General features: G+C 39.1%; 2 pseudogenes; one reads left to right on the top strand and one right to left on the bottom strand.

Annotated features, from left to right (window-relative positions):
* Positions 1-36004: 36004 nt before the first annotated feature.
* On the bottom strand, positions 36005-36645 carry LOC137239682 (replication factor C subunit 2-like; annotated as a pseudogene).
* A 9392-nt stretch (positions 36646-46037) lies between these two features.
* Positions 46038-46132, top strand: LOC137242951 (U6 spliceosomal RNA; annotated as a pseudogene).
* Positions 46133-72089: the final 25957 nt, after the last annotated feature.

Raw genomic sequence — 72089 nt, forward strand, 5'->3', positions numbered from 1 at the left:
AAATTTATTTGAAGCTGAACCTCTGTTAAAATAAAAGATTTAATATGATGTAAATATATTACGACTTAACATAAATTTTTCTGATAGACGATTTTATTAAAAACAGTCACCGAGTTAATCCTGACAGTCCAAGTATTCCACAAAACTGCGAAAAGACAGTATTTATTTATTATTTTATTTATTTATTTATTCAGTACGGCTTAAAGCCTAATTCGAGATACAATTAGTACTATCCTATCTTATAGGTAAGGTTTTACAAAATTCATATAATTTTGCCTTAAAAACTAAGATTTCATTTCAGTTTTTAATTTCCAAAGCCTTACGGCCTATGTAAAAAATGTTTTGCTTATCTATTTCTGTTCTAAACAATGGCAATTTGAAATTATGTCTATTTCTAATATTTATATTGTGTGTTTGCTCCACTAGAACTACGTTATTACTTAAATACTCAGGTACATTTCCATGTTTTATATTAAATTCAACTTCATGGTGTGAAAGTAAATTTTTTGTTTTACACTCAACCAGTTCAACTGTTTTAGCATATCATTTGCATTTTTGATAACGCAATTGTAAACTACCGAAAAAGTCCCGAAATAATCCTCACGTAATCCCGGACGGTTCCCGAAAACTATGCAGAAATGATGCCAGAAGGATACCCAAATGATCCCGAAAAAGTCTCGAAATGACGCTGACGGGATCCCGAAAGTCATCCAGGAATGATACTGGAAGGATGCCCAAATGATCCCGAAAAAGTCCCGAAATAACTCCGACATATTCACGTACTTAGCAATGAATTCAAGTAGCCAGTTTTGATATTTTTATATACAAGTGGGTGTGACTTTAATTGGATTTTAAAACTTTTTCCGTCGGCATGTACAAATACAAATATGAAGTTCGCTTACCAATTTGCAAAAATATTGCTCAAAGTATGTACGAGTTATCGCACTTCAAAGTCCAAAAAATCTTATTTGAAAAGTAGTTGGTGCCACGCCCATTGTCCAAAAAAAATTATGTGGATCAACTACATGCAATATCAGTAATTTACATGCCAAATTCAAATAACGTGGCTTCTTTAGATACTCAAATATTGCATGTTCTGTGCGGAAATTTCTATATACAGAAAGAGGCGTGGCTACTGACCGATTACGACCATTTCTTTTTTTGGAAAGCTTTCCTATCATAGCAGAATGCGGTTTACCAATTTTCACTCTAATAGTTGTATTGGAACGAAATTTATTGCAAAAATCCACTGCAAGTTCCCCATTTATACTACGAGATTTTCGATCTAGTTTGTTTATGATAAATTTCTAGTATTATTAACAGATATTTTCAAAAGTCCATAAGGTTTTAAATTTTAGGAATCCATTGGAAAATCGATTGGTCGAGAATCGATTGGTACCAAATTTTTTTAATTCGGATAAGCCGTTTCTTTGTTATCAAGCGGGTCTTTTATTTCGGCCTTAAAAAATAAAAGTATTGATTTAACTTTTATTTCGGGACTTTTATTTTTAAAAGTCCGAGTTTAACTAGTTCTATCGGACTTAAAAAATAAAAATGCAGATTTTACTTTTATATGTGGACTTTTATGGAAAAAGTTCGAAAAATAAAAAGGATGCATGATTCGACATGATATTGCTATAGGGATACCTGGGAACTCAAACATTTTCACTAGGACAATTTTTTGACCACGTCTTTTTCGACCCCGAAAAAAAAAATTATTATTTTCCATCCCTGCTTTTTACACTTTTGCTGAGCTTATTTTCAATTTCGAGAACAATATCGCACGCATTTTTAATTTTTTCACAATTAACCCATTAACTGTGGATGTGGCGAGTGGTCCCCCTTTTTTTGTTGTTGCTAGTGGGACAAAAAGTCTAAATTATACCCTTTTTTGTTGTCGCGGCTGTGACAAAAAGTCCAAATTAAACCCTTTTCGATGGCGCTGCGGTGACAAAGTCTGAAATAAACATAATAAATAATAAGACTTCGAAATTCAAAGGTTTTTCTTTACTGCTGAGCCGGGTATTTTAACTCACAAGAGTCCTATTATTTCTAACCGGCAATTTCCTCGTTAGTAAACGTAAATAAAACAATGGAAACCTACATCCGCTTAGCAAATCAATCGCAGAGTTTGATAGATATTACAGCCTTATTCCGGAAAGCGACCATAGCAAACACACATTTGCCATACAGCAGGAAGAGTTGCGGTCCTTGTTGAAGGATGTAAAGTCTGCGTTTGATTCGCTACTGGGATCTGATGAGGTGTCAGGGATGACGTTATGGCGATTAGAAAGAAACAAAAGGGAGCATACGCAATCTAGATGCGATGCTTAGCGTCCATCTCTGCTCAGGCAGAAAAATACAAGAAAGAGGAAAACAACGTCAACCATGAGCAAAAACCTCATGGGCACAAAAATCGCCTCCCTGCTTGCGATACGGAAGTTTTCAAAGGGGATTATTTGTCTTGGCCAACATTACGTGACCTGTGCACGGCCATTTATATAAATAACTCTAGCTTGAAAGGGGTGGAAAAGTTATTCCATCTTAATAACAAAACTCAAGGCGAAGCCAGACAACATGAAGTAATGCCCTCTAACAAATGGAGGCTTCGAGATGGCCTGGAAAACCTTGTATGAAAGATACGAGAACACACGTATCTTAGTAAACACACAGCCACAAATTTTATTCAATTAAAAAAAAAAGTAGAAAGTGAGTGCGGCAGTTCAATAAAAAAGCTAAAAAATGATATAAATAATTGCATTTCGTCCCTCAAATGCCACAAAATTGACACTTCCATTTGGGATGCAATCCTGAATTATCTATGCTCAACCAAGTTACCAGAGAGCACGTTAGCTCTATGGGAGCAAAGTATAGATCATAAAATGGACATACCCAAGAGGGAGTATATGGATGAATTTCTGTCTAATCGGTTTCGGACACTTGAAGCAGTGTCTGGTTTTACAGGGAATGTCACTTTTAAAGTGCAAAAACCAAACGCGTCGCGACAATCGACAGAAACCCCCACGAAAATACTTGGTGCTTCACAAACAAAAGTATCTAAGCAAACAATAAAATCTATGTGTAAAATGTGTAAGTTCCCTGAGCACAGATTACGCAACTGTTCACGCTTTTGTGAGTTAACCCCGGAAGAAAGGATTAAATTCATAAAATTCACAAGTGGCTGCCTGAATTGTTTATCCCCAGGACACACAGTAAAGGGGTGCATCAGTTCGTATAACTGTTCCAAATACCACTCTCGTCACCACACGCTCCTGCATGCGGATACATCTCAGCAAACTGCGGTGTGCAATCCTTTTAAAAAATCGGATAATATCCCAACAACTTCGGCACAGGCATGAGAGAGACAGGAATCTGCAAATCAGAATGTAAAATCCTGTCATGCCAACTCCAGCACAGGTGTGCTTTTAGGAACTGCTCGCGTACACGTTCACCATATTGGTAGCGACTTCTCCGCGCGGGAATTCATTGATTCAGGGTCTGAATGTTCCTTTATAAATGAGAGACTGAAACGCAGAATCAATTTTCCAGCGAGGAAAATGCATGCCCAAGTTTCAGGCACCACACTCAGGTGAAAGAAGCATCCCACATTGAAGTACGTTCACCAGTGGATCCCTGCTTCAGCCTGACTACACCCGTTCTAGTCCTAGCTAAACTCATTGGGAATCTTCCATCCTGCCATATTAACGCCATGAATTTGCAGGCATTCCCACACTTGGTTTTGGCTGACAAGAGGTTCTACGTCAACGAAGACGTAGACCTCATACTTGGCGGAGACATATATCCCCAAATCATACTGAGCGGTCTGAAAAAGAATGTGCTAAATACACTTTTGGTCCAAGAGACAGTGTTCTGTTGGATACTAACCTGTCGTATCGAAGCACCGAGTCCAACGAAGAGCATCATGTCATTTTACAACAAGGTTGCGTTGGACAACCAACTAAAAGCTTTCTGGGAGGTAGAAAATGTGCCCAAAAATAAAATGTTTAATGAAGAAGAAAGGTATTGCGAACAATTATTTAAAGCAACAACAAAACGTGATGAAAATTGGAGGTATACAGTTTCGCTGCCCTTCAGGCAGGATTACCCAGAGAATATTAATTTAGGACCGTCCCTGAAGCGCGCATGCTCTCAATTCTTCGGGAATGAGGGATGGCTAATAAAAAACCCAGATTTAGGCAAAGAGTATGTTTGAGTGCTGTCATAATATGAAACGCTCGGACATATGCGAAAAATAAAAAGCAATATCCCATCCGACGATTCGAATAATTAATTCCTGCCCCATCACGCCGTTGTAAAGGCGGAAGTTACCACTACCAAGGTGTGCATCGTCTTCAACGCGTTAAGTCCGACGCAAATGGAATTAGTCTGAATGAGATACTCCACCCAGGTCCAGTACTCCAAGCAGACCTGCCCATTTCAATTCTACGTTGGAGACTGTACCGCTTCGTCCTTAATAATTACCTAGAAAGATGTATAGCGAAATTTGGGTGACCGATAATCACGCCAAGTTTCAAAGAATTGTCCATCGAACATCTCCGAATGAACACTGTTTACGCGGCAGAGGCGGTCACGAGTCTGAATTCCCCATTTCTTACATACATGAATTTATTCACAACCCATATATTGTATTATAGCCTTATTATCCTCATGAATTGCATTATGAATTATGTTATATCGTATTACATTGTATTGTATTATAGCGATGAATTGCTCTTAGCGTTAAATTTCCCATTGGGAATGCTCATGGACGTGTGGCAGCCTCCACCGCGCAAATCCACCAAAGTACAGGATGGCAATCCGGCATGATCGCCACCTGTCAAAAAACCACCTCATTTTGGTCATATAAATTTCTTTTGATTATTGTAAATGTGCAGTTGTTATAAGCTGAATAATTATATTTTTTAAATTTGCAAATGTGCCTAAAAAGCTAAATTATTTTACATAAAACCATTTGAAAACCAATTGTAATTGAATTTTTACGAAACTGAACCGGTTTGGTTTTCATTTGTGCTCGACAAATCCTCGTTTATTTTCCTTCACATTGTTATAATATCTTTTGCAAACATCGAAGGAAAACGCCCGTGAACACAGAGTGAATAAACTAAATTTTTCTGCATATTCCATTTGGTGGTTGGACATAATATAATCCATATATAACTTAAATTGCATTATATGCTATGTGAAATAAAACTATTTTAGCAATAATAAAAATAAGATAAAGGACCTTCTAAGTGACAATCAAACGTATATAACGATGAGAATTTACCCGACGCATTAGTTGTTAAGGAAAAACAACGCCCTCATAAATGAAATATATAAGCAGAAGAACATTGACGCGAAAACTAGACAATTATTGACATGCCATGCAGCTACTGCACCTAAATTATACGGACTACCAAAAATTCACAAGGAAAACATTCCACTTAGACCCATTTCATCGTCAGTTAATGTCCCATGCTACAAACTCGCTAAATTCATTGGAAAAATATTAAAGAATATTGTCTCGGAAAATTATAATATCAAGAACTCGTTACAACTGAAAGAAGATTTAAAAGAAACTAGAATCGAAGACGACGAAATACTGGTATCCTTTGACGTCGTTTCGCTTTTTACGAACATCCCAATCTACTTAGCAATCCGAACAATTATGCAACAGTGGCCAACTCTAGAGAACCAAACAACTCTTACGAGGAAGCAATTTTTATCGGTCCTAGAATTTTGTTTGAGAGACAACAACTACTTTGTTAAGGACGAAATAATATACCAACAAATATTTGGAATGCCAATGGGGAATCCTCTATCCCCGACTGTAGCGGACATTGTCTTATACAAAATACTAGACGATAGTATAGCTGAATTAAGATCAAAAGGAATCTATAAAAATACATAAAGAAATATGTAGACGACACATTTGCTATAATTAAGAAAACGGACGTAGAAATGATATTGAAAACCCTCAATAACCAACATACAAAAATTAAATTTACTTGTGAAGAAGAAGAAAATAAAAGTTGGCGTTTTTGGATATTCAACTCTACAGATTCAACCATGGCATAAAGACAAACTGGTATGCCAAGTCTGTAGCCTCGTCCAGGATGTTTAATTTTAACTCCAATCATCCCTGGACTCAAAAAAGAAACACTGCGTTGAACCTGATTGAAAAAAATTTATAATCTCAGCGACCAGGAGTTCAGAAAAGAAAACTATGTTAAAATCGAGAACTTTTTATACAAAAACGGATTTCCGAGCACCCTAATACAAAAATGGATCACAACAAAAATGAACAATAGCAAACATTCAAATCAGAACACAAAAGCAGATAATACCAAAAGAAAATATTTAACGGCATAGCATATGTACCAGGACTAACAGACATGAAAACGTTAGGCACATACATACCCAACAACACTATAGCTTTTGCTCATCGACCACATAAAACACTTAATACAATATTTACAAAAACTAAAGACAGAACAAAAAAGGAACAACAACACAACGTTATTTATGAAATTGAATGTAATGGCAAAGAAGGCGAACCCTGCGATAAAATATATATAGGAACAACGAAGCGAGCTTTGGGAGTTAGAATAGGCGAACATAAAGCAGACGCAAAAAATAGAAAGATGACGACAGCCTTGGCGCAGCACATCAACAAATTCGATCACTCAGCTGATTTCGACAATACACGAATAATAGATGTGGAAAGCAAAATAAAGAAAAGATTAACGTTGGAAGGGCTTCGAATCCAACAGCAGATAAATAATGCAATGAACTACAAAGAGGATGTAGATAATATCAGCTGTGCGCACAAATGTGTGATAACCAACAATTGACGAACAGCTGGGACAGAGAGTAGATGGTTTTTAAATGTAAAAATTTTGTTTATGTTAAATGTATATATTTTTGTAAAAATGTGTAGTTAATTTGCAGTCTGCAATTTATGTTATGGTATGTATGTACTATAATTTAGAAAAATATTTTCTAATTATTTTTTCTTGTCAAAATAAATACATAGTCTCCCTGAAGAAGACACAATAACGTGTCGAAACGCGTCGGAGAAAAAAAGAAAAACTAATGTTTTTGCTTTAAATTGAACGACCAAAAAGCTCTTACAAATAAATAAAAACAATTTGTTGTTGATGCGTAATCCCTGTAAATGCGGGGAACTTAGTATAGTGAATAAAATATAAAATTGAACTGTGCGCCCATATATATTTGAGAATATTAAAAGGGAAACCTGTGTTTCGTTCAATTAGAGCGTAAAAACCATTTGGACAAACGATTATTATCTAGTTTCATCAATTTACCTGTGGCTGCTCTATAGAAATCTTCTTTGAACTACGTTAAAATAAGTGCACTCAAATCATTAGGCACCATTTCCGTCGTCTTGTAATATAACTTTTAGATCCGTTTGGCTTGGCCTAAGGTTCGACAATAAAACTGTGCATCTAACTATATAAATTAAAGAAGATAAGACTCCCGCAAATCTCAGTGCAGATCTCACCGTGCGGAAACGAAGCAGCGACAGCCAGCACAACATAACCATCCTTCTCGCCACTCCAGAGCATCATATCACCAACAATCCGGAAAGCCACCAGCAGCCCTATCACTATAAATGGGTAACACCCTCTCACTTAACTAATACTCTGTTAAAACAAAGAAATAAATTGGGGCAATTTCGATTTATATTGAGTGGTGTTCATACCACTCAATTTACCTTACACAATAGTAATTTGATAGCTGGTTGGCTCATCTCTACAGAAATAACATACCATTGTTCAGACTGTCAAAATGTGCGTGTTGGTATTAGGCGAATGGAATGGAAAGAAAACATAAAACTTTGAAATTTTTGTTTGTTGTAAGAAAATGTACTCAATGTTTTGGTTTCATTTTGAGTTTGGCATGTTCTTTTGACAAACCCGACTCCAGTGAAATGAAAAATATAAAATCAGCTGATGAGATGAGCCAACCATATAGTTGAGCCATACGTAACTGACATTTAAATCTACTCAATAAACACACTCTACATGGTTGCATTTGCGATTTGAAGCAATTTATTACGCAATTTTTCTTTAAATTGGCAGTTTATTATTAAAATTTATTGTATGATAAATTACGTAATAAATTGCCCAAATGGTATAAACTGCCAATTTTGTGTGTGTTTGTACATAGTATAATGGTCCTTCTTCGTCATCGAAGAAACCAGCGTTTTCAATAATATATATACAATATCGCGAGTTAATATCGAGCTCAAGGCCTAACAATAATTATTTTATCATTATTATTGTTATAATATATTTTTTCTTAATTGAAAAAATCTTAAATTAGAATAGAAAAAAGAAAAACATTTTTTTTGTGATGGCTGAATGGTTATAGCAGCGGCGCCTAAACGTTGCCGATGAAGGAATTTAGCAGTTCCCGAAATGGATCTATACAACGAGCTTTGGCAGTTGTCTAAATTTTTTCTTTCTTCTATTCTAATTTAAAATTTTTTCAATTAAGAAAAAATATATTATAACAATAATAATGATAAAATAATTATTGTTAGGCCTTGAGCTCGATATTAACTCGCGATATTACAAATCAGTAGGCCGATATAACAACAAAAATTGTAAATATATATACATATATTATTACGTATATTTCCCCAAGTAAATTTTGGTGACTCTCGACCATATAAAATTTTCCCGCCAAAATTACATTTTCCCGCCAAAAATACATTCTTATATATAAAAATATATGTATATTCTCATCCCCATATACACGTATACATAAACGAGGTCCATTGAAAACCGGCAAATCCCACAAAATTACCAAAATAACCACAGTTAAATTAAGCAAGTCCCTATTTAGAATGACTACCGTGGACGAAAATAAATTTATATCCGAAACGGATGTCTTTTCGGAACAACCGAGATCCAGGATAATACCGAGGTATCTCTGAAATTAAAGACAAAAATATCGATGTATTCTGTAAAAGGGTACAGAGCGCATATGACGCCGTCGTAGGGTCAGATGACAACGACCTTCCTGACGGCTTTAAGTCCTCAGCTTTCGGTAAATACCGAGCCTGCTTTATAGCGTATGAGGACACGAAAGCAAGAATAGGTGATCAACTCCAGCTCAGGGTAATAAGTAATCCCATCCCCATACAACCACCACTCCCCAAGAACGTTCCGGGATGCACCTCAAAGTACCCGCCTGTGACACCGAAATCTTTTACGGGAGTTATGATCAATGGCCGTCCTTCCGTGACACGTTCACTGCGGTCTATATCAACCACCGAAAACTTTCGAGCGCCTAAAAACTGTACCACCTCAGGTACAAGACCCAAGGAATGCCGGCCGGATAGTAAAGTAATTCCCACTTAGTGATGACAACTTTGCTCTGGCGTGGGAAGCCCTGAAATCCCGGTACGAAAATAAAAGAGTCCTGGTCGGCAATCAAATCTGAATTCTCATGAATCTAAAAGCGATTCAACCGGAAAACAGTGATGAAATCCAGAGGATTCAATCATCCGTCAACAACTGCCACCAGATTCTAGCCACCCAACAAGTTTCAACAGATAGTTGCGATCCCATATGCCACCAGATTCTAGCCACCCAACAAGTTTGAACAGATAGTTGGGATCATATTAATATATCTGGTTACCTCAAAGCTCCCAGAAGATACAGTTGCCCTGTGGGAGCAATCTCTAAGCTCCAGAAGAGACCTACCGAACTGGACCCAAATGAACCAGTTTCTGACTACACGCTACGAGATAGTGAAAAGGGTGGATCAATGGCGACCAGCCAAGCCCCGATACAATCCACCCTCCACAAATTTCTCAAGGCCTCCCCCAAGTCAGAACAATCCCCACTTCAGGCAGGCTCAAAGCCAAAACCCCAGCCGTAACTCCCCGCACAATAGCAACTACAAAAATCGAACAAATGCTCATGTGGCCGAGCATCAAAAAATCTACGCCTGCAGAATGTGCAAGCAGTCCTCCCACACGCCACAAAGCTGCTTGCGTTACAAGAAGCTGACAATCCCTGAGCGGAAAAAATTTGTGAGAGGTAACAACCTGTGCGAAAGTTGTCTATCTCAAACCCACATCTAAAGAGATTGCACCAGCACAAGAACATGCCTCTGCTGCCAATGTCGCCACAACTCCACCCTCCACGACACCTTAGTATCTCATCAAACCAATGGCCCTCGAAGAACAACATCCCAAGTAGCAACTAGTCAGGACGTTACCAACCCAGAACCCAACGAAGAACTTCCCTCCACCTCAAACGCTGCCCACATCCAATCGTTTTATGCAGAAAATTATAGCCAAATCATCCTCCCCACAGCGATAGTGTCGATAGAACACCGAGGGGACTGCTTCAGGCTCAGAGCCTTAGTGGATCAAGGATCAGAACGTAGCTTCATCTCTTCAAAAGCTCAGATCAAGCTAGGCCTTCCATATACCCACTCCCTATTTGAAATATCGGGCATGGTCGGCGGAGTAGTACAAACCTCCAACAAGCTGTGCTCACTGACACTAGTCTCAAATGACCACAAGGTGAAAATAAAGGCCCAGGCAATAGTGCTAGCTCGTCTCACTAGGCAACTCCCAACACTCAGGCTAAACAACGACCAAATGCGTCAATGGTACCACCTCAAGCTATCAGACCAGAATGCTCAGAAGCCCCCCAAATCGATGTGGTATTAGGTAGTGATCTTATCCCACAAATGATGCTAAAAGGCATAAAAAATATCTCCTCCACACTGTTAGCCCAAAACACAATATTTGACTGGATTCTAAGCGGCCAAATCCCCGAAAAGGTGGCGTCACACTCCTCTCAAGCGTGGGAAGTGACGAATGTCCAGCTGAATGAACAGCTACGGCAATTCTGGGAAATCGGAGAAATACCCAGAGTGCGAGTGGAAATCCCAGAAGATAAAATGTGCGAAGACTTTTATCAAAGCACCACCACTCGCATGGGTAACGGTCGATATATGGTTCGGCTGCCTTTTAAACCAACATTCCCGACCGTTATCAACCTAGGCCAATCCCGTACTGCAGCCCTAGGACAGTTCCATGGTATGGAACGTACCCTCTCAAAAAAGGGCGATCTCAAGCAGCAGTACCACTAGGTACTGGAAGAATGTGGCCACATGGAAGAATGCGGTCCCAATGAAGTAGAATCTCGGGGTAAATACTGCTCGTTCTATCTCCCTCACCATGCAGTCGTAAGGCCAGACAAGAAGACAACAAAAGTCAGAGTTGTATTCAACGCCTCTAAAAAGTTGGGTTCCGGTCACTCCCTTAACGATGTTTTATGTACCGGACCAACCCTCCAACCCGATCTCCGACTTATGTTGTTGAAATGGTGAACATATAAATATGTGTTTAATGGCGATGAAGAGGAAATGTACCGCAATTCTCTTGCACCACGATGACCGAGACTACCAACGGATAATATTCCGAACCCCCGAACACAGTCCAATAAAGGGCTAAAAGTTAAAAACGGTCATCTTCGGGGTTAACTGTGCGCCTTTCCTGGCTATTCGCACTCTACACGAGCTGTCGAAAGATATAGCCAACTCCCATCCACGCGCAGCCCCAATACTAAAGTCCGAGACGTATGTTGACGATATTTTATCTGGCAGTCATGATTTCCAATCAACCGAGCAATCCCTAACAGAGACTATAGACGCTATCAAAATAGCCGGCTTCCCCCTAAAAAAAATCACTGCAAACCATCCCGACATCCTCCAAAAAATACCGAAAACGGATTTGCTTGAAACCAACTTTCTCGAGTTCGAAAAAACTTGCACCGCCAAGACCCTGAGCATCCAGTGGAACGCCCTAACGAATACATTCTCGTATACCGTCGACTCAAATCCGGCATCCACTGCAGCCACGAAGCGGCAAATTCTCTCCTCGATAGCAAAACTTTTCGATCCCGCAGGGCGGCTAACGCCAATCATGATACAGGCCAAAATATTGATGCAAGAATTGTGGCTAGACGGGACCGAGTGGGAGGAGGAGGTTAAACCCATCCGTCTAGTCAAATGGGCGCAGTTCTCTCAAAATCTTCCCTCTATCTCAGCCATCCAAATACCCCAATGGAACAACCTTCGAGACTTAGGTCTACTCTCACCTTATAGTGTCAAAAGGCAAATTGGCTCCGCTTAAAACGATTAGTATGCCACGCCTGGAGCTATTCGGAGCGCTCTTAGTAGCAGAACTAGTCGCTGTAGTCCGACCCCATCTCGGCCTAAGTCAAAAAAAATTAACCATGTGGTCCGATTCTGAAATCGTGCTAGCCTGGCTGGAAAAGCCAACCCAATCTTGGAAAACATACGTCTCTAACTGAACAGCGCAGATTATAGATCTCGTAGGAAATGTCCCTTGGCGACATGTGCGAAGCAAAGACAACCCCGCGGATCTTGGAACCAGAAGATGTAGCCCCGTCGAGCTCGCCAACTCATCGATAAGGTGGAATGGACCAGAGTGGCTTTCCCCCCAAAATTATGAGCGACAATGGCACCACCGCAGTAGGAGCTAGCGTGCCACGAAAAAGGAATTCATATCATTTCTCAGGGAAGTCTCGTCTGACGACGTCCAGAAGTATGCACCGCAAGGCATCAACTTGCAATTCATCCCCCCTGGCGCTCCCCACATTGGCGGTCTATGGGAATACGCGGTCAAAAGTTTTAAAATCCATTTTAAAAAGGTCGCCGAAACCCACAGCTTTACCTTTGAGGAATTCTCGACTTTATTACCGCCCTCACACCGGGCCACTTTCTCCGAGGTGCCCCACTGGTCTCTCTTCCAGAATCAAATCACGGAAACCTCTCTATAATCAATCGGTGGGAGAGGCTAAAGTTTCTGCATTAGCAGTTCAGCAAACGCTGGAAAACAGACTACCTCATCGACCTTAAAATGCGTTATCCATGGAAAACCGCTCAAGCTCCCCCTAAAATCGGCGATCTAGTCATCATTAAGGAAGACAATCTACCTCCCACCGAATGGCGTCTAGGTAGAGTGAAGAGCACTCATCCTAGGAGAGACGGACACGTACGAGTGGTCGACGTACGCACTCAAAACGGTGTTCTCACCAGGCCTCGCACAAAGCTGTGTTTCTTGCCGCCCGCCGAGCTTGACTCAGACCCCCACGGTTCCCTATCATCTTCCCGAACCAACTACAGTCCACTAAGCTTAACTATTGACACCATCACAGAACATAACTGGATCATCCCGTATCTCTCACAGGCACCCCCTAACTTGGCGTTTCTTCTCAGGCACACAACTAATACATATTCATATACTCTCTTTTCACAGATGGATCGTCAGCGCCCTCCGGTTCCCACACCATGGCGCTCGCTGGAATCGCGAGTCGTGGTATCCGCAGCCCCGCCACGACGCATCAACTCCGCGGTGGCCGATTATCGCAAGTGCCGTCTATGCTTGCAGCATCACGCGCTTTTGGTGTGCTCTCTCTTTAAGGCAATGTCCACGCATCAATGATTGGTTATCGTCAAGGCACACCAATTTTGTAGCAACTGTTTGGCTCTATCGCATTGCACCAACCAATGCACATCTACCGAACGATGCCGGGACTGCGGGGCTTCCCTCACACCCTGCTACACTGCGGCACCGGAGGCCGGCAAGCACTACTCGGAGAGGAGTCCCATCCACAACCACGCCGCCGCGTCTCTACACATCGCCGTCGCCGTCGTCAACAGCAGCCTGCGAGGTCGCCAGTCGCGCGCCAACCATGCATCCAACCCCGCTACCCAGCGTCCCCATCCGGTGCACCGTGACCGGCTTGCGCACCGCCACATACAAAAGGAAGGTGGGGAAAATCCTGATCCATGAAGCAGTACGCGCCTTGCAGGAGCTGAAACATACATTAGGCGCTTAGTGCGCCTAGGTGGCCCAGGATGTTTAAGCGGCAGAGGCTGTCCTCGTCTGAATTACCCATTTCTTACATACATGAATTTATTCACAACCCATATATTGTATTATAGCTTATTATGCTCATGAATTGCTTTATAAATTATGTTATATCGTATTACATTGTATTGTATTATAGCGTTAAATTTCCCATTGGGAATGCTCATGGACGTATGGCGGCCTCCAACGCGCAAATACGCGAAATTGAATTCGCCGCAAGTACAGGATGGCGATCCGGCATGATCACCACCTGTCAAAAAACCACCACATTTTGATCATATACATTTCTTTTGATTATTGTAAATGTGCAGATGTTCCAAGCTGAATAATTATATTGTAACGAATGTTAGCAGCACTGAGCGATGCTATCGTCTCTAAGCCGATGCTAAGCAGTGACGTGAATTCACATCCATAGATCAATCACTATGTATCTACATAAACGAAACAATAATTGCGTGTACACATATGTACCATGTACGTATACGAGCAGCGGAGAGTCAATGCACAAACACATGCATATATCTGAGATACTCCTGAAAGTATGCAATGAGAAAAACTATAAAATTGTGCAATTGTAGTTACAGCTGAGAAGTTTGAGAGCTGCTGGACTAGTAGATTCTGAAAGCGCCTAGAAGATGCGAACGTTGAAATCCAAGAGTATAAAAGGCGGCAATTGTAGAGGCGCTGGAATTCAGTTTGATTTGAGTTGTCAAGCAGTTTCGACTAAGACGCTATCTAGCGAGCAAGAGCAGTATTATTTTGAATAGTAGAGTTTCATTTGAGCTATCTATCAGTTTGGTTATTAAGCAAGCTATTCGTTGCACAGTTTGAGTGTTATTGTGAAGTACTTTAATAAAGGTCATTTTGCATTATTACATATTGGAGTTATTTATTCAACAGTTTAGTGATTCGAACTTAGCAGAGGATTGCAAATACGAGGATTTGCAAGTAAATTCGTTACAATTGGTGTCAGAAGGGGAATTGTTGAATAAATTCCGGAGGACAACAAGGACATGGCAAAGTTCACTGAATTGAAGATCCAGCCACTGAAGAAGGAGTTGGAGAGCCGTGGATTGAATACACGCGGCGTTAAACTCGAACTTCAGGCACGGCTACGAGAGGCAATGGAAGCAGAAGCTCACCGGTAGTACTTGTAAAGAAGAAGGATGGAAAAATGAGGTTTTGCGTGGACTACCGGAAGTTGAATGACGTAACGAAAAAGGATAGCTATCCATTGCCTAGAATTGACGACACTCTGGACTCTCTATCTGGTACGAAATGGTTTTCCACGCTGGACTTGAAAAGCGGCTATTGGCAAGTGGAGGTGAAGGAGGAAGATAAAGAGAAAACAGCCTTCAGTGTCGGTGATGGTCTTTGGCAATTTACAGTGATGCCTTTTGGACTTTGTAATGCACCAGCTACTTTTGAGAGACTCATAGACCAGGTACTGAAAGGACTACATTGGAAAACATGCTTGGTGTACCTGGACGACATCATCGTATTGGGCAGGAATTTTGATGAACATCTTAGGAACTTGGAGGAAGTTTTCCAAAGAATAGCTGGCGCTGGTCTGAAGTTAAGTCCCAAAAAGTGTGCGCTGTTTAAAAAGGAAGTAAATTATTTGGGTCACAAGGTAACGCATCTGCACTGCGAATGAAAAGATAGAGGCTGTAAAGGATTGGCCAAGACCACAGAACCTACATGAATTAAGAAGTTTCCTTGGGCTGTGCACATATTACCGCCGATTTGTACCAAATTTTTGCAGCGTAGCCCATAGGCTCCATGAGCTTACAAGAAAAAATAAAGCTTTTGAATGGAAGAAGGAGCAAGAAGTGGCTTTCCAAACATTGAAGGAGCGTTTGTGCACTGCCCCAATGTTGGCATATCCGATTCCAGGAGCAACGCTTATTCTAGATACAGATGCAAGCGGATATGCTATAGGAGGCGTTTTATCACAACTGGTCGATGGACAGGAGAAGGTAGTTGCATATTACAGCCGTTCGATTGGAAAACCAGAGAGGAACTACTGCGTTACGCAGAGAGAGCTGTTGGCATTGGTAGAGCGCATTAAACATTTTCACAAATACCTCTACGGCCAGCGATTCCGTGTCAGGACAGATCACGCAGCTTTAAAATGGCTTCTGCAGTTCCGTAATGCGGAAGGACAATTGACACGGTGGATCGAGCGACTACAAAGCTATGACTTTTCCATTGAGAATCGAAAAGGTAGTACCCATGGAAAAGCCGATGTAATGTCACGAAAACCATGTAGTTTGGAATGCAAGCACTGTTCAAAAGCCGAGGCTAAAGAAGACATTATATATGTCCGGCTAATGACTATAACATGTGCAGATGAATGGGACAAGGAACAGCTAAGAAAGTGTCAGCTAGAAGATACATATCTGCCACGTGTTATGCAAGGGCTCGAACGAAACGAAAGACCAAACAGAGAAGAGATGTCAGCAGAGAGTCCCATTGCGAAGTCATACTGGGCACAGTGGAACAGTTTAGAATTGATATCCGGTTGCCTTCATCGAGTATGGGAGAGTGAGGATGGTCAATGCAAGAAGAAACTGATAGTTGTTCCCAGAAAGAGGATTCCTGACGTGCTCAGCGAGCTGCATAATGGTCCAAGTGGAGCTCATCTTGGAATCACGAAGACGCTCGAGAAAATTAAGAAGAGATACTATTGGGTCGGTTGCCGTCAGTCGGTCACCAAGTGGATTGCCAACTGCGAGGTTTGCAACAGAGCGAAAGGGCCCAAAACACGAAGTAATGGCCAGATGAAGCAGTATATTTCAGGTGCACCATTTGAAAAGATCGCCATGGATGTCGCAGGTCCATTTCCTACTAGCAACCACGGAAACAAATACGTACTTGTGGTTATGGATTATTTCAGTAAATGGCCAGAGGTATACCCAATCCCAAACCAAGAAGCAGAAACAGTAGCAGAAGTGGTTACCAACGAATGGGTTGCAAGGTATGCTGTACCAATGCAGATACATTGTGACCAAGGCATTCGGAAAACACGGACAACTGCATTACATCCTCAGTCCGAGGGTATGGTGGAACGTTTCAATAGAACATTGGAAGAGCATTTAAGGAAAGTAGTATAGAAAGTACCATAAGGAGTGGGATACCCGCATACCATTATTCTTGGTTGCTTACCGATCAGCAGTGCATGAAACCACGGGCCAAACCCCTGCAAAAGTAATTTTTGGCAATGACCTTCGACTGCCAGCTGATTTGAGGTTTGGGATAGATGCCGATGCGGAAAGAAATGTCAAGAAATCCACTGGTGTCTTGGAAGAAGAGCTGAGAGAGATACACGATCTTGTAAGGCAACGAGCAAAGATTATGAGTGACAAGATGAAAGCGAGATATGATAAAGCAATTAATTCGGAAGCGTTTCAGGGAGGAGATTTGGGGCTGTTGTACAACCCACAACGAAAAAAGGGTTTGTCCCCGAAATTGCAGTGTAATTGGGAAGGCCCATACAAAGTTGTAAAACGGATCAACGATGTAGTTTACCGCATACAAACCATTGGCAAACCACGAACCAAAATGAAAGTGGTTCATTTAGAAAGGCTGGCAGCGTATAGATCGAGAGATTTGTGTGATCGCTACGATCAGACTTAGGTGGAGGGCAGTGTAACGAATGTTAGCACAGCACTGAGCGATGCTATCGTCTCTAAGCCGATGCAAAGCAGTGACGTGAATTCACATCCATAGATCAATCACTATTTATCTACATAAACGAAACAATAATTGCGTCTACACATATGTACCATGTACGTATACGAGCAGCGGAGAGTCAATGCACAAACACATGCATATATCTGAGATACTACTGAAAGTATGCAATTAGAAAAACTACAAAATTGTGCAATTGTAGTTACAGCTGAGAAGTTTGAGAGCTGCTGGACTAGTAGATTCTGGAAGCGCCTAGAAGATGCGAACGTTGAAATCCAAGAGTATAAAAGGCGGCAATTTTAGAGGCGCTGGAATTCAGTTTGATTTGAGTTGTCAAGCAGTTTCGACTAAGACGCTATCTAGCGAGCAAGAGCAGTATTATTTTGAATAGTAGAGTTTCATTTGAGCTATCAATCAGTTTGGTTATTGATCAAGCTATTCGTTGCGCAGTTTGAGTGTTATTGTGAAGTACTTTAATAAAGGCCATTTTGCATTATTACATATTGGAGTTATTTATTCAACAGTTTAGTGATTCGAACTTAGCAGAGGATTGCAAATAAGAGGATTTGCAAGTAAATTCGTTACAATATTTTTCAAATTTGCAAATGTGCCTAAAACCCTAAATTATTTTACATAAAACTATTTCAAAACCAATTGTAATTGAATTTTTGCGAAACTGAACCGGTTTGGTTTTCATTAGTGCTCGACAAATCCTCGTTTATTTTCCTTTACATTGTTATAATATCTTTTGCAAACATCGAAGGCCACCTACACCCTACGTTCAAATAAGTGCACTCAAGTCATTAGGCACCATTTCCGTCGTCTTGTAATAGAACTTCTAGATCCGTTTGGCTTGGCCCAAAGTTCGACGAAAACACAGTGCATACAACTATATAAATTAAAGAAGACAAGACTGCCGAAAATCTCAGTGCAGATCTCACCGTGCGGAAAACGAAGCAGCGACAGCCAGCACAACATAGCCAGCCTTCTCGCCACTCCAGAGCATCATATCACCAGCAATCCGGGAAGCCACCAGGAGCCCCTTCACTATAAATCGGTGAGTAACACCCTCTCATTTAACTAAACACATCAGTCTTTACGAACTAAAGACTGTCACATTTGGTGTAAACTGCGCCCCTCTCGATTCGGTCAATTCTCCAATTGGCTGATGATGTAGAAAATACCCACCCAATAAATAGCATCAAGCATACTACGATAGAGTAAGTATGACGACGACGTTTTATGTGAAGGACATACAATAGCGGCAACCATCAAAGCAAGAAACGAGATTCGCGAAGCATTGCACTCAGCTGGCTTTCCATTGCGCAAGTGGACACCAAATTGTGTGGAAATTCTTCAGGACATTTCCAAAGCGGATTTTCTCAGCGAGGACTTCCTAGCGTTTAAAGAGGCTAGTTCGGTAAAGGCACTGGGAATACGATGGAACGCGCACTCAGACATGTTTACCTTCATAGCAGGAGCTTTAGAGAATGGCGAGAACATCACCAAACGCGCAATCCTATCCGCTATAGCCAAACTTTTCAACACTTTAGGCTAGCTCGCACCATTAGTCGTTGTAGAAAAAATACTTATGCCGATTATTTGGTTAGAGGGCTCCGATTGGAATGAACCCGTGTGAAAGAGTATTTTGGATCGTTGGAAAACTTTCACCGAACAGTACTACGAGATAGATAACATTAAGATACCACGATGGGTCAATTTCACGCCAGAGGACAACATCGAAATACTAGGGTTTTGCGATGTATCCGAAAAGGCATATGCAGCAGCAATCTACATGCGCGTAAAAAGGGACGATAAAATTTTCAAAAATCTCTTGCTAGCCAAAACCCGAGTAGCCCCAGTGAAAACCATTTAAGACATGGTCGGAAATCAAGTCTGGCTCCATGTCAATACGGAATAAAACCCAGCGGATTTAGGCAGTAGGGGTTTATCTGCGCCTGATTTGGTTAGCAATTCGTTGTGGTGGCAGGGACCTTCTTGGTTACAAGAAGACAATTTTCAATGGCCAGCACAAGAAAAAACCTACAACACCTCCGAAGAGGAAAAGAGAGCGAAGACCTGCGCAACGACAATCATATATACTAACGATATTCTTCAACGCTTTTCCGACCTACCTAGGGCCTTACGAGTGTTATCATATGTTATGAGGTTCTACCGTACAACTCACCCCAAAACCAATTCATGTTGCGTCTGATACGCACCCAATACTGGATACCTAATGTAAAAACAATGATTGCCCTCATTCACAATTGCAAGGTTTGCACCATACACCGAAAACGGGCTCAGACTCAGCTTATGGCTATTCTCCCTCGGGAACGCACGACATTCAGCTGGGCATTCACGAATACTGGAGTCGACTTCGCCGCAGCATTCGACATTAAAAGTCACCGCGGCAGGGGTGTCGACTAGCCAAAGGCTATGTTTGCTTTTCGTGTGTTTTTCCACACGAGAAATTCATCTGGAGGCCACTACTGACCTCTCGCGGCATTGGCCCGTTTTATATCTAGACGCGGATGCCCAAAAAATATGTACTCCGACAACGGTACGAACTTTGTCGGAGCGTCACGATCCTTACGATCAGAATTCAAGACTTTCAAGCGCAAGAGAACGCTGCCTCGAAATACAGCCACCAGTCACTCACGTGGCATTTCAGCCCTGCGGGCGCGCCCCACATGGGAGGGCTGTGGGAGGCTGGGGTGAAAAGCTTCAAAAGCCACTTCAAAAAGATAGCCTCACCACACAAATTCACCTTCGAGGAATTCCATACACTCTTGTGCCGAGGCATGCCTGAACTCGAGGCCGCTCAGCCAGGCATCCAATGACCCAACGGACCTAGAGCCGCTTACCCCAGGCCATTTCCCACGGGCAGCCACCTACTGGCTCCGCCAGAAACAAATGCTAGTGAAAGCTCTGCCTCGATGATCAATCGGTGGCAGAAACCCAAAACCCTCCATCACACTTTCTGCAAACGATGGAAGGTGGAATATCTATCCGAACTTCAAAAACGACTGAAATGGAAGCATCCCAAACAAAATATACAAGTGGGAGATTTGTCTGTCCTCAGAGAGGACAACTTATCCCCCAACGAATAGAGGTTAGGTAGAGTCGTCAACGATCACCCCGACGAAGATAACCGAGTACGCGTAGTCGACCTCATAACCGAGAAGGGTCAAGTCAGACGACCTTTGGACAAACTGATCCTTCTTCCAACGTAGGAGATGGATTGAGACAAGACCAAGAGCTCCTCATAACAATCCCACCGTTCCACTCCCTCCTTTCCTAATTCCACATTCCTATCGAGAATCCACCCCTCGCAGATTTCCAATTAGGTACTTCAACCAAACTCATCGCGTCACCTTGAGAGCACGTTGTGTTTTCTTTTTTTTTCATTAAATTGTTTGTGCAATGCTAATTTCTGTGATTTGCAATTTTAGGTTCGAACAAATTTGGATATCTTCTGTTATCATGTACATATGTATATTTATTTATTTATTTATTATTTAAAGTCGACGACAAACTATGGTCGACTGCATAATATAAAAGATATATAAATATACAACTCAAAAGATAAAATTTAAGATATATCGAGATTTCAACAATGTTATATTACAAACAAAGAAATATTAATGAACATTACTCTTTAATTTCAGAATATAATAATAATAAGAAATATGAGCAGAAATAAGATCTTATGCCGAAATCTTATACTGGCGGAGTGCATCAGATTCCGCTCAGCATGATTTCGGAATGCAGTGGATTCCAATCTTCCTGTTGGAATGCAACAAGATTCCAATCAGCATGTCATGGGAATCCGGCAGTGCTAAGAGTAGTGTAATGAGGATCCGCCATCACAAGGCATAAAAAAGTAACATGACCTGTGTTGTTGGAATGCACCGGATTCCAATCAGCTCGATGCCTGATCTTAAGATTATACTGCCGGAATGCATACGATTCCGGTCAGTGACTCATGAAAAAGCATGTTTTTTACGTTGTTGGAATGCACCAGATTCCAATCAACACAGTACTGTCTTGTTCCTTCTTAATGATACATGTTGAAAAATGTTCCTCCATCCTTAAGCGAGATAGTTCCTGTTTTTTATGGAAGGAATAAAATGCCGGCAAATTAAATTAGCTTTTATCTCTTAAATTAGATAGGCAAGTATTGCATTACGTATAGTGGCAAAAGTACATTCAAGACTGATACAGCTATACAAGTCATTGTAGTGCGCGCACCAGATAAGAAGGGGATTATTTTTAGCAAAGTTTCGTCGACAAAGGGGTAAATAGAAAGGAACGTAGTGTCTGGATACTCTAGAGGGAACCGCAAAAAACAAGCGGCTGAGGAGGTCCGCAGAATCAATTTCTCCAATAATGAGCTTATGGATGAACAATACCCCCAGTAATATTCTCCGATTTTCCAGAGTGGGTAAGTTAATAAGAAGAAGTCTACTTCTGTATGGAGGAAGGTGGAGACTTGAGTCCCAATTAAGGCCGCGCAATGCAAATATCAAAAATTGCTTTTGAACTGACTCAAGACGCTTTATATGCTTTTGAGAAACAGGGGACCAAACGCATGAGCAATACTCGAGTATTGGACGAACCAGCGATGTGTAAAGAACCTTAGTGACGTACGGATCATTAACAAATCCAAGTAAAACCAACGCTTTGTTGGCTATAGATGAAATATTCATGTTAAAATTCAATTTCGGATCAAAAAGGACACCTAGATCATTTGCAATAGATATACGCTCCAAAGGCGTACCATCTATTACATAAGGTTTCAATGCTGGCTTCACTCGGTGAAATGTCATATGCTTACATTTAGAGCAATTTAAAGCTAGTAAATTTGTTGTGCACCAACATTGGAACGAGTCCAAGTCGTGTGAAGAAGATCCAGGGAACTCAAATCGGTAGGACAGTAAGTGTAGCAAAGTTTTACATCATCCGCATACATTATAGTATGGGAATATAATATTGTCTGTGGCAAGTCATTAATGAAAAGGGAAAAGAGCAAAGGGCCTAGATGACTTCCCTGGGGTACGCCGGAGGAAACTCCGAACGATTCCGACAGACTGCACTTGAACAGGACTTTTTGGGTCCGGTTAGAAAGATAGCTTTTCAGCCACATTAATAGGTGAAACGGAAAGCCCAGTAAATCAAGCTTATGAATAAGCAACTCATGGTTGACGGTATCAAATGCTTTGCTGAAGTCCGTGTTGATGACATCCGTTTGCTTGTTCGCTAAAAATCCTTCCATAACTATAGAGGTGAATACAAGCAAATTTGTAGTGGTTGACCTTTGACGAATAAAACCGTGTTGGCGTGGAGATAAAAGACTAGAACACTGATATTGGAGTTGACTGGTAACAATCTATTCAAAGACTTTAGGAATGACTGAAAGTTTAGCAATACTCCTGTAGTTTTCAACTTTTGACCTATTACCTTTTTTATGTAGGGGTATAATAAAAGACTGTTTCCAAAGTGCCGGGAATGACGCAGATCCCAGAGATAGCTCAAATAATTTTAAAATAGGCTCATACATGTTTTCGGCGCAGTACCTAAGCACGCAGCTAGGAACACCGTCCGGTCCCGGAGAAAAGGTGGGCTTCAAAGATTGAAGACTCTGAAGAACAATATTACCATCAATAGCAGGATTCCTAATTTAATTCGAGCTATCTAAGCGATAGGGATATTGACCGGAATGAAAACCACTGGATGAATACGTGGACTTAAAGAACTCAGAAAATAGTTCAGCAACGTCGTCATCAGTGCAAGGTTTTTTACCTCCAAAGGTTAATGAGGAAGGATACCCAGAAATTTTCCGCTTTGAATTTACGAAACTGTAAAACTTTTTTGGATTTCTAAAAAATTGGGCTTTACAACAACTGAAGTAATTTTTATAACAAAGCTGATTAAGACGGTGAAATTTAGAACGAGCTATTAGATATTTAGAGAGGGCTGCAGATGCTCCAGATTTCTTGAATCTCTTATAAAGCCTAGATTAAATATTATTAAATCTGATAAGTTGTCTTGAAAACCAAGGGGGCTTATTCAAACATGGGGTATAGCGAGTAGGAATGCAGGTATCAAAGAAGCCATCAAGCGTACTGTAAAATATAGAGATAGCCGAATCGACATCAGTGCAAGCATAGAGATCCGACCAATCATGGGAAGCCAACAGATCATTGAGCATAATGAAATTCGCTTTGTAAAAGCATCTAGATCGGGGACGAGACTGTACTTGAATCCTACGGGGTAGGCTGATATCAAGTGATATCTCTAGCGTATGGTGAAGAGGGTCTTCTGGAAGGGACAAAGGGGTGGTATTTGCCTAAGGGCAGTACTCACCGAGCCATCCACAAATACTAAATCCAGCATTTTATTTCCACTATTTGCAACATTGTTAATCTGTAAAAGAGATGAGTCTAACAAGCAATTGAGAAACTCATGTTGAGCAGTGGGAGTTAAAAAGTTTGAATCACTTGTATTAACCCAACTAACTGTTGGCAAGTTAAAGTCATCAACAACAACAAGTCGATCGTTATCTCCCAACTGCGAATGCAAATCGCAGATGGCCGAGCTATGACTAGCATAAACATCCATATCCGAACGAGGTGGTATATACGAACAACAAACAATTACGCTATAGCTACCGAATGAAAGCCTAACTGCTCTGAATTCGATATGAGAGATATTGTCCAGCGAAATCAACTCAGATGATAGGTTAGATTCAACAGCAATAAGGACACCTCCCGCTCTAGAGATGCGATCACGCCGATAAACAGCATATTTATTTGAAAAAACCTCAGAATTGTAATTATCAGGCTTCAGCCAGGTCTGCGTAAAAGCTACAACTTGTGCAGAAAAGTTGAAAGAATTAAGGAAGAATGGAACAAGTTTTGATCGTAAACCACGAACATTTTGGTAATTAATGAGAATACGGGACAGATCAGCAATTACCTTTGTGTTGTTATTACTGTGTTCGTCATACCGTTGGCTGTAATAAAACAGGTTCGGCCCTCACCTTTCTTGTGAACAAGTGAACCACAGTATGCTTAGGCCAAAAAGAGGAATCAAGTACCTTATCGAAATATTTATCTGAAAGGGATATTTTAAATGAGGAGATGTCTCTCTCATATTTAAAGTTAAATTTATACACATTGATGTTCCTAGTGGGTGCAACACCAAGTTTGGAGCAAACGTAATGAGCAATGTCATTTTCGGTAAGCGAGGCGTGTAATCGGGACACAAATACAGCCCTACGAGGTATGTATATGTAAGTTAAGTCACAATGACCACCCATGTAGTTCGATCTGCTTTCTGATGCACTCTATAGCATCACGAGTACAATACATAACGTCATCACCTTGACTTGCAGTGTAGGAGTAGGTAATGCACTCTTTAGCATCACGAGTAGAACACTTCGCGACATCAACATCACTTGCAATGTAAGAATAAGTGATGCACAGTTTGACATCACGAGTACAACACTGCGTCATCATCATCACTTTCAATGTAAGATTAAGTGATGCACAATTTAACATAACTAGTACAATACTTAACGGCATAGCCATCTCTTGCAATGTAAGAGTGGGTTATTGCTGGGAGAGCTATCTGTTTGTATGATAACGGCCATTTCTTATTGGAATTCTTTCTCATTATGATAATAATGTTCACCGAATAGAGTATAATGTTTGCGGTGAACAACGTTGACTTCTGGGAGAGTATAATGCATGGTAGAATAGAGTAAGCTAGTGGTAACCTCAGTATTTTTGTATAATGTTTGTTTCATAGCGAAAACCAGTTTCTTGTTACAGCAGAGAGCAAGTAAGCGGTAGGCCAATTCTTATTGGAATTCTTTCTGATCAGATTTTGGTTGCAATTTGTATGCGAAGGTCGTGCGCTACGATATATGTAGTATTAGTATCAGTAGACCCTGTCTGAATTAATAAATAAAACTATTTAAAAAATTAAATAAAATATTTTAATTGGCGCCCAACGTGGGGCTCGAGAAGTTTTAAAACTTTGAAATTGATACTCATGGTGGAAAAAAGCTGTCCACAAATAATTAATTGGACTGATTGCAACAAATTCTAAACGAAGATATTAACCTTTGGTGACATTGGAAAAAATTACTACAAAAAATGATCAACCAACTGTGTTTAGGAAGTCACCACGTATATTAAATTGAATATTGAAGCAAAAACAAAATTGAAACAACGGAAAATTATTGCATTTGTGCTACTGCAATCTATAGTATTGGAGGAAAAAAATTTACTCAAATTGAGAAACCTTGGTTAACGTTTCAAGGGTATACCAACTACAGCTATATAGCAGCGGTTTTTGAGAAGCCGCATTAAAATAACCATAAGGTCTAAACACCGGAGCTTTATGTTATTACATCTTTGTGTTATGGCAATTTACATATAACGGTGAAGTACAGTAAACTAAGCCGAAATTAAATGAGACTACCTTGGATGACATCTGAAGGGCAAACTAATTACGGCTACCTAGCGACGGTTCTTGAGAAACCACGTTTATATTGACTACCATATTAATCATATCAAAATAACAGCATGTAAGTGATATGCTCAGTATTTTTTAAGAAACATTTAAATAGTTAGAAAAATCATAACTCTATTTCAATACGTTATTGAATTTTTTCCTGATTTTTCTTTTTTAAATATTTTCTAAATTTTTTCCCATTAAACTAATACGTATTCGCTTATGTAACAAACCTTTAAAACTGAGTTTTGTACTTGAAGTTTATGTGCGACTCTGAACTAGCCCACCTTTTTGACAAATTAGTTTTAAAAGACAAAAACGAAATTAGTATGAACACTACCGAGCTGACGGCTATTGTTACGGCAGCGGTATCAGCTGCACTAAAATCACAGAAAGAAGATTTTGATAAAAAATTATACGACTTGACTAAGAAGTTTGCTACTACGCTGACCGAAAACGTAGAACCTTTTGAAGAGGTGACAATTGTAGGAAATGTCCATTGCGACGAAACACTTGACCTTTTAAAATCGTTGCCCGAGTTTGACGGCAAACAGGAGCATTATGTTTCATGGAGGCAAGCGGCGCACATAGCCTTCAAACTATATGAGAGGTATGACGGAAGTGCAAAGCACTATCAAGCGGTCGCAATAATTAGGAACAAAATTAGGGGCCCTGCAGACACAGCCCTAGCTTCCTTTAATACTGTATTAAATTTCAAAGCCATAATAGCTAGGCTAGACTTTACCTATGCTGATAAAAGACCCGTTTATCTTATCGAACAAGAACTTAGTACTTTAAGGCAAGGGAGTCTGACGATTTTAAAATTCTATGACGAAGTGGAGAGAAAGCTCACTCTGCTTACCAATAAAACAATAATGACCTACGAAAGCCCCCTAGCGAATTCAATAAATGAAAAATACAGAATGGATGCGTTACGCGTTTTCATTTCTGGATTGAGAAAACCTCTTTGTGACATATTATTTTCTTCACGGCCAACTGACTTACCGTCTGCTTTGGCACTTGCTCAGGAGCTAGACGCGAATCACGAACGCTATACGTTCGCGACACATTTTGCAAGGCGTTTTGATGACAATAACAAAGGCCAACTTGCTGAAAGAAGACCTCTTGAAAATAACACTTATCAGCTAGAATATTTAAACAACCATAAAAATCCCCATTACCAAAATAATTACTATAGACAGCAAAAACATAGTTCTATTCACAACAATAGACAGGAGAGATCCGAACCTATGGATGTAGATCCGTCAACGTCTCGCTTCCGTCGCTCATCGAATTATGAGCTCAAAAATCTACCGAACCAGACCCTAGAGCATACTAAACCAAACAATTTCCAGAGTTCTAAACAAAGACAATTTCCACAAAATCCTGGTAATCAAATACCGCAAGCTAAGCGCCGGTCCGATTTCGATAGGAGTACTGAGCCTAAAATTCAAAGAATAAATCACATTACACAAGATAATGCTGATAAAGTTTCTTACGATGAAAAAGTAGAAAACGAAATTGAGGATATGGCGGAAGAGATAAATTTTTTAGGGAAAGGACCCTGCTCCCTTAGGTTAGCAGAACAATAGGGACCGAGCAGAAAGTTATAAAAATGTTAATAGATACTGGGCCTTCAAAAAGTTATATAAGGCCCTTTAAAGAGCTAAAGGGAATTGCGTCATTAGCTAAACCGTTTTTAGTTAAGTCAGTTCATGGCGAGACTAAAGTAAGTAAAAAGTGTAAAATAAACTTATTCGGTATAAATACTGATTTTGTTATATTACCAATTCTGAACAATTTTGATGCTATAATCGGGCTTGACCTGCTTACGCAGGTTAATGCCATAGTCGACCTGAAGAAAGGTGAAATTACTCACGACTTTGGAAAAGAAAGGTTATTATTTACTAAATGTGAAAACATACATATTTTACAAGTTCAACATGATAATGCACCGCTCGCAGTGAAAACCGAGTTTTTAAAAATGATTAGGAAACGATCAAACGCGTTTGCTGATCCAAACGAGTCTTTACCATATAATACGAACGTAGTCGCAACTATTCGTACAAAACATGAAGAGCCCATTTATTCTAGGTTTTACCCATACCCATTAGGTGTTGCGGATTTTGTGAAAAATTAAATAAAAGAACTTCTACATAATGGCATTATTAGACCTTCCAGATCCCCATACAATAATCCAATTTGGGTCGTAGACAAAAAAGGGTTTGACGAGTTAGGCAACAGGAAGAAACGCCTGGTTGTAGATTTTCGAAAGTTAAATGAAGTTACCATTGACGACAAATATCCAATACCAAATGTAATGTCGATATTGTCTAACATGGGTCAGTCACAATATTTTTCAACGATTGATTTAAAATCGGGTTTCCACCAAATCGAACTTGCAGAGCGAGATAGAGAGAAAACGGCTTTTTCTGTAAGCAACGGAAAATATGAATTTTGCAGACTACCGTTCGGCCTAAAAAACGCTCCTAGCATATTCCAGAGGGCTATAGACGATGTGCTAAGGGAGCAAATAGGTAAAATCTGCTATGTTTACGTAGACGATGTTATAATATTTTCAAAAACGAAAGAACAACACATTGAAGACGTGAACTGGGTTCTAAAAAGCTTATATGATGCTAATATGAGGGTATCAGTAGAAAAGTCCCAATTTTTTTAAAATGAAATCGAATATCTGGGGTTTGTTGTATCAAGGGGAGGCATTAAAACATGCCAAGACAAGGTACATACAATGCTAAACTTCCCGGCCCCCGAAAATTTATACAGCTTAAGATCATTCTTAGGACTGGCAAGCTATTATAGGTGCTTCATTAAAGACTTTGCCAGCATAGCCAAACCTCTGACCGACATCCTAAAAGGTGAAAACGGAAAAATCAGTGCTAATCAGTCAAAAAAACTAAAAATAACATTAAACTCTTTACAGTTCCAAGCTTTTGATAAATTGAAACGTATTTTGATATCTGAAGATGTAATGCTAGCTTACCCTGATTTTAAAAAACCTTTTGACTTAACAACAGATGCTTCCAACCATGGTCTAGGAGCTGTTTTATCTCAGGAAGGAAGACCAATTACTATGATATCTAGAACTTTGAAGGGTAATGAACTTAATTTTGCAACAAACGAAAGGGAACTTCTAGCTATTGTATGGGCATTAAAAAACCTTAGAAATTACCTGTATGGTGTAAGCCACTTAAACATTTTTACCGACCACCAACCATTAACGTTTGCAGTTTCAGATAGAAATCCAAATGCGAAACTAAAGCGTTGGAAGGCGTTTGTCGATGAGCACAATGCGAAACTGCATTATAAACCAGGAAAAGAAAATAATGTTGCTGATGCTTTGTCGCGACAACAGGTTAACATGTTGGAACAAAACTCAAATTCCTACTGTGCAACTATGCATAGCGAACAGTCATTGAGTTATACCATTCCGACGGTTGGAAAACCTGTAAATTGCTTCAAAAATCAGATTATTATTGAAGAGGCTGACAATCCATCTATACGGACTTTCATTATATTTGGAAACAGAACAAGACATGTAATTCAATTTCGTGACAAAAACACTCTCTTAGGTACTATTCAAGACCTTGTCAATACCAACGTAGTGAACGCAATTCATTGCAGCTTGCCTATTCTAGCCTACATCCAACATAATATAGTAAAATTATTCCCAAATACCAAGTTTAAATATGCCAGGAAATTTGTGACCGATATTTTTGACCCAAATGACCAACTTGAAATCATAGTAACAGACCATAACCGGGCTCACCGCGCCGCACAGGAAAACGTAAAACAAATTTTGAATGATTACTTTTTTCCAAAACTGGAAAAGCGAGCAAAAGAAGCGGTCGGAAACTGCAAAATCTGTTCAAGATCGAAATATAATAGACGTCATCAAAAGTATATAATAGCAAAAACACCAATCCCAGCAATTTTAGGAGAAATCCTTCACGTTGATATTTTTTCCACAGATTCAAAATATTTTCTAACTTGTTTGGACAAGTTTTCCAAATTTGCGGTTGTGCAAACTATACCATCCAGAGCAATTGTTGACATTAAGCCCCAACTCATACAACTTTTGAACATATTTCCTAACGCTAAGGTTCTTTATTGCGATAATGAGAAGTCTTTAAATTCGAATACCGTCAGATACCTTCTTGCCAACAGTTTCGGTATTGAAGTTGCTAATGCTCCACCTCTCCACAGCACATCTAATGGGCAAGTGGAGTGGTTTCACAGTACATTGATAGAGATTGCCAGATGCATGAAATTGGAAAGGGCTATTGACGACACACAGGATTTAATTTTATTGTCGACCATCGAATACAATAAAACAATTCATGCGGTAACTAACAAAAGGCCAATAGACATATTTCAACCTACGGCCGACGACACAAATATAAGCAAGGCAGTATCGGCACGTTTAAGACACGCACAGCAAATTGATCTAGAAACCCACAACAAGGGTAGGGTAGAACGCTCATTTAAAGCGGGCGACAAAGTTATGGTAAAGAGAAATACCAGACTTGGCAACAAATTAACCCCCCTTTACGAAGAACAGACAATAGAAAAAGATTTGGGAACTACGGTTCTTATTAAAGGGAGGGTGGTCCATAAAGACAATTTGAAATAGGTCCGAATTGTATCCGAATTACAATCATATTTGATTTAACATAAATGTAAACATAGTCGAGAAAAACTCATTCTAATGACGAATAAATTAGTTTTTTTTGTTATTTGAATTATAAATATGTAAAGGAAACAACACTAACATTTCAAAAGCTCACGCGTATACAAAATAATTTTTGAAAATTTTAATTTGTAAACTGTGGGTTTTCGAAAAATTCAATCAAAAAATAATATTTAAAAATAAATTATCTATCAAAGCATTTATTGAAAAACAACTTGTTCAGGAATAAATTCATTTTTAACAATTTTGTTACAACAAAATTTCATTCGAATTATTATCTAAATCAAAACGTATTGGAATAATGCCCAACTATAAATTTAAGAAAATAAGTAAAATGATGCTTCATAATTTGAGTTAATCCGGCATGAGTCCGTAGCAAAGATTTCGAATGACCGTAAACTGAGCATTTCACGAAGTTTAACTTTTATAAATACATATAAGATTTTGTACTCAACAATTCAGTTTTGAAAGATATATGTATGTAACGTAAGCAATATTTATGTATGTAATCTAGTATGTAAGAAAAATAGTACGAAACCTTTACCGCTTACTGCTAAGGAAACAGCTAAAGGTAATATGGCACGAGTTTGCCAATCAAAAACATTATGCAGGAAATTCCTTCTTACCGCCACCATTGGTTGACTACTATGCATTAAATCTTCTAACCGAACTGAGCTGCTCCTCTTGCAGTAACATTCTCTCCGAGGAGGGATTTCAAGCACAATTTAATGATGTGGTATAAAGTACATTAATTGTGAAGATATGCCAAAATACAAGAAATCCCGGACCGAGGACGTTCCTAATTTAGAAGGGGAGGAGTTAAGTCACAATGACCACCCATGTAGTTCGATCTGCTTTCTGATGCACTCTATAGCATCACGAGTACAATACATAACGTCATCACCTTGACTTGCAGTGTAGGAGTAGGTGATGCACTCTTTAACATCACGAGTAGAACACTTCGCGACATCAACATCACTTGCAATGTAAGAATAAGGGATGCACAGTTTGACATCACGAGTACAACACTACGTCATCATCATCACTTTCAATGTAAGATTAAGTGATGCACAATTTAACATCACTAGTACAATACTTAACGGCATAGCCATCTCTTGCAATGTAAGAGTGGGTTATTGCTGGGAGAGCTATCTGTTTGTATGATAACGGCCATTTCTTATTGGAATTCTTTCTCATTATGATAATAATGTTCACCGAATAGAGTATAATGTTTGCGGTGAACAACGTTGACTTCTGGGAGAGTATAATGCATGGTAGAATAGAGTAAGCTAGCGGTAACCTCAGTATTTTTGTATAATGTTTGTTTCATAGCGAAAACCAGTTTCTTGTTACAGGAGAGAGCAAGTAAGCAGTAGGCCAATTCTTATTGGAATTCTTTCTGATCAGATTTTGGTTGCAATTTGTATGCGAAGGTCGTGCGCTACGATATATGTAGTATTAGTATCAGTAGACCCTGTTTGAATTAATAAATAAAACTATTTAAAAAATTAAATAAAATATTTTAATTTGTATACGTACATATATATCTTATTTTTCTTGAGCAAATTTTCGTTGCAAACACATACAGCATCAAAGGTTGATGCACTGAAAGAAATGGTGCTAGTAAAATCAACAAATCGGTTCTGTTGTTCTTGACTTAATGGAGATTCAGTGAAATTGATCGAATTATGGTTAATTCGACCGAGTTCTTTGTAAAGCGAACAAATTAGTTTAGTCATTTCAACAGAAGAGAAATTGTCGCTCTTAAGTTAACAAAATTTTGTAAAATTGACAGACTCCTAATCAATCTAACTGATTTTTCTGTTAACACAACTAATCTTACAGGTCATTTCAACAGCGATCAACAGTCAATACATGAGCAAATTTCAAAGAGAATTTTACGCTCACTGCGCTCTCTACTTTGTACTTATGACGATGGTGCCACTTGCTAAACATCAAAATAAGAAAACCACCAAATCGAAAAACACGCAAAATGGGAAAACAACAAAAAACTAGTTTTTCAGTTATCAATACAAAATGAAAACCCATTTTTTGAATTTACTGTGCAAAAAATTATAAGATCGGGTACAATTTTTCAGCTTATCCTCCAAGCGAAATGCAAAATTGCGCACTCTTGTTGCAAAAGTTTTGTTTGAACGAACAGGATTTTTCCGAAGTTAATAATATTTTGTTCAAGTTTTTACGAATTTTCACTCACGCGAACGAATCTAATAAGATAATAAAAAACATCCTTTTTTAATGTTGATGTTTCCGATAACATAAAAGTTTGAGTTGTTTTGGAATCGTTTCAACTTAAAGTGTTACGAAAATTAAACTTGCCGAATTACATGTAAAGTTACTCCAGTGGTGAATTACCTTCCTGCAAATTGATTTTTTCCTTTTCTATAACTTACAAGTTCTCTATTTAAAATGTTATGTCAAACATTTATACTACAAGTTTTGTTCGAAACAATCAAGTGTGGCAACTACATGCGAGAGAAGAAATTGAGAATGAGCTGAGCTGCAACTGAAAGAATTGAGAATCAGTTTTGTGACTACTATTTTCATTTCTATTTGCAACGCGAATTTCAAAACTATAAATTAAATAAATTACAAAATATAAAATTTGGTGAAAGTGCGTTTAATAACACAAAATAATAAAGTGTATAATGTTTAATGTGTGCCAGCATATTTGATCTAAGCGCAATTTAAGTTTGGTTAGTAAGTGCGTACATATATATGTATATGTAGCAAGCATGCGTATTTATGTATTCACATATTTACGTATGTATGTATATGGTAACATAGGTACTTTCGTCCAAAGCTGTCGCAACAACTTTTTTTGTTCATTTGACTACTAAACCGGTCAATTACGAATCAACGATTTGTGCGCAGTTGATTCAACATCAGACATGCTTAACCAACGAACTGATATCATTTCGTTACGATAATCAACGTTAATAAACGAAACAAAGTCATTTCGTTTCGTTTATTAACGTTAAGAACGTCAAATTAACGTTAACGTAACGTTATTCGTTACGATAATCAACGTTAATAAACGAAACAAAGTCTTTTCGTTTCGTTTATTAACGTTAAGAACGTTAATTGGTTAAGCATGCCTGTTCAACATCTTGTTGCGATGGATAAAAATTGACAAAAATTTCGGTTGAATTGACCCGTATTTCGGTTTATTTTACCAATCTTTTTCTTTCAGAGTGCGAGTTATTTAACTGGCAAGATCAAAGTACTCATTGGATATTTCGGGTGCTACAACTCCACCTGAACATTATGCACCAAATTCCCCCTACCTCAAAAATGGAATTTATAGCTTTCACTTGGAAACCATACTCTTTGTTTGGTTTTTATTTAAGGAGCTGAGTGATTAGTTCCTTCGTGGGATCGCCTGGGCATCGCTGCTATTTAGCTTAGCTTTACGTCTGCAATATTGCGCTGGGTATCGTATGTGGTTTACTTGACAGCATAAAAGGAGTTTTCACTGTTACTCTACATTGATGCGGAAATGCACAAAATACATGAAGAGGAAAAGACGGAAAAACAGCGCCGTATAAACGACAGAGAAAGGCGCAATCAAGAAGTCCTTCACCAACGCTATCCTCAGCAGTTCCCAATCTTTTCGTTCTAAATCATCATAGTCTAAATGAAGTCGGGTTGGATAACGGTCAGATTCTGATATCTCTTTGAATTGTCAAAGAACTTATCGAGGTTGGAAACCTTGTATCAGTGGGACAGGTTAAGCATAGTTATCCATTTGTTGGCGTTACGATACCCCCTTGACATCTAAAACTGTACCACCGTGGGGCGTACGTGTAGAGCACATGTCAAATAATTTGTTAGCATGTAGCTCACAAACTCATTGGGTGCCAGAATTCTGATTAACCCGCCAGAATTTACGTTTCAAAGAGGAGGGAGTATGTGATATATCAAGGATGTATTTTACCATGGTATAATGCTTATAGATTTTTCTTGCAAAAATATTGCGCGTTTTTAAGGATTCTGTAGCAGATTTTCCAGGCAAGGAAATGAAACAGTACCGTTTGTATACTGTGGTGCCACAGCTGACCAAATTTATGGACCCATTGACAAACTGGTACGTACGTTTAAATCGTCGTCGCAAAAAAAAAAGATGAACTGGGCAAGCGGGAATGCACACAATCATTGAATACACTATACGATGTACTTTATTCAACGGTTAAAATGAGGACACCATTTACACACTTCCTCTGTGAATATATATAACAGCGTTTGGTAGTTTTCCGATCGAATGGGGCAATTGAAAATGTTCAGCAGTATATTTCCAGCTCATGCCTGTTGGTAATAGCAGTCTCATACGCAAGGATATTGAAAAATCGGTAGTACTAATGCAATCAGCTGCAGAATAGGGTCGTGTAAAGTGTACTTGACCTATAAAATATCCTGTTCCTAAAATTACTGTTATACATAAAGACACAAATTGCTTGAATACCATTAAAAGTTTAGAAGCATTTATATTGAGTTAATTGAAACGACGAAAATTAAGCCACAATTGAATTCTTACCAACTGCTGAATGCAATAATTTTTTGGTGGGCAACCCTAAGTATCAAATAAGACGCATCCGTTTTGTTTTTTTTTAATTAGGGGTTCTGCTCGGACCAGTCCTAGTAAAATAATCATCATCAATACAGCCTATATGTTTACCTCCTTTCGGATCCAGTTCACTGCTTGAAGCGAGAGTCTTTTGTAATTTCACCTTTTTCAGCCGAATACCAAATGCCCTTTGAAAGTGGCTGCCTCATATACAGTTTCCTCTGTTCATTTGTGGTCATAAGTACCTAAAATTATGCGTAAATATTACCTCATACATTTTACTATTATGTTAAAATTCAGATATAAACCTTTGCCTGTGAATCGCAGGATTTTATTGCACGGGATGCAAAAAATAAAAGGCTGTTCCCCCACCAGTCAATAAATTAGGTAGAGTTTTTAGCGAATCAGCTGAGCTTGCTGGCACGGTAACTCACAGAGGGATAAAAATGAAAATTTTCACCTTTTGTTGATAATAGAACTTTTAACAATTTCACCTGTAGATAAGGTTGCTGCGAGTGACGAGCAATCTGTGACATTTTTACTCTTTCGTAATTATTTTAAAATATTTAGTATTTTCTTCAATCCTAATCTTACATACACGAAATATATTGCCAATTACATCCTCAGATGCGTAACCAAAACGCCTTTATTTAGTGAAAATTTTGTACGAGTTGTGTATATCGTTCTGGGCGCAATGCCCGGCATATCCGGAATGATCATAGGATGCGGGTCATCACCAAGCTTGAGTACGTTTGCGCCGTTGATGACACCAAATCCTTGAGCAGTCGATTGCGAGTTATTTAATGCTTGCCTCAGTAAATACGATTGCCTCCAACCCATCCTCTTCATACCAAAGCAGTTCCGTTGACAAACTTTAATTAACTTAGCGAGTATTTGTCCATCGGAGAGTTTTGTAAAGCGTAGCGTAGCACAACGCGATGGTATTGGCTCGATGACTCTTTCACTGGTGGTGCACGCAAGTGCAAAAGGTTTCGTATTGCTATAAATTGCCATTGTTCGACGAAGTGCTTGCTGCAAACCCTCTGTCATGCTATCGGCTTCATCCAATATAACAATTGTGTGTCTACCTCTAGGTAGATTAATTTTTGTTTGGGCAAACATACAAGGCAAATCACGCCGCTGTGGTTCTGCCATACGAAAGTCGACGTTTTCGGACATTTCAGCTCTTAGAGAACAATTGAAAAAAAATTTTTTTTTAATTTTAAAGTGCCGCAATTTCTTGGTAGACTTACCTCTTCTTTTCCCAATTACGCAATAAACGTACGCTACCCACGCACCGTAGTAAAAGAATGAAAAATCGGAAAAATTCATTGATTTTAGTCCCGTTTGTTTCAATTCTTAGGAATTTTACATTCTATACACGCTTTTTTTTTGTCCTTGCTGCTGGTATGCTTATACCAGTGCTCGGAATTTTTTAAAAAGATAATGTTGTAGACGAAAATTAAAAGAGTAGTAGTTGGTAGATTTTCATCCAAGAAAACAACAGCTACAGTTTAATATATAGCTTATGCCTATTGATTCGTGCTTTTTCCTGGATTGAGAGCTTGAAACACTGATGAAAATACATCAAATATACTGCCACACAATAGCCGATTTCGGCATGTTATCGTTTACTTAAAACTTTTTTATTTTCTTTCAAAATTTAAAAAAAACAAACAAAAAAACTGATGAAAAGAGCGCAGGAAAATATTTCCGTGCTCATTCACTACATTTATTTCATAAACAAATTTATTTCCTGTTTGAATTTGTTCACAAATTTTTCAAAATTGATTCGTTTAGTTAGTATCACCTATTAATGTATTTGGATGTGCACGGCAATTAAATACGTTTCCCAAATGATCACAGTATTTGTTTTCAACGCGAATATTTTGAAATGTTGGCAGATTTTTGGGCTTTGGTGATAGAAGGAGTAGACGTGGTAGTAAAGGAAAATGGGCCAAAAAAGTTGGTAAATCTACTAATAAAGGGGTAAAGTCCGCGCTGTTGATATACTTCTACCAACGTATGTACATATATTTGCCTATTTTTCTGCACACATTACGTTAGCGCTGTATCCGCGCTGTTGATATACTTCTACCAACGTATGTACATATATTTGCCTTTTTTTCTGCACACATTACGTTAGCGCTGTATCCGCGCTGTTGGTATACTTCTACCAACGTATGTACATATATTTGCCTATTTTTCTGCACACATTACGTTAGCGCTGTATCAAATAACGCACGCGGGTACCGAAAACCCGAAAAAGAAAAAAATTGGGATTGGTTTTTTTTTAGCCATACTGGCGCCTCGTGGAGTCCCAAGACATATTTACACACAAAAAAAAACAAAAACCTTATTTCAACAAAAAAAAAAAAAAAAATTTTTAGATTTGATTAAGCTGGTCAACACTTTTTGAATATGTATGTAATAGAAATAGGCTGCAATGACCAAAATTTGCTTTAGTGCAAGTCAAAGGACTCCACTATTCAAGCCCTACGTTTCGCTAATCTTCTTAGCTTCTTCAGGGGCAGACTGCATTTATTAAATAATAGTATAATACACCACAAACAACAACGTTGAACATGAAACATGAAAATAGAAAATTATAGAACTTAAAATTGAAGAACTTTTTGTGTAAATATCACATTAAGATAAAAAACTTACAATTTATGTGTATAAATATGTAATTATAATTTACATAATGCACAGTTGTAATTAATAAATAAATTAAATTCAAGTCAAAATTTAAAATGTTTAGATACCCTTCTGTTTAGGTATACTTGTCAAATTGGACTTTGATCCATAAGTAGAAAAAACCAACAATTATAAACATAATAAATAAGCGGAATTTAATTTATTTATTAATTACAACTGTGCATTATGTAAATTATAATTACATATTTATACACATAAATTGTAAGTTTTTTATCATAATGTGATATTTACACAAAAAGTTCTTCAATTTTAAGTTCTATAATTTTCTATTTTCATGTTTCATGTTCAACGTTGTTGTTTGTGGTGTATTATACTATTATTTAATAAATGCAGTCTGCCCCTGAAGAAGCTAAGAAGATTAGCGAAACGTAGGGCTTGAATAGTGGAGTCCTTTGACTTGCACTAAAGCAAATTTTGGTCATTGCAGCCTATTTCTATTACATACATAAAAAAAATTTTTCTTGTGTTTTTGATTTTTTTGCCGTCGGTCCCCCTATTTTTCTGTGGCACTGCTTATTTTTGGCTGGGGGGCAGGACTTGTTGTTTTCAATAACAAACATCTCAAATGAAAAGGAATCCAAGTCCCGAAATGAGAAAAAGTAAACTTTTTTCAACGGCCCTAGTGCCCTAGTGGCAATGACAAAAATATATATAGATATATATAAATTCTCATGCTATAAATTCACCTCATCAGCTATCAGCTGAAAAAAGAAACATACTACAGGCTGGCACATAACAAATAGCATAATGGTACGTGTAGCATCGTGTAGTCCGTCGTGGGCAAAGCCTAGCAAATCTGATAATTCATGTCAGCCTGAAGATATTCTCAGCAGATTAGGCATTTTCGACTTTAAATAATTTTCCCAAACGCAGCAACGGACTCACTCGCCGGCGAACGCGTGACACAGTCATAATAATTAAACGAGTTTCCTTTTGTTTTCTTCCACATTCCCTGAATAGAATGACTCGCTACGCATCGTTACGCAAAAAAACCGAACGCCAGGCCGCTCGCTACCCCAAGCTGTGCCCTCTATGTGACGCTCGACGTCCGATTCGCTCATGCACCGTCTATAGAGCGAAGACCCCTCTGCAACGGTTGCGCGAGATCATCCGCCTTAACTATTGCCAGAACTGTTTATCGATATTGCATCACGGGAAAAATTGTACCAGCGACGACAGGTGCCGAAGATATGGCCGACCACACCACACCACACTACATTTACCGATGGAAGACCTTCCACGACAACCAGAGCCCTATAAGAGTTGGGCACAGCAAGTGGAAGAGGAGGAAGAGCGCTAAATGACACAGGCATCCATAGAGAGTAGGTCCCACCAAGCAGGAGAAGATACGGATGAAGCCCTATCAATTCGGGCTTCTGAGTCAGCATTTTATCGCGACGCACCGGAAAATCGCCATGCGGAAGCAATCAAACTGTCGCCACAACCGGACATTGGGGGATTGGACCCACGGCCGTTCCGATCCTTGTTAGCCCATAAGAAACGAAGCCAGAGTGGCGTGGATTCACGGACTTTTCGCTCCCCAAATAAACGACGCACTCAGAATCATCCCATCCGCCATGGTCGCAGACTGGCTACTCGGCCACACCAGCTGCACTGCACGACGGACTCCACCCACAACGACAGCAACCAAGAGCGTAGACTGGCCTCACGGCCGCGCCAGCTACCTATCTATTCGTTATTTCGTAACGGCAATCCCATGATTTACACTACCTTGGGGCCAACTCTGCGCCCGATGGCAAGTCTTACGTCGACTGCGATCGTGAAAGTGGAAGCCGGGGGCGATTGCACCTCATTCGTGCGCTTATTGACGCATGTTCCCCCCGCACCATGATCGTTCGAAGGCTTGTGCAGGATTTAGCACTGCCGATCACCCACGCTGCCGGAGAGCTCGGCTGTTTTGTTCGACTCCGCGGGAAACATGACAACAGCAGGACGGTGACGACCCACGCGATATGCATCCACGAATTTCAGCGTGTCAGCTCTTCGCATAGTGTCGACGCCAGCATTGCGACTCGCCGACTCGGCGCCGACGTCTACGCCCAGGTGATGAAACCGGGAGTTTTGCACTCATATTTCGGATCGCTGCTCTCGCAAAGCACGATCTTGGGGTGGGTACTTTCGGGGACCCACCCGTTCTAGTATACCTTAAGGGTTATTTAGTTTATTATTTAAGTTTACACATTTAAATAATACCTTTTTTCGAAATAAATGGAGTCTTTCGTTAAACGGCAAGAAATATGAGCACGTATATCTTCTTATTTCTTTTTCTCGGTCCCTAGCTCTAGGCGAACACGGCTCGTCAAATTTTAACCACGAAGGGAAAAGGTGGCGAACAACCCGAGCATCGGCAATCCAGCCTGCACGCTATGAAAACTATCCTGCGCCCTGTCAAGCCGGCGGACTGGCCGTCGTTAGGTTACGCATTAGTTATAATTGGTTATATCTTTTATTTTTATTTTCCCTCTGCTTCACGGTCGGGCATCTTTCGATGACTGTGAGGTTGCGTACCGCAAGGGGGCGGCATGTTTAGGCCCAATGCCTAGCTTTCATCGTTTGACAGCGTCCCCCCTTTTTTTTTTTTTTTTTTTTTTTTTTTTTTTTTTTTTTTTTGCGGGGAGGCTGAAAAATGCCTAATGCACCATAATTGCTGCCGTCGCAGCAACCGTGTTTCCGTAGACTAAAAAACAGCCCCGTTCTGGAACCGTCGCCCACCCTGGCACCACTTTCGCATTACTTCAGGGTGGCGTTCCATATTTCTCATTTTTTAAGAGCCTACTGTTGTCCCTGCGTCCAGGTTCCCGCTATTTGCTCTGAGTGTCCATTTAATCACCACTGCTTCGCATGCGCATTTCTCTGCGCTCCCTCTCAACATCCATCAGGCGTGTCATTACTATAAATGCCATTTTGCTCACTGCAGTCCAGCATTCTTTCCTGCTGCACATATGTGAAACTAAATTTCTCGTGGTAGGTTCCTCCCCAAAGACTCCATGCAAGGTGAGTCTTTCTTCGTGGAAACGGGGGCAGTAGAACATGACGTGTTCTGCGTTTTCTAACTCTGTGGTACACATTGGGCAATGAGGATCTTCCTCTATCCTACGCTTCCATAAATACTCTTTGAAACCGCCATGTCCACTCATTATTTGCGTGAGATGGTAGTTAAGTTCGCCGTGCTTCCGCTCATTCCATTGAGCTACGTTCCAAACTAGTGTGAAAGTCCAACGCCCTTTACTCGAGGCCTCCCACCGTTCTTGCCACTTAGCTATTGTTTGTGTCCTTGCTCTTTTCTTGTCTTCTTCAGATGGTCGCTCGATATTAGTGTTATACAGATCGGCCATTTCGCTTGCCAGTAAGTCCACTGGGATTTTCCGGGTTAGAACCAGGATCGCGTCGTCGGACACCGTCCGATAAGCACTTGCTATTCTTAAAGAAGCAAGTCGGTACGCTGCTAATATATATTTTTGATGGGTCTGTTTAGATCCATACCACACTGGTGCTGCGTATAGTATTATTGAGCTGGTTACTGTGGACAATAGCTGACGTATAGCTTCGCTCGGACCACCAATGTTAGGCATTATTCGCATAAGTGATCCATTAACTTTGGTAATTTTCTCCCCCACCGCTCTGAAGTGCTCTTTGAAAGTTAACTTAGAGTCAATGTGCACTCCTAAGTATTTTAAGGAATCCTTTGAGGTGATTTGATGATCCCCGACAGTTAAGACTAACTCGTTCGCCGACCGTTTGGAGCTTACTAATAACACTTCCGTCTTTTGGCTAGCCAACTCCAGTCCTGTATTGGTCAGCCATTCCTTTATTCTTGCTACGGCGTCATTACATAATACTTGAAGCAGGTCCAGTTTCTTGGCCACTACTACCACTGCAATATCATCAGCATATCCCACAATTTGCGTGTTTTCTGGTAGATCAATCTTTAGCACCCCGTCATACATTACATTCCAAAGCGTTGGACCGAGAACAGATCCCTGTGGGACGCACAGCGTCCCCCCTAACGTTTTAATGGTATCTCCAGCTACCCACAACCTCACGCCCGTATTTGTGTGCATGCAGGCACGTGCATGTTTTTCATGAGCATGCATGTGTATGTGCGCTGGTTGTCAGCACCCATGCACGTATATGTGGGGGTGATTGTGTGCGTGGCTTTCCCCTTGGTACAACCGGAACGGCCAAGCCGTTTTCTTTTTTCGATCAACCATCAACCGATACGCAGCGGCCAGGATCACCGCCGTCATTCTGACATACCAGGTAAACTAATCTCACTCCCTGTTAACACTGTCCATTTTATCACTCTAATTAAATATCACATTATAACGAGGAAAATCCTCCTGTGTTTCTTTTAATTCATTTTGAGTGAACTATCAACCCGAGATCGACCCGTGTGCGCCAACCCACTGCCGGTTTCCGGTGCACTCAAGCCGAATTTTAATGTGGTCGACCGTATTATGCTGCTTTGATGATGCTTCTCGCCGTACGTTATTTGGATAGCTTTGAAGTAGCTTATGGTAGTTCGTGTTTTCAACCATGATTTTAATACATTCAATATCCGATTTAATCGAAGTAACGCTTGCGTGTAGGACAGTCGATCCGTCGCATAGCATTTTTTTAGGTTGATTAACAAGTTAAAACAGCTCAGAAAATCAGCACCAATGATCGGTTTCGTGACGTCGCCGATGACAAACCTCCAAGTGAGTTCGACGTAATCTCAGGTTTAATGAAATGGTGATACATCCATATGCTGCTATTAGTGAACCATTCGCTGCATTTAGTTAATATCCTACAAGTGTAGGCTTGGAATTCAACCGTTTATAAGGGTAAACTGATAGCTCAGAACCAGAATCGAGATATGGTGTATTCGTGGTTAAATTTGTAACGCAGAGACGCTTCGAAGATGCGAGGGAGTCGCAATCCGCCATTAGTGACTCCCGCTCTCTTTTTCCACAGATTTACAACCTTTTGAACACTTTAGGCATCTTCACCAAATTTTCGGTAATAATAGCAAGTACCATCTTTGATCGTAGCACGAGTTTTTGACTATTGTGTACTTTGCTGCTTCGGGTATGCGATTTGGATCTCCCTCGGTTACGCAATTCACTGCTGAGGTGGTCGAAACGTTTGGTAAGAGCGCATATTTGTTTTTCACGCTCTTGAGTTTGTATTGATGATGTGGGTGAAGCAATGGCATCCGTATGTGTTACCTGAAATATTTCATGTAATTTATCAGCGGTTTTATCCAATGATTCCAGTTGTGCACCTTGAGGGGAGATGGCCATAAACTCTTGAGTTTTGTTAGGCAAGTTTGCCAGCCATCTTGTTTTTAGAACAACTTCGTCAACGAGTGCTTTGAGGTGTCGTAAAAACTGGGATGGAGATCGGTCGCCAATAGCTTCGCCATCTAAAATTGGCGCAATTTTGCTTCCTCGGATTTTGACAATCACTGTATTAGGGTTGACTTAAGTTCCGTGTACGGAGCTGTTTGTGGTGGGTTGATAATTAGAGTTTCAACTTCCTGTGCATAATCTGTGTCGATGAACGAGAGGGCATGGTTGAACTTATCTCTTTCTTTCGTTATTCCGTGAATGGCGAATTGGGCCTCAAGTTGTGCAAACTACAAACTCACTCTGTTCGGGTTAAACGATGGTGCCTTAAGAGTGTTGATGATCAACGGCTTAACATCTTCGTTATCTTTTGACATAATGAAGTTATTTTACTAACACGAATAAAATGATTTCAACTTCTCTGTCGTTAGTTTTGGCAGATTTACAGTTGGCATATTTAATCACCCTACTTTTTATGCAGATATAAAAAATATATCAGGGGATACCTTAGATAACGGTAGTTGCACAATTTTTGTACAGTTTTATGGACTTAATGCGTTCTTTTATTGAAAATATGCTTTGTCGGCACTTAAAGTAAATGCTTAGGTCACTATTGTGCGATTTCGTTGAATAACGTTTGCACAGTACAAAGTTTTATGCTCTTCCCGTTGCATTATTCTTTGTGTCAAACAAGACAAATTTTGTTTTAATTTAATATGCTTCATTTTAGCATCACGTCGGAAGGTTACCAATGTGGGGTTTTTATGATTAAAAGTCGATATATTTAGTTTTATTTATAAAGTTTATTGTTTCAAATATTTATTAACTATGACACTGATTTAATACACTGCACCCGTTGCGATTCAATTAAACTCTACTCTAATAAATTTTATATTTTTTGTGTATATGTACCTACAATAGCTGGTGGAGTAAGTGTATTTGTTGTCTTTTTACATTCTACTTTTAACTCTATTCTTGTTTCTCGAAATGCAATAACAAATGCATCACAGGTTGAGAGATTAATATAATACCATTTAATTTCCTTATTATTAAATTAATATAATGATTGGTGGGAGCGTAGTTGCCACATATATTTGTTTTATTATTTAATTTTAGTCACCTTCTCCAATTATAGAATTAATACAATTTATTGATATTTATAATCATAAGATTTTAAATACAACTTCCTCGTCAGCTTCCTGGGACGGTGTTTATATTGTTTTTAACCATACTTTAAAGTAAACTCCAAGAGCAAATTTAAACACGTCCGACTCGTTCAAATCACTTATGTTTTACGGAAAAGAAAGATACATATATATGTAGCTCAAAATTATGGAGGTGAAGAATGTAGTTGCATTAATCCTCAAACGGGCAAACGCGTAATACTGGTCGAGTTAAGTTTAAATTTTGATTGTTTATGATTATACTTAAGTTTTCAGAATACATTTTGCCAATAATAGTTTTTATGTGCCGGTTCACGTGCGGGTAAAATTAGAATGAGGTAAATATATTTTTAAACCATTTTTCTTTGTAAGCCTTTAATGAGTTAAATACGCTTTTCGCAGTAATTTGTAGCGTTGGCATTGTAGCTTTATAAATAACGGAAATATCCCGTTTAGTATTGAACTACTACAGAGTTACATTTCATTTTGAAATAATATTTTTTTACTCAATTATTAGTCACGGGCGGAAGAGGTAGTATCTTGAGTTTCATTACTATCATATATGTAATACTCCCATATTGCTAATACATATTGTTCACAATGAGTTTTGAATTCGAAATCAAAACAAGGCAGCCTACAAAATTTTTGTGATTGTAGCAGAATAAGTGTGATAAGAAAAAATATAAATTTAGGTACATTTGAAGTGTACACAACCAACAATTTCAATGCCAAATATTTAAATCAGTTAATATGCTACCCTGTAACAAAAAGAGGTTAAATTTTCATCAACACAAAAAAAAGGCATCTGATAATTGTTGCTGACATAGCCATTCACACGATTTAATACAGGTGTGTGTACAACGCACAACCAAACCAAATTTGCATTCACACAGAAGTCACAACTCAACACAGGTGTGTAGGTACATATTTTGTGTCGAGTTGTACGTAGGTATGTAAGTATGTATGCTTAAGGTAAATATGTATGTAAGAATATGTTTATAATAATTTAGTATAAATAAGCTGACAATATTTGAATAAAGAAGCATTCGCTCGTTGATGTTGAAACCCCTCAAAATCGATTATTCATTGTTAACCTTTTATATGGCGATCCTGCCTATGATTCTGGTGGCTGATTTTTCAGCCTAATATCATAGCTGGCAAGGATACGCCTTTTATATGGCGATCCTGCCTTGATTATACTGGTTGATTACTCAGCCTAATTCATTGGTAAGGATTTTACTGGCTGATTACAGCCTAAGCCTTGTAAAATAAAGAAAAGAAAAAAAAACAAGAGAGAATATGAATTAAATTCGGGCACCAACAATAAAAATAGCGGCAATTGAAAAACTTCGATAGAACATACACGATACAAAGAAGATTAGCATGGCCCCTGCGCAAGGATGACACCGAAATCGTGAAGCATTCCACATTTTTAATGGTGATAAGATGATATAAACAACAGGACTGGCAGCATAATAATTAAAAGTATAATAAGTATATTAGCTTAATTATGAAGTCATTTTGACAATTTAGACATTATTTTTAAGCAGGAAAATATTCGGGCAACCTAACGGCTGCCTATTGAAAAGCAAACATTTTAAATTTCTGCTGTAAAAACTTTTTGTTACTAATTATTGAGTTATGTTCCCAGAAGAGGACATACAAAATCAAAGTGAAGTGCTTAGGTCGTTTTGACAAAACTCCTTAAATGTGAAAAAAAAAATTTTTTTTTTGAAATGTTTACTGATGTTTTACCAAAATAGAAAATTTTTTTTTAAGCCCAAAATGGCATAGAACCCAAAATGAAAGAAAGAAAATAGCATAGGAATTAATTTTTAATTATTAAACAAGAAAAAATAAACTGTACTTAAATATTCACCATTTAACAAAAAAAATTTCAGAAGATTTTGTAAGAAAAATCAGAAATGCCAAAAATGTTAAATTAAACAAATTTTCCCTTAAGCATAAACATTTTTAGAAATAAACCTTTTAAATAATAACTTTTATAATGCTAACTAAATAAGAAAAAAAAAATAATAATAAAAGTAAAATGGAATGCTTAATATAATAAACATAAAAACAAAGAAATAAGCATAAATTAGCATTAAAAACATTTCAGATGTTTGGCTAGCAGTTTTAACCTGCGTAAATGTGATATTGATATAATATTCAAATTTAGCACCCTAAACCATCTAAACTCAACCCAATTTCAATAAGAACAGTAAACAATTACAAATGAATCACTGCAAAATGCCTCACTGAATACAAGAATTTATTAAGACAGCTTCATTAGCACTGTCTAAGTTCAAGAATATGCCAAGTGACAGTAGTAGTTTCCATAGAAGTCAATCAAAATAACATCTATGAAGGCTGTCAAGGTAGAAGATTTATACCACAAACCTTTCACAACATAATGTTTGACTAAAAACCTTACGCAAGTGGAAATATGCAAAATACCTAAAGTTGCCACAAGATCAGAAACTTAAAAACCAGCCAGAATGAAGAAAATTAAAAGTCACAAAGAGAACCTAATAAAGCGCTTAATAAATAAATTTGCAATTAGACATGTCACGCTCGTTTTCATCCAAAAGGATAGAAAAATTGTAGCGTAATACAAGCAACCAGATTGTTGAGGAAGTTATTGACTTAGGACAATATTCAACCGGGCTTAAAAATGCCGGCAATCTAGGACTTGTAAGAGAAAAGGACAGTTGTCCCTTAGGAGACAAATTGGTTAAGAATAATGAATACTCGAGTAAGCATATTTAAAAATATGAAATAGGTGCCCAAGTTCTCAAAGATCTAATATTTGCATTATTTATTTATTTATTTATTAAATGAACAATAGCAATAAAATTACCAGGGCTTTCGGCTCGCTCTTTAATAAAATATGGTTTAATAAGCTAAATTTAAGTTAAAAGAGATCTTATAGCCTTAAATAATATTACAGCATATATAATTGATATTAACAATGAGAATAATTTAATTGTGTGAAAAAAGGAAGTAAGATAATTGGACAGGTCAATTCCAACTAGACCCTTCAGGGGTATCCCACTCATTCCCATATAAAAGGAATGGAGATGGGGAAAATTCCCCGGAAGAGATTATTTAGAATTGGGGTGATAATGTAATTCTAAACTTATAATTAATTTAAATAGTTTTCCTTATATCAGCTCTGATAAAAAACTCTGCAATTTTTTCGATGTTGTCCTTGGAGACAGATTTTAGCAACTCTGACGGGTTTCCGCTGTTAAATAACGATTCCCTAGAGTCTTTGAAGTATTCGCAGTTGTCTAGAAGATGTTTCGTTGTTAGAGGTGCTGTTGTACTGTATGGGCAGGGCATTGGCCTCCCTGCGTTAAGTAGGTGGGAATGTGTGGCAGTTGTATGTCCTATGCGGAGGCGAACAAAGGCAGTTATGTTGCATGTACGACAATTTGATGGGTAAATGGCCCTAGTGGCTGTGGGATTGATTTCGGCGTATTGGTGTTGAAAAGAGCTCCAGTCAGTGATTCTTTGGGATTTGTGATACTTATTTAAGGTTCAAAATATCCTTGCTTATTATGTAAAAGTGGTTGTTTGTGGGCATCTTTAGCTTTTTGATCAGCCAGTTCATTTCCCTTAATGTCTGCGTGGCCCGGGACCCACATTATTTTTAGTTGTGCGTCGTTGTCGATAAGTAAATTGCGTATATCCGATATTAGGGCAGATTTGCTTGTCGTGTTCATAACGCTGGACATTGTGGACATGCTATCTGAGCAGATAATTGTTTTTTCTTTGGCTACGAGAGCTGATTTTAAAGCATTGTGGATGGCTGCCGCTTCAGCTGTAAAAACTGAGCAATAGGTTGGAAGTATTCCAGCCGAGATCGTGCTCCCGTCCGCGTGAGTAACGGCAAATGTAGTGTGCTCGAAAGATTTGGAGCCGTCGGTGTAATTGAATTTCCAGTCTTCTCGGAACGGGGCAGTGTACTATATAAAGAGGCGCTGGTATTCAGTGGAGCTTGTGATCATTTTCGGAATTTTTTTTAGCCATAACAAGAATGAAGAATGCTTCAAATGCCAAGGGGGCGCTTTGCTAACAGGTTGAATTTGTGGCAAGGTTGTTATTCCTAATTTTCTGGCGTACTCTATGCACCTAAATATAGCCGTTTTACACTTTGGTGTCTTCTTGGCGGATGCCGTTATGACTGTAGCTTAATGTAGAAGACTATTTTTGCATGAAAATAACTTAAGCTGGAGACATTGGTGCTTTATCGGTAACCTTATAACAGCTGATTCGACCAATCTTATGAAAATTAATGCAATCGATTATTGGTGCCGCTAAGGTCGTAACCGTATCGTAGCCAACCAATTGGGTTTTGGTTTACCGTCGTAACGATAAACAGCTGATTACGTTAGGGATACGGATACAGCGATACGACATACGGCACCAATGACTCCGGCTTTAGGCATCAGCCGCATTGTAGCGTATTTTACTCTTTCATTAATGGTTGGAAGGCCAGCTTCTGCTAGGATACAGCGGGTGGGTGATGTTGGAAAAGCCCGAATGCTCCTACGAACGGCAGCGCGGTATGTGGGGCACAGCATTTTGAGGTTAGTTTGTGAACAATTTCCGTATACTGGCAATCAATAATCGATTTTAGAAAGGATCAGAGCTCGCGTGATATTGATAAGGATTTCCGTGTGAATTAGACACCGTTTAGAAGATAAATACCAGGGATGCACCTTAACGTTAAGCTAATCGTTTATCAAAAAATGTCCACCGTTTCTGTTGAAACACTTCGAAATATTATCGATAAAGAAATTATCAAGATAAATTGTATCTCGTTTTTAACCGAAACGAAAAGCTTTCGTTAACGTTAAAAACGTTAAAAAAACGTGATACTTTATGTTTGAATTGTTCTGGCAATGCTATAGCCATGGTGAAGCCGTAAGGTGGTAACAGCGAGCGGATATACACACACAAACTCCATGTAATTTTTTTGTGTAATTTGTTGGTGGTAATGTCAAAAATACTCTGAGAAATGTTCGTACTGTCAAAATTCATGAGAAAAGTGGCAATCAGCTTGGCTAATGCTTTCACCTTTAATGACTCCGCCATCAATCAGCTTTGCCAGCATAGTTTGAAATTAATAATCAACATAAACGATTTGATTTCGTTTTGATAGGGCAGAAAACGAAACAAAATCATTTCGCTAATTTGACGTTCTTGACGTTAATAAACGAAACGAAATGACTTTGTTTCGTTTATTAACGTTAATTATCGTAACAAAATGATATCGGTTCGTTGGTTAAGCATGCCTGATAAATACTTAACTATATTTAACCTGGCAGCTAAGCTTTTTTTTTAAATATACACAATGTTCCTTAAATGTGAAGTTCTTGTCAAAAATTATACCTTGAAATCTTATGCTAGACTCATTTGTAATGTTGATATTATTATAAACTAGATTTAGGCTGTTTCATTTGTGTTTTCTGCAAATGTGGAAGGTTCTGCATTTGTTAAGCTCGCAATATCTGACAAGATTGTATTAAAAATATTTTGAGCAGAGTTGAAATTATTCAGCTTGGAAGAGAGCAAAACGTCATCGGCGTACATGATATGCGAGACAGACTGATGTGCTGAAATAATTTTGCTTATTTCATCGAAAGCAATAGTGAATAAGGTAACTGATAAGGGAGACCCTTGGGGTATTCCGTTATACAGATCGTGCACGTTTGAATAGGAATTATTTACTTTTGTTTTGAATTTGCGATTCGATAAAAATGCTTTTACAAAGTTGTAAAGCTTCGTACCGAAATTCCATTTGCTCAACTGACGTAATACGACATGCACTCCGATGCGATCAAAAGCCTATTCGAAATCAAGGCTTAATCCTGATAGATGATTACGATTTGATAAGGCAGCAGCACAAGAGTCTTCAAAGTTTAATAGGGCATCGGTGGTACCTTGCCCTTCTTTGAAAGCAACTTGATGTGGACTTACTTACTTACCTACTGGACTTACGAGGCTGTTATTCGTTATATTCCACATAATACGTTTCGATACTATTTTTTCTAATAATTTGCTCATACAGCTTATTAGAGATATTGGTCGAAAGCCCAAAACTTCCCTGGAAGGGTTACTTGATTTTGGAATCGGGACTATTAAGGCTGTTGTTACCGATTAAAGCAACTCTGTTAAACTGCGCTGAAAATGCAATCATGCGCGCTTGTCCATTCTTCTTTGCGTTAATTTTCTTTATCAGAATTTCGCCATTGCTTCTTAACGTCGATCAGGCGATAGTCAGAAAATTCATTATTTTACATAGGACAGCAGAATATTGAAATTAATATAAAGAACTAAGGTATATATTAAAACATGTTGCTTAATTGAATATTATAAATATGTAACATGAAACACTATATATATGTATTACAGATTTTTAAAGCATCTAGTGCAATCTGAATTAATAAAGCACAGCTATTAAAACTTAGTGGTTCATTATTTTGCAAGGTCCGCAACAGCTGTCTTCCAGGCTTGTGGGAAAACTCCAGTCGTTAATATATTATTATAAAGCTTTACTAACCTGTGTTTAAGCACAGATGTTAGATTTCTTAACATTTCATAAGAAATTCTATCCAAACCTGGAGATTTCCCTTTCAGTTTGGAGATTGTTACTTCAAATTCTAGAAGAGATACGTCAGACTCAATGATTGCTGCAGGAGCGTTAGGCTTATCGTATACGTTACTTAGGGTCTCGTATTTCTTAGCGACGAATACGTCGTTAAAATTTGGGTCAAGTGGGTAGTCGGACCAGGTGGATGCAAAGTGCTCAGCGATTAGCGCAGAGTCGTAAATTGGATCGTTTTGGCTACTGATAAAACTGATAGGGGTGTAGGAAGAAGTTCCTGTGAGCATTTGTATGTCCGACAAGAATTTCTTAGTACTTGAATTACGTGTTATCGCTGAAGTTAACTTTTCGAAACTATCCCGTTTCGCTTCTTTCGATTTCTTGCGAAAAGCTGCGTTTGATTTTTTGTATAATATGAGGTTTTCTACTGATCTCGTTCTTTTATACGCGTTCCAGTTTTGCTGTTTTGTATTCCTTAAATTTTCTAACTCTTGAGACCAGTAGGGCACCACTTTTTTACGTGGCCTATATGTGGCTTACGGTATGGAGAGATGTGCCGCGGAACGTATGATTTTAGCAATGTTTGCAGCCTCTTCGTTAACGTTACTTGACGCTGGTATATTAGCTACGGAAGTGGTTATGAGATCCGTGAACTTGGGCCAGTCCGCTTTGTGAGTTAACAACTTATGCTTTGGGAAGACTTTGGTTGAACCGGGAGTAGTTAATTCCGTAACGATTGGGAAGTGATCGCTGCCACAAAAGTTGTCGAGCGTTCGACAGGTAAGCTTTGGGGCAATAGTTGCCGAACAAATGGATAAGTTTACATGCGTAAAGGTTTTATGCGTAGAGAAATGTGTGGGTGACTTGTCATTTAAAACTATCAAGTTTTCTGAAGTTATGACATTCTCTAAGATTGCACCTCTGGGACTGGTAAGTGCCGAGCGCCAGAGTGGAGACCACGAGTTAAAGTCCCCCACTAAAAGAATGGGAGTGGATACTGAATTTAAAATATGTTTTAACTCTGCTACTGTAAAGTTTTGTTGAGGCGGGATATATATGCAAATAATTGTTATATTAAAGCCAACGCATACTTCCACTGCTAAAACAGAGATAGTTAAGGGAATCGGCACAACTTTGTGTGGAATTCCCTTTTTGATTAAAGCAGCTATGCCCTGTTTGTTAGAGGTATTTTGGGTCAAGTTAGAAAAATAAGCCGTGTATTTCTGCGGCACGGCTGCGTCTTTATTCGCGGCAATGTGTGTTTCTTGCAAAGCAATAAAACTTGGTGATTGATCTTTAATGAGAATTTCTAATTCGGTGTAATTGTTGTAGAGCTCGTTAAGGTTCCACTGTAAAACTTTAAACATTTTAAAAATTAAGAGAAAAAAGTATGACAATTGAGAAGAGTTAAAACTCTTCATCAGAGACTGTCATGCAGTTTTCTTGTAAATTATCTGTAGTGAGAGGTACTGCAGCATCATTTGCTGCAGTAAGAGATGTGCTGTTAATTAATGTTGTTGGTTGGGTTAGTAGTGAGATGTTGGGTTGGTATTCGTAGGAAGAGGGAATGGGGATAGATTGAGATTGGAGGTCGCTGATGAGTTGATAGGAAGAGTTCGCTAATGCAGCGTTGGTATTAATGTTGTTGAAAATGTGATTCAAAGAAGAATCGAAAGAAGATAGGGCATAATATTGCTCTTTGGAGTTGCTAAGAGATTCGTTGTTTGTGGTATTGTTGGGTGTGTGATTTGAATTATGGTGGATATGCGGGGAATTGCTTTGTGCTTTATTTGAACTTGAGGTTTGGCTAGAATTTGTAATTTTGGTATTTTTATTTGAAGATGTTGCTGTACTTTTTGTATTTTGATCGTTGTTGCTAGCTTTCTTGTTTGTATCATTTTCTTTTACTACTTGTGAGAAGGAGATGTTAGGAAGGAAAGGCGCTTGAGCTTTATGAATGTTAATTGCTTCGCGCATAGTGCACTTATTCTCTTTTTTGATTTTGAGAATTGCTTTTCTTTGGAGGTAACGTGGGCATGTGTTTGGAGATGACGGATGGTCGCCAGCACAATTAGCACAAAGAACTCGAGAGCAGTCATCTGTTCCGTAAGGGGGGAAGTTACAAGTAACACAAGCAGGCTTGTTGTTGCACCGTTTTATTTTGTGCCCTAAAAGTTGGCATGACTTGCACCTCATGGGGTTCGGGAAATGTGGTTTTACGTCGGCAGTGCGCCAAGAAACATTTACTTTTTCAGGCAAACTATAAAGGTCGAAAGTTAGGAGCACAACACCTGTAGGTACTTGGACATTGTTTATTAATTTCCTGAATTTATAAATAGCAACAACTCCTTGGTCTTTCATGTTTTCGACGATTTCCGTGTCAGGAACGTCATTGAGGTACGGTGCGAAAATAGTTCCCTTAGTGAAGTTGAGATTATCTTGGAAATTGACTTTCACTTCACATATTCCACTTAGGTTTTTAGTAGATATGAACCTTTGTGCGATTTCAGGCGTTTTCATTAATAGTAGCAGATTACCGTCACGTAGTTCGGAAATTGAAATAACTTCTTTGCTTATACCTTCTATGGCTTTGTGCACGGCAAAGCATGAGTATTTCGAAAGAGGTTTTGATGGATCGGATGCTGCAATGGTGATTTACTTTGGGTTTTCTTGTTTTTTTGGGGGAGGCTAGGATAGGTTATAGGTGTATATGTCGGTTTTTTTTTTTTGGGGTTTCAAGTTTGGTGGCCCGGGGGCATTATATCACTATATTTACCACCAATATATTACACAAAACAACGAAAGTGAGATCAAAAGAATATTAAATCACACACGTTTTTCTACGTTGGCGGGAAAGTGAAAAAAAACTTCAGTAAAAGAAGAGAGAGAAAAGCACAGTCAAAGCAAGAACGTTCGCTCACGATGAGTATCAGTCGGTGACTGATATTTGCATTAACCCCAGAAGTTATGCATATGACAAATGTCGACAGAAATTAAAGAAGTTCTTCATAAATATCGTGGCAATCCCTTCTGGGAACGCCACCCAGAAAATCGCATGACACATAAGATCTAATAAAAATATTGCTGGAAAATATGAAAAATGGTATAAGAAAAGATATGAAAAATTTTTGCATCCACAGTACCCATTGGTTTTACCACTTGTATAGTGTATAACTACTTCTTGCTCTAGCAGCAACTGAATCTACCCAATCTACTGTATATACTACGCTCAGAGATCCCGCTTTTAGATCAATATCAATTTTCAACCAATGATGGCTGTAACCATTACCTTATTCTATACGTTTCAATTTTAATTTGAAATGGACTACAAATACAAAAAAACTTTGTTTAACCGTTTTCATATAGGAAAACCTCGCCTTTTATAGAGGTCATAAATTTAGATAATAGGATATTTGGATCTAGATAAATAATAAATAGATAGTAGATATATAGGGCCCTGTAGAATAGGAAAAGTACTTTTATTAATGACCTGCGGAATAGAAAGTATCAATAGGAAAAATAATTCTATTAATAACCCTGTAGAATAGAAACTATCACTAGGAAAAATAATTTTATTATGACCTGTAGAAGGAAAAATAATTTTATTAATAACCTGTAGAAAAAAAATATCAATAGGAAAAATTATTTTAGTAATACCCTATAAGGTAGAAAAAATCGATGAAAATAATAATTTTACTCTAATACCCTATAAAGCAGAAAATATCGATAATAAAAATAATGACAGTTTAATCCCATCTAGAATAGAAAATGAGGATAAGCCGAAATTTCCCAGTAACATAGAGAATAGCAATATCATAAATAATAAGAAAATAATAATACACAAAAATAGACTTAAATTAATAGAATAAGTAAATTTTCAATCTACAAACATAAAATACAAAATATAGAACTAGATTATACTTAACTAAATAAAAATAGAATGCTCATGCATTCTCTAAATGCATAAGATTTCTGAAAAAAAGGGAGATGTAGTGTACACAGCCAACAATTTCCATGCCAAATATTTAAATCAGTTAATATGCTACCCTGTAACAAAAAGAGTCTAAATTTTCATCAACAAAAAAAAAGCATCTGATAATTGTTACTGGCATAGCCATTCACACGATTTAATTCAGGTGTGTGTACAACGCACAACCAAACCAAATTTACATTCTGGCAAATTGCGGACGTTGCATTTCCCACAGAAGTCACAACTCAACACAGGTGTGTAGGTGCATATTTTGTGTCGAGTTGTACGTAGGTATGTAAGTATGTATGCTTAAGGTAAATATGTATGTAAGTATGTATGCTTAAAGTAAATATGTATGTAAGAATATGTTTAGAATAATTTAGTATAAATAAGCTGACAATATTTGAATAAAGAAGCATTCGCTCGTTGATGTTGAAACCTCACAAAAGCGATTATTCATTTTTAATTTTTATACATTCGATTATTAAATACAAAAACAAAAACATTTAAACAGCAATAAATCGGCACTCTGTTGTTTGTGAGTGTACCTAGCCTGTAGTAGCAATATAGGAATATGACATACATACATGATTACAATGCATTTCTTTAAACGAAAATGGTTTCAAAAAAACGTATGATAATGCCCCTCGGACAAATACGTTGACTGATAGACCAATAAATAGATAAGCAATGCTAACTTCAATTTCAACTTGATTTAAGTAAATAAATAAAAAAATTAATGTAAGGAACAATAACCTCCTAAGAGATTTAGGCCGAGCTTCTCTTCTTGACATGGTGCTTCCACCTATCAAGTCGATAGTGGCTACCGAAAAAATCGGGTGCCTACTGGATCCGCCCATGTTCTTTTATATTAGTTACGTTTCATGTTTTTTCGCAAATCTATTGCAATCCATTTTTGAGTAACTCCCCGGAGAGCTAGAATCTTGAAACTTCGAACACACATCAGAATTTGATTACAATTCAACATGACTCATCAGCAAGTGTAACTTGTTACAGTATCCAGACCGAAGTTGAGCTAGAGTGACGCGCGTTTCCCTAGAGAGAACGCTTTCATCTTCTACGAGTTCAGGGTATTTATCTTTAAGAACCGGGTTCGCCGGAAATTCATGCTAAGACGCCCGACGGCTTTTTGTAGATATCACTGAGGACCTGTTTGTGTCTAATGTTCTTCATACGGCTGTGTTCTCAGTTGCCGTATTTCCTCAAAATGCTTGCGGAGATGACCGCTTAGGCCATTGCGAGGTATGGCCTCTTCAATCAGATGTCTCTTGGGATGCCCAGGTTTCTGGGCTATGGATTTTAGCTGCTATTGTGTTTGCATGCTCGCAAAAATGTAGATCCTCATCGCACGTCAGACCAAGTATTTTTGGGTGTAACACAGTCGGTAGCGTAATGCCTTCCACGTGAATGGCCAATATGGCCAACACTTTCCGTGTCCTTGTTGTAAATAAGGTAGCCCATGAGTTGGTCCGTAATAATGCCAGGTTTCGCGAAGCGAAAAAACTGGAGAGTTTAGGAAGATAGCGGTTTGTTTTATTACATAGCTCATCGAGGGATGGGCCGGGACCTGTGACCATTACCGCGCAGTCAGCTGAGTGGGATACAATGGTGACTTCTTTCGGGGGCGAAGGGAGCCTCCATATATAGAAGTTAAACAAAAGCGAAGATAGGACACCACCCTGTGGTACCCCTTGTTTAATTCTTCTTGGTTTAGATGTTGGTTTGGACGAAGGGAGCACCCTTCCAAGTCTTTAAGTAGTGTGTCGTGGGTGAATGTATCAAAAGCTTTTGATTGGTCTAGCGCTACGAGTTCCATTCTTTGGTTGGGTATTCGATTCAATCCGCAATTTATCTGCGTGTCAATGGTGTTTAGTGTGGTAATGCTATGTAGCTCTCGAAGGTCATGCTGATGATTGGCAATGCGCAAGTTTACAGTGAAATAGGGAAGTAGAATAGCTTCAAGTGTCTTAAGTACTGGCGATGGAAGAGATTTCGAATGATAAGATTCTCCTAAGTTAGCTTGTTTCCCAGACTTTAGCAGTGGTACCACCCATGCCATTTTACATTTTTCAGGGATGACGAAGTACAGGTTGAAGACATGCGCTAGATATTTAGTTATCTCTTTTTTTAGCATTGGCATGGTAACGCCGTCTGGCCTACTTTAGATGGTTTAGCATGAACGAAGGCATCTTGAACCTATTTGGCGGTGATGGTAATAGGTGAAGCTTTTTAAACCGCAGAATGCATTACATATTGTCGGCATAAAGCGCTTGCGCAATTTTTCGCATCGGACAGCACCCTGTCGCCGAGGTTGGTGAATATATTTTGTTTCGCCTGCTTGAGTTCATTCATAAGCTGTCTGATGCGTTGATTTATGCTTCTTATTTGGGGGTCGCCAAGGAAGTGTTGTCTTATAAGATCATGTTCTCCCGGTAGAGTTGCGGCCTTCGCTGGAACAAAACGAGCTGACACGGGTTCGACGACCTTGCGGAAAGCACGCTCCAATTGACGTGCATTAGTCGGGATTAGGAGGGCAGCAAAGCGATTCTCTATATTTATTTTGTAAACTTTACACTTTCCTTTTTTAAAGTTGATGAAAGTGAGTTTTTCAGTCGTGATGAACAACATTGCCGTCGTGATACATTGTGCTCATAACAATGGTTCATGAGATTGGAATACTCTCGGACCACCACTCAAAACTGTTGAAGATTGGCAAAAGGTGAAAAACTATTTATTTTACTACATACATATGGGGTATTCCATCCCATTTCGACCAATTTTGAACCAGACCCCTTTAGAATTTGCTGAAAGTTTTTCTTCGTTTTCTAGCTTACGAAAGACGTTTTTCAGAAGTTTTTCAAATTTTTTCATCCAACTCAAAAAAAGTTATGAATTTTTAAAGAAACACCGTTTTTGTTTTCAAAATGTTATAACTTTTTCAAAAATTGACCGTTTGGGATCTTTTTTTTTAAATTTGTTTTTAAATGTATTTTTCGGAAAAAATTCCAAAAAATTTTTAAAGTTTTTTTTTTGTAATTTTTCAGTTTTTCGAGATTTTTCGAATGTCGACCTTTTTTTTCTTATAAAAAACGCCAATCAATTCTGCAATCATCCCCACTAATCCCGGAGTGGGCCGAGAATTTAAAATTTTATTTGTATTTTTTCCGAAAAGTACATTTAAAAACCTATTTAAAAAAAAATGATCCCAAACGGTAAATTTTTGAAAAACTTATAGCATTTTGAAAAAAACATCGTTTTTTCAAAATATTTAAAACTTATTTTGAGTTTGAAAACGGTGTTTTTTTCAAAATGCTATAACTTTTTCAAAATTTGACCGTTTGGGATCATTTTTTTTAAATATGTTTTTAAATGTACTTTTCGGAAAAAATACAAAAAAAAATTTAAATTCTCGGCCCACTCCGGGATTAGTGGGGATGATTGCAGAACTTTAAAAATTTTTTTGAATTTTTTCCGAAAAGTACATTTAAAACAAATTTAAAAAAAATAGAGCCCAAACGGTCGATTTTTGAAAAAGTTATAGCATTTTGAAAACAAAAACGGTGTTTTTTTTAAAAATTCATAACTTTTTTTGAGTTGGATGAAAAAATTTGAAAAACTTCTGAAAAACGTCTTTCGTAAGCTAGAAAAAGAAGAAAAACTTTCAGCCAATTCTAAAGGAGTCGGGTTCAAAATTGGTCGAAATGGGATGGAATACCCCATATATAGTTTAACTTTTTGTAAAATTCAAGGTTTGGAGAGACCTTATGTTTGGCCTGGGTGCGTCGTAAACCAGCAGTGGGTAGGCGCACACGGATCGATCTCGGAATGGATGGGTCAGTCGAAATAAATAAAGAAGAGCGCAAAGAAATATCCTCGTTATAAAATAATATTTAATTCAAAAGTGAAAGAAAATATACAATAGGTATAATGTTACCTTAATGTCGAAATTGACGATGGTGATCCTCGGCGATGTGTGCTGGTTGGTGGTCGATCGAAAAAGAGCCATGTTGTCCCGTTGATGACAACCGCTAAGCCGCGAAAAGGTCCTCTGGTTTTAAGAAGCGGAAAAGCCACACACACAACCACCCCCACATATACGTGCATGGGTGCTGACAACCTGCACACACACACATGCCTGTGTATGAAACGCATGCATGCACACAAATGCGGCGTGAGTGTGGGTGGCTGGAGATATTATTAAAACGTTAGGGAGGGGCGCCGTCAATCAAGTAAAAGTTAGGCATTGGGCCTAAACATGCCGGCCCCCTTGTGGTACGCAACCTGACATTCCTCTAAGGATCACCGACCGTGAAGAAGAGAAAAAAAATAAAAAACTTATATCTAACTTAACCTAACGACGGCCAGTCCGCCGGCTTGGCGGCACGCAAGATGGTTTGCATAGTGTGCGAGCCTGGTTGCTGATGCCTCGGTCATTCGCCACTTTTCCCGTCATGGTAAGAGGCCTGAGCCATGTTTGCCTAAAGCTAGGGATTGAGAAAAGAAGTAAGAAGATACACATGTTTATATTTCTTGCCGTTTAAAGAAAGATTCCATTTATTTCGCAAAAACGTACTATTTATGTGCACAAACTTAAATAGAATAAAAAGTAAAAAAAAATAAATAACTCTTAAGGCATACTAGATCGGGTGTGTCACCGAAAGTACCCACCCGAAGATCGTACATTGCGCGAGGGGCGCTCCGAAATATGGGGGCAAAACTGCCAGTGTTATCACCTCGGCATAGACGTCGGCGCCGAGAACAAGGCGGATAGGTGTAGAAGCATAAAAGTGTGGATCAGCCAGGCGGACATATTCGTAGGGAGTAGCAATGCTGTGGTCGACACTATGCGAAGGGCTCACACGCTGAAAGTCGCGGATGCATACCGCATGGGTTGTCACCGTCCGGCTGTTGCCATGTTTCCCGCGGAGTCGCACAAAACAGCCGACCTCTCCGGCAGCGTGGGTGGTCGGAAGCGCTAAATCTTGCGCCAGCCTGCGATCGATTGTTGTGCGGGGGGAAAATGCGTCAATAAGCGCTTGAATGAGATACAATCGCCCCCCGGCTTCCCATCGGCCATCGGTCGCAGAGTTGGTCCCAAGGTAGTGTTAATCATAGGAATACCGTTACGAAATGCCGAATAGATAGGTAGCTGGCGCGGCCGTGGGGTCAGTCTACGCTGGTGGTTGCCGTCGTTGTGGGAGGTCGATGTCCTGTTGTGGCGACTGTGTAATTGCTTCCGCCTGGCGATTTACCGGTCCGCGATAAAATGCTGACTCAGAAGCATGAATGGATAGCAGTTCATCCGTCTATTCTCCTGCTTTGTGGGACCTACTCTCTCTGGATGCCCGTATCATTTCGCGCTCTTCCTCTTCCTCCTCTTCCACTTGCTGTGCCCAACTCTTATAGGGCTCTGGTTGTCGTGGAAGATCTTCCATATGTAAATGTAGTGAAGTGTGGTGTGGTCGGCCACATCGTCGGTACCTGATAAACAATTTTGGCAATAGTTAAGGCGGATGATCTCGCGCAACCTCTGCAGAGGGTTCTTCGCCCGGTAGACGGTACACGAACGAATTTGATGTCGAGCGTCACATAGAGGGAACGGTTTGGGGTAGCGAGCGGCCTGGCTTTCGGTTCGTTTGCGCAACGATGCGTAGCGGGTCATTATATGCAGAGAATGTGGAAGAAAACAAAAGCAAACTCGTTTACTTATGATGACTGTGTCACGCGTTCGGTGGCGTGTAGGCCCTAATTGTAGTATCGAGATTTGGGACATTTTATTAGCGCGTGAGTAGGGGGAACACATCTGTAGCAGCATAAAAAAAATATTCATATTTGGCGCCCATTATATGCATGGCCTCTTTCCCCGCACGTTATGTGCCCGGGTCTTTAGTGACTTATTTGTAGTGTTTTAGCTAGTCAGGCATACTAGTGCTGCAGAAAAATGAGCATATCCCTTATTCGGTACTAACATTTTGATACCGAGCCGGGTAGAGAGTGTATAATGTGGGTTCTTTTGAGTCATTGTTATTTGTGTTGTTGGTGCTAAAAACCAACAACTTTCCTACCCGCCGCAAAAAAAATGTTTGTACCGCAAAAATGTATGCTATCTAATGAAAAAATCAATGGTTCCCTTTGGAAGGAGGGTAAAATGTATAAAATTAGTAATTTTTACCTTTTTTTTATATTACCCTCCGACTATTTGTTCAAATTTCCTGCGAGTCACCTCAATTTTCGCTTGGATTCCAATTTCATTGACGGCCTTTAGCAAATGACACGGTTCCCGAAAGGTGTTTGGCTCCGGTACCGATTTTTCGGAAACGGGTTTTTGGGTACCCGTTTGCCTCTTTTTATGCATCACTAATATAATGTACATTTAAAATAATCATATATATGTACATACGTTGGTATACGTATACCAACAGCCAGTGCAAGGACTTTACCGCATTGGTTTATTAACCTACTTTTGGACCCAGTTTACTTTTCTACTACTTCTATCATCAAATCCCCAAAATCTACAAACATTTCAATCGATTCGCATTGAAACTGAACATACTCAAAACAAGAAACAAATTTGTTGATGAAATAAATGTAGTAAATGCGCATTCAAATAATTTTTTGGCGCTATTGTCCGTTTTTTTTTTTTTTTTGTTGTGTGAATAATCTTCCGAATAACATGCCGGCATCGGTTATTTTGTGGCAGTATTAGTACAATGGAGAAATGTTATCGTAAATTGATGTTTTGGTAAATTTTCGACAGTATTTCGGGCTCGAAATACAGGGAAAAAAACAAGTATCATCTAGGCATAAGCTAAGTCTATACAAATTTCCATATATTTTGTTTTGGGTACATGTATAAACTGTAGCTATTGTTTTCTGAGAAAAAGAAAAAAAACAGTCTACTACTATTTTAATTTTTTGCTTTTTTTTTTGAGAGTGTTATTTCCGTGAAATGTGCTTTATTTCCTTTTGAAAACAAATTATGAATTGTTTTGTACACGTATAAACTCCCAACTACCAACTTCTACTGCTATTTTCATTTCTCGTTTACCAACATTCCCTTTATAAAAAGTTCGCGCACTGCTATATGTATACCAGGTAAAAAAGCAAAAAAACAGGTGACCAAATGTAAGTTCCTATGAACGAAGCAAACGGTAAATGGCTCGTTTGATGCATTGCGGCGTTGCTTTATTCTTTTAATTTTTACGCGTGGTTGGACTAGATGGTGGTGCTTATTAAGGAGATATGGTAAGTGAATGTTAATATTTTTCCTTATTATAAATTAATTGTCTTGTATTTTCATTATTAATTAATTTTCTTTTATTTTTCAGGTGACTGGCGTGGCCCAAAAATAATGCTGGATCAGATGCACGAGATGATGATGAAAAAACTATTTATCAAATATTATCCTCAAAAAAATCTCATGATGTGATATCAGAGCCAGCCACAAGTAAAAAAAAGAAATGCTATTGAAATCGCATTTCCTTATCCACATGAAACCTGGCCCTCAGAAAGTGTTTGTGTTGCCCTTTCAAACTTAACAACTGGGCTCGTATCCCAGCCAGCTTTGGTTATGTGGTAGTCATTACTTTATTCCTTAAAAGAATTGCTTGAAAATTTATAAAAACCTGCCTGAAATTGTTTGCCCGGATAATAACCTATACCCTTTGGAACTGTATGCTTCATTACTGTGTCAATATTTTTCGGGTGGTCGTCTAATCGAGCAGTATGATAAATTTTCAAATGAAATCAACTAACAGCTAATTTTTGCCGCACAGGTGCTAACAAATTGAATGAATTTCTTGAAGGCGTATTTCATGCAACCAATTTTGTACTCGTACTCCACTATTATCGCCCTGATGAATTTCAGAATGAAAGCTCGCCACGTTTGGGAGATAGATTGGTTTTCTAAATGTGAAAGGGTGGGCAACTATACAACAACATGGTTTAAGAATGGGGTAAAATCACATAGCAACTTTCTTTTCAATCGCCACCTGATGCAACGAACGCAAGCCCAAACGCTTTTGCGTTCAAACCGAGATGGCAGCTCCCATGCGAATGATTTACAAAGGGTGATACACTCACCTGCCGATGATAAATTACCAATTGATATAACCTTGTTAATAAAAAAAACTTCCGCCATCAAGTGGTTGACCTGTCACGTAAAACTATAATTTTACTAAAACTTCACTTGCGCTAGAGGGTATTGAAGATGATTTGGAATCTTTGGGAATCTTAACAGTTGTCTTATGTGCGCGCATTTCTCAGATTTTTTGCAGTTCCAACGAGTTCAAAATTTCGCATTTATACAGACTGATCAGATCACAGCAGACAAGGCAAAGAGGATAAATCAACAAGAGACATCACTTAACGTGTTTGCTTCGAACACAAACTACTCGCTGATCAAGATTGTGGTTACTGACATTTCTTTTTAAGGATGTCCGCAAAAACACGGCGAAAACCAAGGTTGCCACTTCGGACTCTGTTTGGTGTGCTGGTACCTTTTTCTCAATTTTGGTGCTTTTTAAGGAAGTAGCCACGATTTTGATATTTTTGTCTTTTTCACTACTGCACATATTCAAAAATCGTTCAATCATTTAATTGCAGCAGAACAAAGGCAATTCCGGCACATAAAGGGGTAATGTCGGATTTTCCAAAAAAACAAATTTTGTATATATGTAATTGATGAAACAACGGACTTATCAGAACGAGAGGTCTATTTTTCGTGGTTAGATGTTTCGATCGATTAACAAACAAATTTTGTCATAGATTTTAGTAACTCAATTAGAGCGTAGTAAAAGTGATACAACAGTAAATTAAAAACTTATTTCAAAATCACGTTTGCCTCTTGGTAATTTTATAAAGCTTGCCATTGATGTAACCAATAAGATGGCCAGCGAAAAAATTAATTGAAAACAAAATTTTACATTTAGTGTATTCAAGCGAATCGACTTGAACTAGGTAACCTGCCACACTGCAAAATGACTGACTTTGTACCCATTTTCTTATTCTGTAAGAAATATTGCCACGATTTTGTTATGCCACAATTTGTATGCTGACACGACTTTGTTATGAGAAATTATCTCATTAATTCTCGTACATCAGATGATGAATAGCACTGTGATATTGAAATATTTTGGGTCTTATTTATATATATGGACAAGTTGCCTTTTACTTTTAGCTTTTATTCTTAGTGGCGGCCACCGCGGTGTGATGGTAGCGTGCTCCGCCTATCACACCGAAGTCCTGCGTTCACGCCCCGGACAAAGCTACATCAAAATTGTAGAAGTAAGGTTTTTCAATTAGAAGACATTTTTTCTAAGCGGGGTCGCCCCTCGGCAGTGTTTGGCAAGCACTCCGAGTGTATTTCTGCCATGAAAAGCTCTCAGTGAAAACTCATCTGCCTTGCAGATGCCTTTCGGTGTCGGCATAACAATAGTAGGTCAAGTCTCCCAAATTTGTAGGAAAAATTAAAAAGGAGCACAACGCAAATTGGAAGAGAAGCTCGGCCTAAAATATCTTCGGAGGTTATCGCGCCCTACATTTATTTATACATATTTATTCTTAGCTTTAAAAAATTTGATTTCGCTTCTTTTAGCCTTTATTTTTTGTCTACATAGCCTTTTTTCTGCAAAGAAGTTCTGGCAACACTGCTCTAGTATTTTGACATGCGGCGAAAATTAAAACGAAAAGTGGGAAGCAACTGGCAGTAAACCTAATCCAAGGCGAATCCATACCAGGTGGTGGCAAAGCGAATTCAACCAATTCGCCGTGCAGTAGAATGTCAAGTCAAAAGAAAATTTTCATAGATTTCGATTAACTGACAATTTGTTGTACAAGGCTTTGTATGGAAAATTATCAAGAAGAAGCAATCAGCTGTTGGGATAACACCACCTCTACTGAATTCGCCTTGCCCCAATCTTTTTTGGCGAGTGTTTGATATCAAACATACGAACTGGCGCCTCTTCTTATGTATGCTCTTTGGACAAGGTGCTAGTAGAATTTATACAGCAGAAACAGTTAAAAACTGTACAGAAGTGTTTGAAATAATTATAGATGAGATTTAATAATGTGTAAATGATTATTTTTTTTATAACACGAGTTTATGTTCCTTAGACTTGCTGCCCTTGACTTGTCCGCAATTTTAAAACATCCTTTCCGTTACTGATTACTGGCACTTTTATGAATTTGTGCTCTCCTCCATTAAAACTGAAGAGCAAGGGAGTGAACAATTTCTGACATCGCTAGCTAATAATTTGGAAATAGCACAAGCTGCCCGTTATAAACTTGGTGGTGACCAACGTCGTCTTTTTTTTATTTAGCGCTATTGAAACTGTTGCAGCAGTAAGTGGCACAAGCGCTTAAGGCGAGTTTAGCTTCTCGAACGCCTCTTCGCGATTTATTCTAAGAATATCCTGAATCACTTTATTAAACACTCTGAAAGCGAAAAGGACCCATCAGTGGATAATAATGCAAGGAAAGCTAAGAAATTCGTAAAAAAAAACTTTAGATGGATTTGTGCCACATGGAAATGCCCTGCTGCTGAATGCGTCAAGTATTAATGTTAATGACCAAGATAATAAGGTAGTCGTATTGGATGCAAGCCCTCGACGCATTTGCAAAATATATATTGGACACTCGGTAAAAACAAAATTCATTGTTTTAAATTTCTTTCATCTTTTAAGGGGCAGGTAGCGTTTTTAAATTAATTTTGCCAGGAGTATAACTGAAAGCATACCATTTAACTTTTTGCCATTCCGTACACGGTCTTGGAGCTCCACCGCCGGTAAACTACAAGGCATAAATCAGACCCTCCTTGAACCCCCGCCCCCGCGAGCATCCTCCCTTCCCACTGCGTGGACTCTGGAATTCGTGGGCTTGACCCCATCTCCACACTATATCTCAGCGGCGTACGCAATTTATTTTCAAAAACCCATATCTATGTTATAGATACAGTAGTTAGAACTGTTAAGCTTATCAAAAATCGGGCAATAAATGGTCGTGGAAAGGTGCACAATATTTCGATATATAATTACTAAAGAAGTGATGACAAAAAAAAATAAAGGCGCTGTTGTATCCAGCACTGAATTGTTTTATGAGAATTCCTTTATATCCATTTTATATTCTCTTTTGGGGCTCCGCGTTATAAGGTACATTGAGTACATGTTTGGTAACTTATTTTCATTTCGGTTACAGATGGACTATCGTAATCCAGATGCCATACGTCTAAAGCAAGTGGCTTTGAATCGCCGTCAATTGTGGCACTTAGATCAAGATGAAATAGAATTTGTGCTCAGCGATTATAGGCTCCGATGAACGGCAGATCTTAAACAGTTCCACCTACTTGAGGCAAATACACTAAAATTCACAGAGATGACTGTAAAAATGATTACTGGTAATAAACGAATGAGGACTTGCTGCTGACGTTACAAAGCATTGCAAGCACTTTGGACGATGTAAAAGATTTCAGAAATACTTTGCGTTGTTTGGAATTGATAGCGAAATGCTCATTTAGTATAATTGCCAAAAGCCAATATTTATTTCTTACATTTTTGCTTAATAATTGCTAGATTTTCAACGAAAATCAATCACTTCAAAGATCATAATGCGTCTTTTAAAAGATGAACACCAGCGATTTGTCGATAAGGAGAGATTACTGACGACTTAAGCAGCACAAAAAATCTGTAGTAGAAAACAAAATGGTATGTGGAAACCTTGTATTAAATACACGCTTGATATGTATTTGTCTTCTACTGGAGCATTATCGCTTTGGGTTTAACCTGTGAAGATATTTGCAAATAGAATAGTTAGTGGTGTATAAAAATGTGTGTTAATTTAGCATAATAGTCATAACACTAAAAACTACGATTGAAACATGACTAAGAAAAGTGTAATGTTCACGTTTAACCCTCGCGCCTGGCAAAGTGCACCTAGTCATAATGCCTTAGGCATAACCATTTTTTCCTTAGCCATATCTACTGGCATCGGTTATTGGTGCCGTAACATAAAAAATTTGAGAATTTCATAAAAAAAGGAAATGCAAAAAGTTATTAACAAATTGCACAATTAATAAGTCACTTAGTGGAAACGTATCTTAGATTTACGGGTTCGCTGATAACATTAAGAAGTTTAGTACCCCATTCTTACTTCCTCGATTATAGGAACAACATTCTTTGCATACCTGCAGTGTTATTCACAAGTAAACTTATTTTATTAATACACTTTCAACAGTCATTACATTGTCTCTCACTTTCGTTTAATTTAAATACTGTTTTCTCTAAGTCTCGAAAAGAAGGGGCAATTAACATTAATGATTTCATGGAAAGCTAGTGTGTGTTTCGGAATTTATCAGACGTTAATTTGAAGCAAACTGACTTATGTCTACTAAGGTTACTCTTCTCTGCAAGACCCAGTCGAGGCTATGTAACATTATAAGGCCTATTGGGAGTCGCAGCAAGTGTTGCTGAACTCATTTTATTGATTCTTTCGATCGTTTACCACCCCTTTTGGTGATGTCTACGTACGGCATACCTCTATCTCAGCCCTAACTAAAAAATCTTAATATAAATTTGCAGTTCTCGGACAGACCGTGGCGTGCGTTAGGGTTCTGGTGTCCTCGCTCGGGGAGCGAGTGAATTTGGGTTGATTTGTGGAATTTTAAAAATATAATGGGCCGAATGCCTTTAAGTTCTATGTGGCAGATATCGGATCTGCGTTAGGTTGTTGGTTGGCCTCGTTTCGGGAGAACGAGAGCTGGGTTTTTGGGCATTTTATATTTTGTTTGGGATATTCCACCTTCCATCGTTTGCAGAAAGTGTGGTGGAGGGCTTTGAGTTTCTGCCACCGATTGATCATCGAGGCAGAGCTCTCACTCGCATCTAGTTCTGGCGGAATCAGTAGATGGCTGCCCGTTAGGAAATGACCTGGGGTCAGTGGCTCCAGGTCCGTTGGGTCATTAGATGATGGGCTCAGCGGCCGCGAGTTCAGGCATGCCTCGATCCGGCACAAAAGTGTATGGAATTCCTCGTATGTGAATTTGTGTGGTGAGGCTATCTTCTTGAAATGGCTTTTGAAGCTTTTCACTCCGACCTCCCGCAGCACTCCCATATGGGGAGCGCCCGCAGGGATGAAGTGCCACGTTAGAGACTGGTGGCTGTATTTGAAAATAGTTATATCTCGGGTTTCAGAGATAAAAGTCTTAAACTCCGCTCGTAAAGAGCGTGAAGCTCCGACAAAATTTGTACCGTTGTCGGAGGACACATTCTTTGGGCATCCGCGTCTAGAGATAAAACGGGCAAATGCCGCTAAAAATGATAGGGTACTGAGGTCACTAGTGGCCTCCAGATGAATCGCCCGTGTGGAAAAACACACAAAGAAGCAAATGTAGCATTTGCATAGGCGACGTTCCCTGCCGCGATAGCTTTTGATTTCGAAAGGCCCTGCAAAGTCTATCCCGGTATTGGTGAACGTGCGGGTGAATGTGGTACGTTCGCAGGGAAGGGTACCCATAAGTTGTTCTTGGGTGAGTTCTTTTATAAAATCTCCTAACATAGGTAAGAACCTTCAAAGGCCTGAGCAGATTTGAAAATCGGTCGAGTATACCTATTTGATCTACCCTTGTCGTGGCATATGTTTGTGCCCGCTTCTCCTCAACGTACGTTTGGCAAGTGGGAATTGTCTTCTTGCAGCCAAGAAGGTCCCTGCCACCACAACGAATTGTTGACCAAATCTGATGCAAGTAGTCCTCTGCTTCCTAAATCCGCTGGATTAGATTCCGAGTCCACGTGAAGCCAGTCCTTGCTACCGACCATATCGATGATCTTAGTGATTCGGTGTGCGACGAAGGTTGACCAGGAACAGGGCGGCTTTCTTATCCATTCGAGTACGATGGTTGAATCCGTCCAGAGGTGAACTTTTGATGGTCCCAAATGAATGTTTAGGAATATTGATTCCATGATTTCTGCGAGCAGCACAGCGCCGCAGAGTTCTAAACGTGGTGGCGAGATGGTTTTCACTGGAGCTACTCTGGTTTGTGCTAAAAGTAAGTGTATGAAAACCTGATCATCTCTTTTCACGGGCATGTATACCACTGTCGCATATGCTTTCTCGGAAGCGTCACAGAAGTCGTGGATTTCTATGTCGTCTTCCGGTGAAAAATTTACCCGCCGCGGTATCCTAACGTTATCTATTTCGCTATAGTGTTCGGTCAAGTTTTCCCACCGTTCTAAGGTAGTTGGGGAGACCGGCTCGTCCCACCCAGTCCTTCTAACCAGATGTTCTGCATTAGGATTTTTGCCATTATAACCATTGGTGCAAGCCAGCCTAAAGGGTCGATAAGTTTGGTTATAGCGGATGGGATTGCGCGTTTGGTGATGTTCTCGCCATTCTCTAAAGCTCCTGCTTTGAAGTAAAACATGTCTGAGTGCGCGTTCCATCGTATTCCTAGTGCCTTCACCGAGCTAGCCTCTTCGAACGCTAGGAAGTTTTCGCTGAGCAGATCCGTTTTGAGGATGTCCTGAAGGATTTCCTCACAATTTGATGTCCACTTGCGCAATGGAAAGCCAGCTGAGTGTAATGCTTCACGAATCTCGTTTCTTGCTCTGAATGTTGACGCTATTGTATGTCCTCCAGATAAAACGTCGTCGACATACATACTTTCTCGTAATATACCCGATTCTATTGGGTGGGTATTTTGTACATCATCAGCCAATTGTAGAAGTGACCTTATCGCGACGTAGGGGGCGCAGTTTACACCAAATGTGACAGTATTTAGTTCGTAAAGACTGATGGGTTCGTTGTGCGATGTTCGATAGACAATCCGTTGAAATTTGGTGTGATTTTCGTTCACCCAAATTTGCCAATACATCTTTTCGTTGTCGCTGTTAAAGACGAAGCGATACAGTTGCGCATTTTCTACCTCCCAGAAAGCTTTTAATTGATTGTCTAACGCAACCTCGTTGTAGAATGACATGATGCTCTTCGATGGACTCGGTGCTTCGATGCGACCGGTTAGTATCCAACCGAACACTGGGCCAAAAGTGTATTTAGTACATTCTTTTTCAGACCGCTCAGTATAATTTGGGGATATATGTCCCCTCCAAGTATGAGGTCTACGTCTTCGTTGACGTAGAACCTCTTGTCTGCCAAAACCAAGTCTGGGAATGCCTGCATAGTCATGGCGTTGATATGGCAGGATGGATTCCCAGATTCCCAGTGAGTTTGGCTAAGACTAGAACGGGTGTAGTCAGGCTGAAGCAGGCATCCACTGGTGAACGTAATTCAATTTTGGATGCTTCTTTCAGGTGAGGTGACACCGCATTTATGATGCCTGAAACTTGGGCATGCATTTTCCCCGCCGGCAAATTGATTCTACGTTTTGTTCTCAGTTATAAAGAAACACTCAGACCCTGAATCAATTAATGCCCGTGCAGAGAAGTCTGTACCATTATGGCGAATGCGTACGCGAGCAGTTCCTAATAGCACGCCTGTGCTGGAAGTGGCATGACAGGATTTTACATTCTGGTTCGCAGATTGTCACGCCTGTGCCGAAGTTGTTGGGAGATTGTCCGCATCTTTGAAAGTATTGCGCACCGCAGTTTGCTGAGATGTATCCGCATGCAGGAGCGTATGGTGGCGAGAATGGCATTTGGAGCAGTTTTAGGAACTGTGGACCTCGTCGTCACTGTATGTCCTGGGGGTAAGCAATTCAGGCAGCCAGTTGTGGATTTTATAAATTTAATCCTTTCTACTGGGGTTAACTCGCAGAAGCGTGAACAGTTTCGTAATCTGTGCTCAGGGGATTTGCACATTTTACAGATTGATTTTATTGTTTGCTTAGATACTTTTGTTTGAAAAGCACCAAGTCTTTTCGTAGGGGTTTCTGGCGATTATCGCGACGCGTTTGGTTTTTGCACTTTCGAAGTGGCATGACCTGTAAAACCAGACACTGTTTCAAGTGTCTGAAACCGATTAGACAGGAATTTGTCCATATCCTCCCACTTGGATATGTCCATTTTATGATCTATACTTTGCTCCCATAGAGCCAACGCGCTCTCTGGTAACTTGGTTGAGCAGAGATAAGTCAGGATTGCATCCCAATTGGAAGTGTCAATTTTGTGGCATCTGAGGGACGAAATACAATTATTTATATCATTTTGTAGTTTTTTTATTGAACTGCCACACTCACTTTCTACCTTTTTTAAGTTAAATAAAATGTGTAGTTGTGTGTTTACTTAGATACGTTTGTTCCCGTATCTCTCACACAAGTTTTTCCAGGCCATCTCGAAACCTTCATTTGTGAGAGGGCATTTTTTAACGATGTCTTTTGCTTCGCCCTGCGTTTTTTTGTTGAGATGGAACAACTTTTCCACCCCTTTCAAGCTAGAATTATTTATATAAATTGCCGTGAACAGGTCACGAAAAGTTGGCCAAGACAGATAATCCCCTTTAAAAACTTCCGTGTCGCAACCAGGTAGGCGAATTTTATGCCCATGAGGTTCTTGCTCATGGTTGACGTTCTTGTCCTATTTCTTGTATTTTTCTGCCTCAGCAGATATAGACGCTAAGCATCGCATGTAGATTGCGTATGCTGCTTTTTGCTTCTTTCTTATCGCCATAACGTCATCAGCTGACACCTCATCAGACCCTAGTAGCGAATCAAACGCAGACTTTACCTTCTTCCACAAGGACCGCAACTCTTCCTGCTGTATCGCAAGGGTGTGTTTGCTATGGTCGCTTCCCGGAATAAGGCTGTACTCTGTATCAAACTCTTCGATTAATTCTACTAA

This window comes from Eurosta solidaginis, chromosome 2 (genome assembly GCF_040869045.1).
Source record: "Eurosta solidaginis isolate ZX-2024a chromosome 2, ASM4086904v1, whole genome shotgun sequence".
In the NCBI taxonomy this organism is placed as follows: domain Eukaryota; kingdom Metazoa; phylum Arthropoda; class Insecta; order Diptera; family Tephritidae; genus Eurosta; species Eurosta solidaginis.